General features: G+C 37.4%; 1 protein-coding gene across 2 annotated transcripts; it reads right to left on the reverse strand.

The window, feature by feature from the left end:
- Window positions 1–1,026: 1,026 nt before the first annotated feature.
- On the reverse strand, window positions 1,027–33,063 carry FBXO33 (F-box protein 33). 2 transcript variants are annotated; one of them, XM_036843257.1, is made up of 4 exons: window positions 32,302–33,063; window positions 6,509–6,619; window positions 5,274–5,959; window positions 1,027–3,289 (listed from the first exon to the last, which is right to left on the reverse strand). In XM_036843257.1, exons 1-4 carry the CDS (start codon window positions 32,907–32,909, stop codon window positions 3,018–3,020), a joined length of 1,677 nt encoding a protein of 558 aa, XP_036699152.1. In that variant the 5' UTR covers window positions 32,910–33,063; the 3' UTR covers window positions 1,027–3,017. The 2 variants fall into 2 exon arrangements, with proteins under 2 accessions (XP_036699152.1, XP_036699153.1); XM_036843258.1 differs by lacking the exon at window positions 6,509–6,619.
- Window positions 33,064–72,089: the final 39,026 nt, after the last annotated feature.

The following is a 72,089-nucleotide window of genomic DNA, read 5'->3' on the forward strand; positions in this document are numbered from 1 at the left end:
AGAATCAGTTTTAGGTAACCAAGGTGAATCCTTCATTTCACAGATGAGGAAAGAGAGGCTCAAGGAAGAGTCTGTGCTCATGTAGCATGAGTCAGAGCTTAGTGGAGAAAACAGAGGTCGACACTCCCAGTTTAGTGCTTTACTATATGCAACTTCACTTGTATACTACATATATATACTTTCTTTTTTCATATATTTTGGGTACTGTTTTGGTATTTTAAATACACAGACATGTTTTTTTAAAAATTATTTTTGGCTGCGTTGGGTCTTTGTTGCTGCGCGCGGGCTTTCTCTAGTTGCGGCGAGCGGGGGGGGCTACTCTTTGTTGCTGTGCGTGGGCTTCTCATTGCGGTGGCTTCTCTTGTTGCGGAGCACAGGCTCTAGGCGTGCAGGCTTCAGTAGTTATGGCACGTGGGCTCAGTAGTTGTGGCTCATGGACTGTAAAGCGCAGGCTCAGTAGTTGTGGTGCAAGGGCTTAGTTGCTCCGCGGCATGTGGGATCTTCCCGGACCAGGGCTCGAACTCGTGTCCCTGCATTGGCAGGTGGATTCTTAACCACTGAGCCACCAGGGAAGTCCTTAAATACATAGACATGTTGATTCATCCAAAGGGGTTAGATATGTCCATGAAATAAGGGAGCAATAGATATAATGACAGTTCTTTGTGAACACCAGATTATTCCATGATGAGGCAGTGCTTAGAAGAGGCAGTGTCTGGAACGATTAGGCAAGGAGAGAAGGAAGAAAGAAAAGCAGCCATTTTCTTTCTCATCAACCACAGCAGTTTGCCTCAGCAACCAAGAATGGAGATGACAAAGCCAAACTAAAGCAGTATAAGGGTTTAAGAACTATTTAGTACTGGCATACTGAAGTCCTTTTTTCATCCAGTAGAGGAATTTTTAAAAATAAGAAGTTCCTATAGTCTATAAATTAAGTTTTACAATATCAATAATGTACTCTAAATGCATAATAACACTTGGATTTTGTGCTAAACAAACAGTCTGTTGTTTGCTTTTAAGCTTATGATGTTTTGCCATAGTGAGTTAAAAAAATTAAAACCCTCCAAATAATTCTGCCTATAGGTTTTATGATATATTCTCAAATTTAAGCTTTGCTGCATCAGAATTACAATAGGAGCTAACATGATTATACACATTATAAGAATTACTGCAGTTTATTTAACACTAAAGGTTTTCATGCTTCATGAACAATAAAATGTTACAGTGATCACTTTTTAATGCTTTATTCATTGATTAAAAGAATATACATTTAACATAAACCATACAACATCAGTCATCAGGTCAAACATTCAGCTGGTTTCCTTACAGTTTCTGTCAGGAGTTATTTTATCTGATCACATTTATAAGATAAAATCTCACCACATCTGGCATTTACACACACTGTGCCAGTGGATTCACACTACTGATGTACATATAAAATCCGCATGGTATGTGCTCACTGGAGACAAAACAGTGCACACCTGTCAAAAGGTCATTTTAATATAAGATGGTAAAACCATTTGTAAAATACATATAAACTTTTTCCATAAATAGAATCATATCTGGACATTTGTTGCATAAATTGTGTTTCCAAAGCTTACACTAGAGCAGCCAGGTCTCAGCACTGCTGGGCACCCACGTTGGCTACTTACTTTATTATTGCAGACTGTCCTTTAACATTAAATGCACAACATTCGTACCACTTAAAACTGGGGTCAGGTGGAAGTCTCACAGAGACCACGTCTGTACCGCGGTTGCCCTGAAACAGTTAAGTCGGCTTTTAAAGCCTCTCAGATATAACAAGGTTTTAAAACATACTTCATGGAATGTTCTTCATGTATCATAGCAGCTCATACCTGTGATAGAACAAGCTTTCAGTTTTTCCTTTCTTTCCTTTACATTCACTATTCACAGTGAAACAGGTGCATGGTTTTTTTTTTCTTTTTTTTTTTTTTTTTTTTTTTTTTTTTTTTTTTTTTTCAGAGTTCTGAGGTTGCTGACTGAGCCACAGCACAGCTGTGTACCACAGGTCGAAATTCGACCTTAAATATTACAATCTAGCAGTATCTGGCTGGCCAGACTGGGCCAGCCCCTGCCAGCATGTGGGCACTTCTTCAGTTAAATCTATTCTTTGGCAGCTGACACGCGCGCTGACAGAGAAAAATCCAGTGACTTGTTGCTAGGGATTTCACGACTAATGTTTGTTTGCAAGCATGTGTGTTTACAAACTCTGTGTTTTGATATTCATTTAGGAGGTTTTACCCTGGAATATTGTTTCTTTCTTCCTCCACTATTTGAAATCTTGGCTAAAAAGTTAACTTGAATGTATGATGTAATTGATGAATTAAATTATTATGTCAGATATAGTTTAAAAAAATCCAATAATTTGAGTATTTGTTTATGTAAATGCATTTAAAAAAGGATTAAGCAATGTTCTAACCTAGTACTATACAAAATTGAGAATGGTAATTGGTGATATCAACTATTATATATGTAATGAAAGTTAAAGTCTTGGCTTTTCTGTTAAAGATAACTCATTTGGGATTGTATTATCCTCCCTCCTTCCATTTCAAAGAAAAATTAATGAAATGCTATCACACAATGAATGAATGCAGTGCATTGCATACAAATCCACCAGGCTATGGATATATATCTATATATGTATAAAAATATTTTGGCTCCTGAGCTCTGACACACAAAGAATAAAAACATCAAAAGGCAGAGTAACTCAGTGAAAAATAAAGTTAGCCAGCAACCTCAGACAACCTTCGGTTGTATATTCTTAAGGTTTGGTAACAAGTCCATTAACCGTGAAAGCCCTATACATTGTCACTTTGAACTTCTAAACCAATACCTGACTACGTTCTTTGATCAAGAAGTAGAATATACATATATAATTCTATAAAGCTAATACTGATTAAACACAGCACAAAGGGATTAATTCACACTACTGAAAAAAAAAAACCATAATAGAACCCTACTTGCATATGTAACCACAGGAATTGTACATTTAAAAAAAGCTAAATGTCTTCGCTGAAGCTTTGCATCTCCCTGTAAAAATGACGATTTGGTTCAGTGAAGACACTGAGTGATTCGATGTCCATGATCGCGTGCCAAGGTTGACCTAGGCCCAGGGATACCTGCTCAATAAGGTTATGTACTGGATCCACATCCTGGTCGGCCAGTTCACCTTGGTCAAAATCAATGCTTTCTTCAGTGACTTCAAGTACTTTTAGATCAGAGCCACGAAGACGAGCAATGGCAATGAGGTTGTGTGCCCACACTGTGTAACCTTAAAAATAAGCAAAAGAGAAGCACTGTCATTTCCTTGCATTTTATTTTGTCTGTTTTATAAGTTAGTCTTTTCCACAAATTTGTATCTCACTTACCACTTTGGGGGTCCTTTGCCTTTAAAAATATGCTGAAATTTGAAAGGAAGTACGATTGCTTAGCTCAGGGAAAAAAAAGACTAGAAGCTTGATACTGTCTCCAAGAATATTACTGTGGCTGGTGAACAGATAGGTGCTGTAATCGTATTCTGATATCATTTCAGTTAGTAAAACTGAAGACATTTAAAGTTTAAAGTATCATTTTATAGCTTTTGACAGTGTCGTATCAAAAAACAAATTTTTATTTCATATATATGTATCTATTAACAATACATAGGGGACTTCCCTGGTGGCGTAGTGGTTGAGAATCCGCCTGCCAATGCAGGGGACATGAGTTGAAGCCCTGGTCCAGGAGGATCCCACATGCCGCAGAGCAACTAAGCCCGTGCGCCACAACTACTGAGCCTGCGCTCTAGAGCCTGTGAGCCACAACTACTGAGCCCACGAGCCACAGCTACTGAGCCCGCGTGCCTAGAGCCCATGCTCGGCAACAAGAGAAGCTACTGTAATGAGAAGACCGTGCACCGCAACAAAGAGTAGCCCCTGCTCGCTGCAACTAGAGAAAGCCCACGCGCAGCAACAAAGACCCAATGCAGCCAAAAATAAATAAATAAAATAATAAAAATTAAAAAAACAAAACAATACATAGTAAACTGGTATTTTTCATTAGTAAAAGTCATCTCCTATGGTGCTTCACAGTCCAAAGTTATAAAGTGACACTTTAAAGATAAATTGTTAATTGTCAGTAGCAAATATGTAAAGTATAAAACAGTTATGGGAATGATGGGTACTAACTTTAGAATAGTGGTTACCTCTGGAAAGGAATAAAGTTGAATAGATGGAGGAGCTTTAGCTGTAGCTAACATTTTACTTCTTAATAAAAGAAAAAAGCTTTAGGGAATTCTCTGGTGGTGCAGTGGTTAGGACTTGGCACTTTCACTGCCAGAGTCTGGGTTCAATCCCTGGTTGGGGAACTAAGATCCCGCAAGCCTCGTGGCACAGCCAAAAAAAAAAAAAAAAAAAAAAAAAAAGTTTAAAAAGACTGGCTTAAATTAATTTTAAATAACCTGCCATTTCTTCATCCTATAAAAAAATCCTAATTTACTTATTACCTTCAATATTGATCTATTCTTTGCTATTACCTCTGATGACTGGCCAAATTATAAAGCAAAACTTGAAAAGCAAGATATACTCCCGCTCAAATGCAGCTAAAAGATTAATTCAAAAATAATGAAACAGAGATAATAAAGTATGTTTAAGATGTTCATAGAGACTTCCTATTTTGTATTCTGTAAATGTCTTATAAGTTACAGAAAGGAAGTAATATGTTCTTCTAACTTGTAAGAAGAGGAATGCTCTCCAAATGAAAACAGTTCACAGTAAGATGACAGGCCAGCCAGTAAGAAAAGAACATATCCCAGCCAACAGAACCATCATTTAAAAAATACTGTACAAATTAACATGTTGATACCTAGAATCTAGAAGATGAGGCAGTGAGCATGAAAGAAATCATACTTTCTTCTTTCTTCTGTGTTATATTTTTAAGAGCTCTTATGATTAGAGGAAGAAATATATCTACTGCAGGTGGATATATATGTATATTTTCATAGATAATTTCAAATGCCATTTTTGTGAATACCATCAATCACATGGTAAAAGAAAAAAAGTAACATGAGAGCTGGAACAAAACACTACACTTAGGGTAAAATATGACTTTCCACTTGTAAAAGTGGTGAATCTTATACACGTTAAAAAGTATAAAAATCTGTATATCAACTTGTTAATAAGAGTTCTTGACAGTATAAATGCCAGTGCTATCTTTTTACTAGTATAAAATGTTTTAGGTGTAATACCAATATCAAATTATAGTGAACAAAAATCACCTACCATGAACTGCCAGAAGAGAGAGCTTTGTGCACCTCCATGCTAATAAAACCAACGGATCTTCATTTCGGTTGTCACTAAGATCTGGAAAACCAGACGTGTCAATCACATCATTCATTAATATAAAATGAGTGAGGAACTTGTCATACTGCCTAGATATAAGATCAACAATAGCTCCTGAAACACAAGTGATGTAGCTGTCAAAATGAATCCTCTCTAGTGGTATACTGGGTTTCAGAATCTTTAACATATCTTCACTCTTGATATCAAAAGCCATTATATAGACCCGGAAGTTGGTGCTCTTTCTTGACAAGGCTTTCCAATGCTCATCATTTGGCATGTTGTCCAGAGACTTGTGCATCACGGAAACATTGTGGACCAGGAGAGAAAGTCGCTGCAAAGGCACATGGTTGTTATCGGTTAAGACTCTTGCCATCTCAGCTGTAAAGTCACAGAAATCCAGGGCAAGTGAGCGTAGATTCACGAATTGCTCCAGTTCTACTGCAGTGATAAGGGTGCTGTTACCAGGAATATTGTTGTCCAGTAAACTCAGGTGCTCCATGGTGTTGGCAATAGAGTTTGAGAGAGATGACAGTGATGTTGGGGTTACTATTTCCAGCATAAACCCACAAGACAGCCACTTCAGTTGCCTACTATTACTAAGTATTTCTTCAAACAGCTGCTGAATTCTGTAAGGAAAACACATGCCACACGATCCTGTTAAGACTTAGCTCTAACCTTTAACACTGATTTTTGAAAATAGGGAATTAAATGGCATACAATGTTGAGATCCATTTCCTCTCATTAGTTAATTTCTGTTCAACCCACAAGTAATATTATCATTAAAATTCACATAAAAATATAATGAATAAGAAGTCTTAAACAAATAGATATATTAAACATATAGAAATATGTTCTTCAAGTAAAGGAGCATTTTACACCAGTATGGTAGAAAAGACTGATGATTTACAATTTATGTTATAGCAAAGACAAGTAGAGTAGTAACAGTCTTAAATAGCAATAATTACCCAGTAAATTCTTTGATATGTCTGAAAGATTTATGACATGGAATGGCATGTATTGATCACTGGATTTCATAGTTAAGACATTTCCAAGGTAGATGTTCTTTTCAGAAACAAGTATCATTACTCTTCTGATTGTATCTTCTAATTTTTCAGAAAAAAACTGAAATTGTTATTAATATGAGTCCCTTTCCACTAACTAACTATATAACTTACTGTTTAATTTTTTTGCCATCAGGGTCCACCTTGCTGAGGTATGTATTTGACAGACTTCCTTGCTGCTGTAGAACGCTTATGTCTCCAAAAAGGCTAAACTTCTGGAGGTTCCTACAAGAAAAGTAATTTAAAGTAATTGTCTAAATAATTAACATAAAAATATAAATGTTAAAAATAAAAATATGCAGAAGGGATATTCTAGAGATGTTTCTATCTTATAACTCATTTAGAATCCAATTAAGTACTTTCAGATTGCTTTTAACATACAATGAAAAGCAATGTGATTCAAGAGAAATAGTATAAGCTTTAAAGAATGAGGCATAACAATTAGTTCAGGAACTCAATGTTTTAGTGACCAGGGAAAAGTCTTCTTAAAGTCTCTGGGACTCAATTCTTTATCAGTAATAATAATAGCTACCTTAAAGGTTTAGGGATGAATAAATAACAAAATGACACATGAAAGAACTATTTAAGCTCTAAGTTTTATATATATGTTAACTGTAATATAAAATTTCCCCAAACCAGTTAACTTAGTGTGTTAAATGCTCAAGGGTGGGGCACTGCCCTGGAGATATCGTCTCAGTAAGAAATATTCTTTAACTAAAATCTAGAGAACCTTCCCTAGTTTTATGACCAAATGTATAGCTTATCAAAAAAAAAAAAACTATGTAAAAATCTTTCAATTTTAATAACTTTAGCTATAAAACATATTTTTCTAATAGTAAAATTCTAAATAAAGTAGGAGAAAGTTGATTACAGGATAAAGATTAAAAATTCCTAAATGCTAATAATAATGGTTAAACAACAAAAATTCAACTGAGTAAATTTAAAGATCAAACTGGTTATTAAAAGATTCATGAATCAGGCAGCATCCTATGTAGCAAATAGAAAGGAGCTCTGCAGAGCCGTAGAAAAGGAAAGGCTTTTTTAAAGGTGGAAAGGGGGCAGAAAAAGTAAATTATTAGCAAATAATGTACTGTTGCAGGCAATGGTCACCCTCCTAAACGGAACTGAAGGGCCTATAGGGCAGATTACCTTACTAATGCTGACCAGGTTGACTGATTACATTCCTGGGGTAGACTGAAACTGCAATTGTGCTAGGTATTAAGTCTTAGTTTGGTGACACAGGGTTTAGCATAAGTGACTCCATTTTGGGTCTTCTGTTTCCTTTATAACATAACCACTAGAGATTACATCTGTAACACAGAAGTTTGGGATAACTTTAATGAGAAATGTATAATCCACAAGAGTGACAAAAGAAGATTTAAGTAAACGAAAGATAACATTTCTTGATAGTATGTCACATTTTCCCAAATTAATAGCCTTAGTTTCACTAAAAAGCCTGATGATTCTAAAGCTTAGCTAGAAGAATAATCATTAATTCATTTATGCATTCAACCAAGTTTTCTCTTAGAGCCTACTAAGTACCAGGCACTGTGTGCTCCATCAGAGACAGGACAGGGATCAAGTGCTGTGAAGGACAAGCACATGGTGTCACATCTTAATGGGGGTATCTGACACTGTGTAAGTCAGAAAAGGCTTCCCTAAATAAACTGATGAAAAATGGGACCTGAAGGAAATGTGGGAGCTAACCAGGAGAAGGAGCATGAGGAGAGGCTGTTGTAGGGAAAAGGAAAAGCATATGCAGAGCCCCTGAAGTTGAAAGGAACAAAGTGAGCTTGAGACACTCAAGGAAAGGAATCTAGAATACAGAGAGCGTGAACACAAAGTGAAATGAGGTTGTAGAGGTAGACTGAGATGCCCCCAAATGATTTTAAGCAGGAAATAATAATGATTAAATTTGTGTCTGGAAAATATTGCCGTAGCATTGGTATAGCCTGGCAGGAGGCAGAGTCTAAGTGGGGAGACTGGTTACAAGAGTATTTTAGTAATAGAGATAAAAAATGGTATCTTGAACTGGATTTTTAGTGGTAGAGGTGAAGAGAAAGGACAGTCTCAAAACTATATTTAGTTACTAAAATGGACAGGAAAAGGTCCTGGATTAGCTATAAAGGGGTGAGGGAGAGAGAAGTCAAGAATAACTCCTAAATTTTTGAGGTTGTGGAACTGCATAGCTGGTAGAGCTTTTCATTCAGACAAGGATTCATAGAAATGAATCAGAAATTAATTAGGGTTTTCGGGGGCTTACGGGGTGGAGGTGAGGTGGTAGAATAGTTAGATTATGAGCTCTATTTTGCACATGTTGAGCTTGAGTGCCTTTAAGATAGTCAAGTTAAGATATCAAGTAGGCTATTCCAGTTCTAGAGCTGAGCAGTTATCTGGATGATAATTGAAGTCATGGATGGGGGGAATGGGGCTTAGGAAAAGAGCATAAATGAGAAGAAAAGCAGGCAAAAATTTCAGTTATGAGGAATTCCAATAATTAGAGAAGGATGAGGCTCAAAAGAAGAGGTCAGAAGTTGGAGAAATGCCAGAAATATGGAAGTCACAGAAACCAAGGGATAAGTATTTTACAGAGAATAAAGTGATCAACAGCAGAGTCATGAGGTCTCATAAGATGAGGACTAGACATGTCCCTTTGGCTTAGCAATATGGTGATCAGAATGGAAGTTGTTTTGTACAGTGTGATGAGAAGAGGTCAGATTGGATGTTTAGAAATAGAGATAGTGGATACAAATATTTTAAAAAATATGCTATGAAAAGGAGTAACACAAGAGACTAGAGAATACATAAAAGCCTCGAAATGAGAGGCAAAGGTAGAGGAGAATGGATGTGGCTCTTGATTAGCAAGATAGGGAAGGATGAAGGACTTTCATACCAGATAGTGAAGCATACTATGTGACCAACAATATCAAAACCAGTATTGGTATTAGCAGAAAAACAGGAAGACAAGTCAATGGAATAGAACAGATGGCTAAAAATAGACCATTACATGAAAGACTTTAATAAATGATAAAGAAGGTATTACAAATCAATAGGGAAAGGCATATTTAATAAATGGCATTGGGATAAGTGATTAGCAGTTTTGGAGAAAAATCAAATTAGAGCCAATTCTGACTCAATAGACCAAAATAATTTGCAGAAATATTATTACATACTAAAAAGTCAAGGTAAAACCGTACATGAAAAAAGTACATGAAAATGTAATGAATTTTAATCTAATTTCTGAGATAAGGCTTTCTAAGCCTAGAAATAATAGAATAAATCAGAAAGGAAGAGGTAAAACTTTGACTATATATAAATAAAAACCTTGATATTTAATAGTATACTAAAAACGGCAAACCAACATAATGAGAAAAAAATTTGTAACAAATGCTACAGTCATTATTTAAGATATAAGAGGACTCCACATAAATCAAGAACAAAAGCATTAAGAATCATACTGGTAAATGGGAAAAGGTTATAAAATAACCAATGTAGAACATGTCAAGGAAAATATTAGAAGGATTGCTAATGGAAAAAATCTAATATTTTCTTGACTTTAAAAAAAATTTAATCACTCTAAAAAACCTAATGAACTTTCCATGTGATTACCAAAGAAACTGTATTCTTAAAAACATTTCAAAGGAAGACACCTACTTAGATCTTTTTTCCCATTTAAAAAAAGGTTATAAAACTGTTCCTGAGAGCATGGCTACCATATCAGACTCCAAAGGTACATTGCTATATATATAATTATGACTGCTTTTAAAGTATTTTCCCTTTTACCCTTTCTTTATTCTGAAGTTGCCACCACATCCATGAATTATAAAGAGGTTGATTTGCTTCCCAGAGCAGAAGTTGATAACCTCTTCTAGAAAGGAAAATTTAAGACCTTGTATCTAAAAGAATATTTATTTTTGGAGAACAAGTTTTTATATAAAGTAGAAAATAAAGATATCACATTCAATTTCTAATAATATTCAGAGAGTCCTAAACAAGTCACACAATCTTAGTATTTTTCTCCTTCCAACCCAGTTTCCATTAATTACCACTGTATAACCATAACACTGTCCTTTGTGGTATTAAAACACATGTGTGAGAAGCTTTTCTTCCACAAAGGATTAAACAGCTACAAGAACTGCCTTCCCACTGTAAACAACAGGAAAAGTGGACAAAATATGTGAGACAACTGTTTTCACACACTGGACAATAAATAATATAGGACTGTGATCACTGAAGGATGGAATAAAATGAGTTGAGCACTATGACTGCCTCAGATAATGGCCTGGAAAGGGTTTCCAAGCTGCTAGCTGTGGCTCTGTCATATATGGCCTCTATTGTGTTGAGGTATGTTCCCTCTATGCCCACTTTCTGGAGAGGTTTTTTTTTTTCTTTCATAAATGAATGTTGAATTTTATCAAAACCTTTTTCTGCATCTATTGAGACGATCATATGGTTTTTATTCTTCAATTTGTTAATGTGGTGTATGACACCCATTGATTTGTGGATATTGAAAAATCCTTGCATCCCTGGGACCAATCCCACTTGATCATGGTGTATAATACTTTTAATGTATTGTTGGAGTTATTTTGCTAGTGTTTTGTTGAGGATTTTTGCATCTATGTTCATCAGTGATATTGGCCTATAGTTCTCTTTTCTTGTGTGATACCTTTGTCTGATTTTTGGTATTATGGTGATGGTGGCCTCATAGAATGAGTTTGGAAGAGTTCCTTCCTCTGCAATTTTTTGGAATAGTTTCAGAGGATAGGTGTTAACTCTTCTCTAAATGTTTGGTAGAATTCACTTGTGAGGCCATCTGGTCCTGGACTTTTGTTTGTTGAGGGTCTTTAAATTACTGAATCAGTTTCAATACTGGTAATTGGTCTGTTCATATTTTCTATTTCTTCCTGGTTCAGTTGGGAGATTGTACCTTTCTAAGAATTAATGAATTCAGTAAAGTTGTATGATACAAAATTAATATACAGAAATCTGTTGCATTTCTATACACTAACAATGAAATAGCAGAAAAAGAAAGGAAACAATCCCATTTACTATCACATGAAAAAAAATACAATACTTAGGAATAAACCTACCTAAGGAGTCAAAAGGCCTGTAATCTGAAAACTATAAGGAGCTGTTGAAAGAAACTGAAGATGACACAAACAGATGGAAAGATATACTGTGTCCTTGGATTGGAAGAATTAACATGGTTAAAATGATCATACTACCCAAGGCAATCTATAGATTCAATGCAATCCGTGTCAAACTACTCATGGCATTTTTCACAGAACTAGAACAAAAAATTTTAAAATTTGTATGGAAACACAAAAGACCCTAAATAGCCAAAGCAATCTTGAGGAAGAAGAACAGAGCTGGAGGAATCAGACTCCCTGACTTCAGACCATACTACAAAGCTACAGTAAACAAAACAGTATGGTGCTGGCACAAAAACAGAAATATAGATTAATGGAACATGACAGACAGTCCAGAGATAAACCCACACACCTATGGTCACCTAATTGAAGACAAAGGAGGCAAGAATATACAATGGAGAAAAGACAGTCTTTTCAGTAAGTGGTGCTGGGGAAAATGGACAGCTACATGTATAAGAATGAAATTAGATCATTCTCTAATATCCTATACAAAAATAAACTCAAAATGGATTAAAGACCTACATGTAAGACTGGATACTATAAAACTCTTAGAGGAAAACATAGGTAGAACACTCTTTGACATAAATTGCAGCAATATTTTTTGGATCCATCTCCTAGAATAATGGAAATGAAAATAAAAATAAACAAATGGGACCTAATTAAACTCAAAAGCTTTTGCACAGCAAAGGAAACTATAAATAAAACGAAAAGACAACCCACAGAATGGGAGAAATATTTGCAAATGATGCGACCCACGAGGGTTTAATTCCCAAAATATGCAAACAGCTCATACAGCTCAATATCAAAAAGGCAACAATCCAATCAAAAAATGGGCAGAAGACCTAAATAGACATTTCTCCAAAGAAGACATACAGATGGCTAAGGGGCACATGAAAAGATGCTCAACATCGCTAATTATTAGAGAAATGCAAATCAAAACTACAATGAGGTAACACCTCACACCGGCCTGAATGGCCATCATTAAAAAATCTACAAATAATAAATGCTGGAGAGGGTGTCGAGAAAAAGGAACCCTCCTACACTGTTGGTGGGAATGTAAATAGGTACAACCACTATGGAGAACAGTATGGAGATTACTTTAAAAAACTAAAAATAGAGCTACCATATGATCCAGCAGTCCCACTCCTGGGCATATATCTGGAGAAAAACCTTACTTTGAAAAGATACATGCAGCCCAGTGTTCACTGCAGCACTATTTACAATAGCCAAGACATGGGAGGAATCTAAATGTCCATTGACAGATGAATAGAAAAAGAAGATGTAGTACATATATACAATGGAGTATTACTCAGGCATAAAAAAGAATGAAATAATGCCATTTGCAGCAACATGGATGGACCTAAAGATTATTATACGAAATGAAGTATGATGATATCACTCATATGTGGAATCCAATTAAAAAATGATACAAAAGAACTTATTTACAGAACAGAAACAGACTCAGATTTGAAAACAAATTTATGGTTACCAAAGGGGAAACATCAGGCGGAAGGATAAATTAGGGGCTTGGGATTAACATACACAATTATATATAAAATAGATAACCAATCAAGACCTATTGTATAGTATATGGGACTCTACTCAATATCCTGTAATAACCTATATAAGTAAAGAACCTGAAATGAATATATGTATATGGATGACTGAATCACTTTGCTGTACACCTGAAATTAACACAACATTGTAAATCAACTACACTCCGATAAAATTTTTTTAAAAATATAAAAAAATACCCCCCCAATATTACATAAATAAATACATCCAAATGATACAAAAACAAGGATTTATAGGCTCTGAAGCTGAAGTCCAACCTAGAAACTGCTGGCAAAACACTGTGTTTATGTGTACTTTCTGGAGAAGGATCACTAGCTTTCATCAGCTCCTCAAAGATTAACCAAAAAAGATCAGGAACCATTGACCTAGGCCTAGAGTCCCATGGGGATGTTAAAAAAACACAACAGTAAAACAACAAAAACAACAAAAACTCTAGACTTACATACATGACCCGTCCACACTTAAAATGTAATACTAACCACATTTACGAATGTATACCCCTTCTCACAACTGCCAAGTTCTAAGAACTACTTCTCTCTGTAAGTTAAGAAAGAACAAGCAGCTATCGGCTAATGACAGAGATTACTATAAAGATTAACACAAAAGTAGTAAAAGGAGAAGCAAAATTTAAGTACATTTATGTTAGGACCAATACCTAATTTATTTTGGGCCTAGAGTGTTGAGTGTTTGTCAATTTTGTTGGCAAGCCTTCAAATTCTAAGAAAAAGACTTTTCTATCAGAAATGCTACTTTTTAATCAACCTAAGTCAAAGCTGTCAAAAACCAAAACCGAAACCGAAACCAAAACAAAAACCCATAAATTACATGAGTTTCCCCGTTTCTGGTCAAAGTTAAAATGCTTTACTTTGGAAATTCTTAAAGAACTTTGTCATATATATAGTGTTTAATCATCCTCAAAAAATTCTAGCCCAACCTTTTCTTCACAAAAGTGCTGGACTGTCTGCTCAGTTAACCTCTCAAAGAACCTAAGGCCTCTTAGGTACTTCCCTGCTGGCGCAGTGGTTAAAAGTCCGCCTGCCAATGCAGGGGAAAACGGGTTCAAGTCCTGGTCCAGAAAGATCCCACATGCTGTGGAGCAACTAAGCCCGTGCGCCACAACTACTGAGCCTGCACTCTAGAGCCTGCGAGCCACAACTAGTGAGCCCACATGCCACAACTACTGAAGCCCACGCGCCTAGAGCCTGTGCTCCGCAACAAGAGAAGCCCTGCAATGAGAAGCCCACATACCGCAACAAAGAGTAGCCCCCACTCACCACAACTAGAGAAAGCCGGTGCGCAGCAACAAAAATAAATAAATAAATAAATAAATAATAAGGCCTCTTAAATTTGGCACTTTTTTTTTTTTGGTACTGTTCATACTAGCTCCCAGGGTGATTTCAATTTAGGATTCTCTAAGGATAATTTATATTTGTATTTTCCTGTAAAACCTACATAAATACCAAGTAAAACTCTAAGCAAATGGGCAAATTTCATTTACTTTGTTGGATTATTTCACAGATAAACTGGTATAAGATTAATTTAATAATGGAAGTCTTAATTATTTCCTATTTTCTTTTTTTTTAAAGATTTTTTTTGAAGTGGACCATTTTTAAAATCTTTATTGAATTTGTTACAATATTGCTTCTGTTTTATGTTTTGGTTTTTTGGCCGTGAGGCATGTGGGATCTTAGCTCCCCGATCAGGGATCGAACCCTCACCCCCTGAATTGGAAGGTGAAGTCCTAACCACTGGACCATCAGGAAAGTCCCCCTATTTTCTTCTTAATGAAGAATCTTCTTGCTTCTGAGTCAGAAGCCCTTCGCATATGAAAATAATCATAAATGCAAAGGAGTACTGCCGAAATAGAGAGTAATTTGTTTCAGATTCAAGTTGGGAAGTGGGTGGAAAGCATGTGGAATTTATAAATTTCTTTTGTCTATTAAGAAAGCAGGCTAGTTAAATCCTGGTATTTTAAAATCCCATATTTTCTTCAAATAAAACCAAGATAATTCTCATGTCATGGACTAATACACAAAGTTGACTGCGATATGAACAATATCAAGGCTAATCATGCTTTGGTATACTAAGTTTAATTCTCTGAAAACAAACTATCAGAAGATGCTTTATTGATCTAATCATCTTTTAGAGAAGAATTTTAAACATATATACACATCTTTTTTTATTTTTAAAGTAATTTTAGATTCATGGCAAAATTGATCAGAAAGTACAGATTTCTCAGGTTTATACCCCCTACTTCCATACACACATAACCTCCCATTATCAACATCCCCCACCAAAGTGGTATATTTGTTACAATTGATGAATTTACGTTTAAACATCAATATTATCCAAAGCCCACAGTTCACATTACAGTTCACTCTCCATGCCATACCTTCTATGAGTTTGTACAAATGCAAAATAACATGTATACATCACTACAGTATCATTCAGAAAAGCTTCACCACCCTAAAAAATCCTCTGTGCTCCACCTAGTTCTCCCTCTATTCCCTCTAGCCCTTGGCAACTGCTGATATTTTTACTGTCTCCATAGTTGTCTATTCCAGAATGTTATATAGTTAGAACCATTCAGTATATATCCTTTTTAGACTGGCTTCTCTCACTTGCTAATATGCATTTAAGTTTCCTCCATGCCTTTTCACAGCTTGACAGGTCTTTTTTTTTTTTCTACTGCTGAATATTATTTCACTGGCTGGACATACCACAGATTATTTATCCATTCACCTACTTAAGGGCATCTTGGATGTTTCCAAGTTTTGGCAATTATAAACAAAGCTGCTATAAACATCTGTGTGCTGGGTTTTGTGTGGACAAAAAAAGTTTTTAACTCCTTTGGGTAGGAGCATGATTTTTGGATCATATGGTAGGAGGAGAATTAGTGGTGTAAGAAACTGCCAAACTGTCTTTCAAAGTGGCTGCACCATTTTGCATTCCCACAAACAGTGAATTAGAGTTCCTGTTGCTCCACATCCTCATCAGCATTTGGTGTTGTCAGTGTTCTGGATTTTGGTCATTCTAATAGGTGTGTAGTGGTGTCTCGTTGTTTTAATTTGACATATGATGTGGAGCACCTTTTCACATGCTTATTTGCCAATTATATATCTTCTTTGATGAGATGTCTATTAAGGTCTTTGGCCCACTTTTTAACAGGGTTGTTTGCTTTATTATTATTGAACTTTAGGAGCTCTTTGTATATTTTGGACAATACCCCTTTAACAGATGTCTTTTATGAATATTTTCTCCCAGTCTGTGGGTTTTCATTCCATTGACAGTGTCTTTCACAGACTGAAATTTTTAATTTTAATGAAGTCCAGCTTATCAATTCTTCTTTTCATGGATCATCCCTTTGATATTGTATCAAAAAAGTTACCACCAAACCCTAGATCATCTAAGTTTTCTCCTGTTATCTTCTAGGAGTTGTTTTGTGTTTTACACTTAGGTCTGTGATCCTAAGTTGAGCTAATTATCATGAAACGTATAAAGTCTGTGTCTTGATTCTTTTTTTCTTCCCCCAATGTGGATGTCCAGTTGTTCCAACACTATTTGTTGAAAAGACTATATTTCTCTATTATATTGCCTTTGCTTCTTTGTCAAAGATGAGTTGACTTTATGTGTGTCTATTTCTGGGCTCTCTATTCTGTTCCACCTATTTATCTAGACTTTCGTCAATTCCACAGTTTTGATTAGTATAGTTTACAGTAAGTCTTCAAGTCAGGTAGTCTCAGTCCTCTGACTTTGTTCTTCTCCTTCAATATTGTCTTGGCTATTCTAGATCTTTTGCTTCTTCTTATAAACTTTAAAATAAGTTGTCATATATACACACATATATATGTATATAATATATATACGATACCCTTAAAAGTTTTTTTCTTTACCATGTTACCCAGGGATGAAATTGCTGGATCATATCATAGTTCTATTTTTAATTTTTTGAGGAACCTCCATACTGTTTTCCATAGTGGCCCCATCAATTTACAATCCCAACAGTGCATGGAGGGTTCCCTTTTCTCCATATCCTCGCCAATACTTGTTATTGTTGCCTTTTTGATAAGAGCCATTTTGACAAGTGTGAGGTGACACCTCATTGTGGTTTTGATTTGCATTTACCTGATGATTAGTGACGTTGAACATTTTTCAGGTACCTGTTGGTCATCTGTACGTCTTCTTTGGAAAAATGTCTGTTCTGCTCCTCTGCCCATTTAATAATTGGGTTGTTTGTTTTTCTGATGTTGAGTTTTATGAATTCTTTGTATATTTTGGATATTAACCCCATATGGGATATCTCATTTGTGAATATCTTCTCCTATTTAGTTGGCAGCCTTTTTGTTTTGTTGATAGTTTCCTTCGCTGTGCAAAAGCTTTTTAGTTTGATGTAGTCCAGTTTGTTTATTTCTGCTTTTGTTTCCCTTGCCTGAGGAAACATATGCAAAAAAATATTGCTAAGATTGATATCAAAGAGCATACTATGTTTTCTTCTAGACTTTTTATGGTTTCAGGTCTTACATTTAAGTCTTTAATCCATTTTCAGTTTACTTTTGTATATGGTGTGAAAAAATAGTTCAGTTTGATTCTTTTGCATGTAGCTGTCCAGTTTTCCCAACACTGAAGAGGCTGTCTTTATACGTCTTCCCATTGTATATTCTTAGCTTCTTTGTTGTAAGTTAGTTGATAATATAAGTGTGGGCTCATTTCTGATCTTTCTGTTTTGTTCCATTGATCTATGTGTCTGTTTTTGCACCAGTACCATACTGTTTTGAGTACTGTAGCTTTGTAGTATAGTTTGAAATCAAAGAGTGTGATACTTCCAGCTTTGTTCTTCTTTCTCAAGAATGCCTTGGCTATTCATTGTCTTTTGTGTTTCCATACAAATTTTAGAACTATTTATTCTAGTTCTGTGAAAAATGTAATTGGTATTTTGATAATGATTGCACTGAATCTGTAAATTGCTTTGTGTAGCATGGTAACAATACTGATTCTTCCAATCTATGAGCATGGTACATTTTTCTATTTGTGTCATTTTTCAATGTTTTTCATCAATGTCTTATAGTTTTTGGAATACAGGTCTTTCACCTCCTTAGTTAGATTTATTCCTAGTTACTTCATTTTTTCTGATGTGATGGTAAATGTGATTGTTCTCTTAATTTCACTTTCTGATAGTTCATTGTTGGTATATAAAAAAGCAACATATTTCTACACATTAATTTTGTATCCTGCAACTTTACTGAATTCATTGATGAGTTCTAATAGGTTTTGGTGGTGTCTTTAGGATTTTCTATATATAGTATCATGTCATCTGCAAACAGTGACAGTTTTACTTCTTCTTTTCCAGCTTGGATTCCTTTCATTTCTTTTTCTTGTCTGACCGCTGTGGCTAGGACTTTGAATATTATGCTGAATAAAAGTGGTGAGAGTGGGCATTCTTGTCTTATTCCTGATCTTAGAGGAAATGCTTTCAGCTTTTCACTGTCTCATGATAAGCTGTGGGCTTGTCATATATGGCCTTTATTATGTTCCTTCTACACCCACTTTGTGGAGAGTTTTTTTTACTATAAATGGATGTTAAATTTTGTCAAAAGCATTTTCTGCATCTATTGAGATGATCACACGATTTTTATTCTTCAATTTGTTAATGTGTTGTATCACATTGACTGATATATGGATAATGAACCATTCTTGCATTCCTAGGATAAATCCCACTTGATCATGGTGTATGATCCTTTTAATGTATTGTTGAATTCAGTTTGCTAATATTTTGTTGAGGACTTTTGCATCTATGTTGATCAGTGATCAACACACAAATTTGAAAATTACTGTGGCCTGTAATTTTCTTTTCTTGTGGTGTCATTTTCTGGTTTTGGTATCAGGGTGGTGTCTTTTTCTGACTTTGGTATCAGGATACTGCTGGCCTCAGAGAATGGGTTTGGAAGTGTTCCTTCCTCTGCAATTTTTTGGAACAGTTTGAGAGCATAGGTGTTAACTCTTTTCTAAACGTTTGGTAGAATTCACCCGTGAAGCCATCCGGTCCTGGACTTTTGTTTATTGGCAGTTTTTTAAAAAAATGAAATTCAGTTTCATTACTAGTCATTGGTCTGTTCATATTTTCTGTTTCTTCCTGGTTCAATCTTGGGAGAGTGCACATATCTAGGAATTTTTCCTTTTCTTCTAGCTTGTCCACTTTGTTGGTGTATAGTTGTGTTTGTAGTAATCTCTTAGGATCCTTGTATTTCTGTAGTGTTTGGTTGTAACGTCTCCTTTTTCATTTCTGATTTTATTGATTTGGGCCCTCTCTCTTTTTTCTTGCTGAGTCTGGCTAAAGGTTTATCAATTTTATTTATCTTTTCAAAGAACCAGCTCTTAGTTTCATTGATCTTTTATATTGTTTTTTCAGTCTCTATTTCATTTATTTCTGCTCTGACCTTTATTATTTCTTTCCTTTTACTAACTTTAGGTTTTGTTTTTTCTTCTTTTTCTAGTTTCTTTGGGTGCAAGTTTAGATTGTTTGAGATTTTTCTTGATGAGTCTGGCTAAAGGTTTATTCAAAACCACATATATATTATTATTCCAATTTTGTAAAAGGATGTTTCACATTTTACTAGAATTACCTCTGGTGAATTTTTACTTTAGATTAGCTTTACATAGCTTTCACCTTCATAAGAGCTTAATTCACATCAAAATCATTAACAAAAAAATTAACGACCTGCATGTTAGTAAACTTTAACAAGTTAATATAAGGAGACTGTCTGGAAGATCTCTGTTTTAGTTCCAGGTATACAATACTGAGTTCTTTCCTGCACAATGTCCACAACATGCCTTTGCTCAAAAGGCATGTAACAAAAACACACTGGGAAAACAGTTCAGTTGGTTAGAAATATTTTCTTTCATCTTAATTCTTCAATTTAACTTAGCTCTGTTCCTATGGAAATATTAATAGGATACAACCTACTTAATAGTCCCTTTGCAAATCCTAAGATGTGCTGTGAAACAGCACAAAATCATAAACAGTGTTTGATAATCAATCTAATACTATTGCAAAAAGAGAATGAATTTCTTCAACCTAATTGCATTCTTCTTTAATCCTATTTTTATTTTTTAAAAAAATTTATTTATTTATTTATTTATTTTTGGCTGTGTTGGGTCTTTGTTGCTGTGCGTGGGCTTTCTCTAGTTGTGGCGAGCGGGGGCTACTCTTCGTTGCGGTGTGTGGGCTTCTCATTGTGGTGGCTTCTCTTGTTGTGGAGCACGGGTTATAGGCACGTGGGCTTCAGTAGTTGTGGCACGTGGGCTCAGTAGTTGTGGCTCACGGGCTCTAGAGTGCAGGCTCAGTAGTTGTGGCGCACAGGCTTAGTTGCTCCGTGGCATGTGGGATCTTCCTGGACCAGGGCTCAAACCTGTGTCCCCTGCATTGGCAGGCGGATTCTTAACCACTGCGTCACCAGGGAAGCCCCAATCCTATTTTTAAAAGTCATCAGTTCCGGATACAGAGTGAAGTCAGGTTGTTAAGTACTTATAATTTAGAAACTTAGTCTACAGACTGCTCTCCTACTCTTTGCTCATTCAATTATCAAAATATGAATTATGTGCCAATTACATGAAAAGTTATTGTGATTAAGTTACAAATGTCTATGAGTTTAGACTCTTGGAGTGGAAATAAAGGTTTTAAAAAGACTAATTAAAGAAAAGTCAGGTGAGACTAAAGAATTATTGACAACTTTGTTAAGTGTATTAACGCCACTGTGGTTATATATAAAAATGTCCATAATTTTCAGAATTTTATATTGAAGTGTGCAGTGTAAAATGACATCTATATCTTGGATTTCCTTTCTAATACTTCAGTACAGATAAAAGAAAGCAAACGTGGCAAAAATCTTTAAATACTGAATCTGGGTGATAGGTTCATTGTCTAGTTTTTGCATGTGTTCAAAAATTTCATTAAAGTATTAGAAAAAAAAGGCAGTCATTTCTCTAATTGTGTAATTGGCAAGCTCCCTTAACTACCCTGTGTCTCAGTTTCACCATCCTTAGAATAGAGATAATACTGCTGCCTACCTCATATGGTTGTTCAATACTGCCGTTTCTCTGGGAGAACTAGTTTAGGATTTTAAGGACCATCAAGAACACATCCACTCAGCTCTCTGCAGTACTGGCAATATGACTGGGCCTTACCCAGCCCCATGAACATGGTGGTGACTCTACTAGGACTTTGGTACGGAGAAGTTGTGTGGCTTGAGAAGGTGGATCTAAGATACAGAAGACAAAAGTCTCTTGCCTCAGGTGAAGCCTTTCTTCTTTGCCTTGAACCAAAGTTGCTTTTTTGAGGTTTCTAAGAATGAGATCCTTTTTGGAAGTTACCAGCAACATCTGAGTAACAAACCAGGTTAAAAGGTAGCTCAAGTGTGGCCCCTGTTTCCTGCTTTTTCCTTGTCCACTTAAGAGATGTAATAGAAGAGTACACATGATGAGTTTTTGGATAGAAAAACAGATTTACCTGACCTAGCATTAACAGTGATAAGACCAGTGATTTGGGACAAAGGAAGGGAAGAAGCCTTGTGCAGAGTACCACTTGCTTATTCTTTTCCACTTAGTCCTACCATCTTGAACCCACAGCCCATATGTGGGCCAGACTTAGGCAAATTCCAAGGAGTAATGGGTTCACATGAAGCAGGAAAGTGAGGGACGAGAAGAGGAGAAAAAAAAAAAAAATCCAAATGACTGCAGTAAAGAAGGCCCGGAAGTTTCTGGGGAAATTCAATAAACTGATTCTAATTTACATAAGGCCTATATGAACTGGGCACTGCTTGAAAGTATTTGGTGGTAAAGGAGCTAAATATCAAAGATAAGCCATGCTTTCAGAAAATAAACTGTGTCCAAAGCCTAGGTATTTCCTTTCTTTTTTTTTCCTCTCTCTTTTTTTTTTAAACACAAAATGAATAAAAACAGCCAAAGGAAATATCTTTATAGATATATTTAGGGAGTAGCAATTAAAAGAGCACTGTAATGTTAGCTGAGCAATTGTATCTAATTTTTTATACTTACATTCTACTTCTAGAAGGCCTCCAGATAAAAATAAATACAGAATCAGACTACTTATCACTTCCACTGCTCCCACCCTGGTCCATGCCACCATCATGTCTTGTCTGGGTTACTGCAATAGCCTCATAACCAGCTCATTGCTTCTACCCTTGTCCTGCTAGAAACTATTCCCAAAAAAGCAGCTAGACTATTCCTTTTGAACTATTAGATCATGTCACTCCTTGTCGCAAAACCCTTTCATGGCTCCTCATGTCACTTAGAGTCAAAGTCTTTATAAAAGCCCAATAAAGGCCTACTGATTTCCATATCACCTCTCCCTCTTACTTGGCTAACCTTTTCTACATCTCATTGGTTCTATGCTGTTTTACTTAACCATGCCAGTCATAGTCCCACTGCAGAGCCACTCCTCCACTTACTGCTACTTCTCCCAGGAATCACTTTCCAGAGAGAGAGACACACATGGCTTAGTCCCTCCCTTCCTTCAAATACTACTTCAGCAGTTAAAACCTTCCTTAAATTCCCCATTTTACACAGCAACACTCCTTCCCATCTCCAACATTCCCATCTCCCTTCACTGGTTCATTTTGTGTCACAGCATGTATTACCAACTGTGATACTACATATTTTATTTATTTGTCTTGTTTTCCCACTAGAATAAGCTCTATGATGGCATGGCTTTTTAACTAATGCTGTATCCCCAGTCACTAGAACAAGGCCTGGCATTCAATAAATATGTTGAATAGTTTATTTACCTTAATTCATGACAAAAACTAGGGGCTTTTTATCTATACCTCACACATCACGGATTTATAGTGTAGATCAGTCTTCAGGTACATTACACACTAGGAATACCTCTAAAATAACATATTTGCTCAGAAAAGTGAAAATTCTCTTCTCAAGACCTGTGATTTGCGCCTATCTTTTCAACCATAGTTTTTATACACATAGTATATTAATATACATACTTAAGTTGTATGAAAAACATACAACTTAAAAATTGGACAACCTAGAAGAAATGGATAAGTTTCTAGAAACACACAGCCCACCAAAATTGAGTCAAGAAGAAACATAATTTGAACAGACTGATCACTAAAAGTGAACATAGAACCTGTAATAAAAAAAAAACCTCCCTGCAAACAAAAGTCCAGGACCAGACAGCTTCACTGGAGAATTCTGCCAAACATACAAATAAGAACTTATACCTATCCTTCTCAAACTATTTCACAAGATTGAAGGGAGGGAACACTCCCAAGTTCATTCTATGAGGCCACCATCAACCTGATACCAAAACCAGACAAAGACACTACTAAAAAAGATTACAGGCCAGTATCTTTGATGAATATAGATGCAAAAATTCTCAAAAAAAAATTAGCAAACCAAATCCAACAATACATAAAAAGGATCATACACCATGATCAAGCTGGATTCATTCCAGGGTCACAAGGATGGTTCAACGTATGCACATCTATCAACGTGATACACCACATAAACAAAAGGAAAGACAAAAACTACATGATCATCTCAATAGATGCAGAAAAAGCATTTGACAAAATTCAACACACATTCATGATAAAAACTCTCACCAAAATGGGTATACAGGGAACATATCTCAACATAATAAACACCATTTACAACAAACCCACAGCTAACATAATACTCGACAGAGAAAAGCTGAAAGCCTTTCCGCTAAATTCAAGAATAAGACAAGGATGCCCACTCTCACCATTTCTATTTAATATTGTACTAGAAGTCTTAGTGACAGAAGTCAGACAGGAAAAAGAAACAAAAGGTATCCAAATTGTAAGAGAAGAGGTAAAACTGTCACTATTTGCAGGTGACAAGATACTCTACATAGAGAACCCTAAAGTCTCCATACAAGAACTATTAGAATAAGTGAATTCATCAAGGTAGCAGGATACAAAATTAATATACAGAAATCTGTTGCATTTCTTTACACAAACAATGAAATATCAGAAAGAGAAAGTAAAAAAAAATCCCATTTAAAATTGTGACCAAAAAAAAAATCTAGGAATAAGCCTTATCAAGGAGGTGAAAGACTTATACACTGAAAACTACAAAACACTGATAAAGGAAACTGAAGTTGCTTAAAAGAAATGGAAAGGTATCTCATGCTCTTGGGTTGGAAGACTTAATATTGTTAAAATGGCCACACTATCCAAAGCAATCTACAGATTTAACGTGATTCCTATCAAAATACCCATGACATTTTTCACAGAACTAGAACAAATAATCCTAAAATTTTTATGGAACTACAGAAGACCCAGAATAGCCAAAGCAATCCTGAGGAAACAGAACAAAGCTGGAGGGATAACCCTTCCAGACTTCAGACAATACCACAAAGCTACAGTAATCAAAACACAATGGTAGTGACACAAAAACAGACATATAGATCAATGGAACAGAATAGAGAGCCCAGAAATAAACCCACGCACCTATGGTCAATTAATCTACGACAAAGGAGGCAAGAATATACAGTGGAGGAAAGATAGACTCTTCAACAAGTGGTGTTGGGAAAGCTGGACAGCTACATGTAAATCAATGAAGTTAAAACACTCCCTCACACCATACACAAAAATAAACTCAAAATGGTTTAAAGACATAAGTGTAAGACATGACACCATAAAACTCTTAGAAGAGAACATAGGCAAAATATTCTCAGACATAAACTGTAGCAATATTTTCTCAGATCAGTCTCCTAAGGCAAAGAAATAAAAGCAAAAATAAACAAATGGGACCTAATCAAATTAAAAGCTTTTGCATAGCAAAGGAAACCATCAACAAAACCAAAAGACAACCTGTGGAATGGGAGAAAATATTTGTAAATGATGTGATTGACAAGGGGTTAATCTCCAAAATACACAAACAGCTCATACAACTCAATATCAAAAAAACAAACAACACAATCAAAAAATGGGCAGAAGACCTAAACAGACAGTTCGGTAGAGGTCTTCTTAGACCTAAGAAGACATCCAGATGGCCAAGAGGCACATGAAGAGATGTTCAACATCACTAATTATTAGGGAAATGCAAATCAAAACTACAATGAGATATCACCTCACACCAGTCAGAATGGCCATCATCAAAAAGTCTACAAACAATAAATGCTGGAGAGGGTATGGAGAAAAGGGAACCCTCCTGCACTGTTGGTGGGAATGTAAATTGGTACAGCCACTATGGAGAACACTATGGGAGGTTCCTTAAAAAACTAAAAATAGATCTACCATATGATCCAGCAATCTCACTCTTAGGCATATGTGTGGAAAAGTGAAAACTCCAATTTGGAAAGATACCAACACCCCAATGTTCATAGCAGCACTATTTACAAAAGCCAAGACATGGAAACAACCCAAGTGCCCATCAACAGATGATTGGTTTAAGAAGATGTGGCATACATACACAATGGAATATTACCCATCCATAGAAAAGAATGAAATATTGCCATTTGCAGCAACATGGATGGACCTAGAGAATATCATACTAAGTAATTCAGACAGAGAAAGACAAATACTATATGTTATCACTTACACGTGGAATCTAAAAAATTATACAAATGTATCTATATATAAAACAGAAACAGACTCACAGACGTAGAAAACAAACTTATGGTTACCAAAGGGGAAAAGGAGGCAGGGAGGGATAAATTAGGGGTACAGGATTAACAGATACAAACTACTTTACATAAAATAGATAGGCAACAAGGATTTACTGTACAGCACAGGGAACTATATTCAATATCTTGTAATAACCTATAACGGAAAATAATCTGAAAAAATATACAAGTGAATCACTTTGCTGCACACCTGAAACTAACAGTATTATAAACCAACTATACTTCAATAAAAAAATTTTAAAAAGAAATAAAAAAAACACACAACTTCAATATATATGTATATAAATTTCATATGATATTGCTTATATGTGGAATCTAAAAAAAAAGGGTACAAATGAACTTATCTACAAAACAGATATAGAGTTACAGATGCAGAAAACAAACTTATGGTTACCAGGGGGTTGCGGGGGGCAGGGATAAATTGGAAGACTGGGATTGACATATACACACTACTATATATATTCAGTAAAATAGATAACTAATAAAGACCTACTGTATAGCACAGGGAACTCTACTCAATACTCTGTAATGGCCTGTATGCGAAAAAGAATCTAAAAAAGAGTGGATATATGTATATGTATAACTGATTCACTTTGCTGTATACCTGAAACTAACACAACATTGTAAATCAACTAAACTCCAATAAAAATTTTAAAAAAAATCACTGAAAAGAGATATCCTCTTTCTAGCGTAAGAATTTCCCTATGAATCAAACAACCAACACAATTTTTGACAGCCTTTTACAAAAACCTACAACATATAGATTCAATGTGTTAGATTGGGCAATTCTTTGAAAACAATATTAACATCCTATGAGCTTAAGAAATATTCCTCAAGGTCTAACTGCAGAGTGCTGAAAACTCTTCATCTTTCTCTGGGATTTCCATTGGACTGTTTAGTACAACTGAGACCCAAAGGCTTCTGATGTCTTGGTCATGAAGACCTTTTCTCTCTTCTGTGGTTCAGAATCGGCAAACTTTATCCGTGGCAGAAACTCTAGCGTGTTTCCTTTCATTTCAGAGGATCCAAAATTACTTATTTGATGTAATAAGTAGTATCAGTGTAAAAATGTGAAACACAGCCACCTTAAATTAGAGTTAATACAGCTAAGTTTAATTAACTACGGAAAAGGAGAATATGTAAGAACTTGGTACTTTAAAAAGATGCACTTAAAACGGTTGAAGTCTTTCTCAATGATGTAAAGGAGCTCAAAGAATGCAATTTTTTTCCTTTTCTGAACTGATAAAAGCTAAAATAATCTACATCATTGCATGAAATTCTTTCAGATCACTTCTAATTTTCTTAGTCTATGTTCAATATCAAATGTGTTTACAGTCACATAACACTTTTTGGTAACATATTTCCTCCTCTCAGAAACGTTAATGAATGACAACAGCCAAATCAAACAAAGAAAACAAACACTTTAGAGAAGTGCTGTCCAATAGAACTTTCTGTCATGCTGGAAATGCTCTATTCTATGCTGTCCAAAATGGTAGCCACTAGCCACATATGGCTATGGAGCACTTGAAATGTGGCAAGTACAACTAACTGAATCTTTAATTTTATTCAAGTAATTAAAATTTAAATAGCTATATGTGGCTAGTGGCACAGCTTTAGAGATTCCAGAAATAAGTCACGGGGCTATAACAGTATTCCTTATTAGCTTTCTTAGGATCCATTAATTAAAAGTAATTTCCCAGAATTTGCTTTACAAATTCACTTACTCAATTACCATCTAAGAATTATCATCATCCTCAAATCCCAGATGTTATTAAAAAAAGGTTTATTTAAATAAGACACATTTAAAATTGTTATTTAACATATTATTAAAAGATAATTTTAACAGTACTAAGGACAAGAAAACTGAGTGAGTTTTACAGAGAAATGATGAAAAATATTTGATTCTTCCCTTCCTCTATCTACATCCCAGCAGCAAGTCTTCTTGGCTCTACTTCCAAAATATATTCCAAATCCATTCACTTTTTAAAATCCTCTTTTCCTCCACCATACTCCAGGCTACCATCATCTCCTGCCTAGATTATTGCAACAGCTTCCCTTTAGTCTCCCTGCTTCCTCTCTGTTCATTCTTAAAATTCATTCATTACACAGCAACCAGTGATTGTCTTAAAATGCAAATTAGATCACCTTACGCTTGTCCTTAAAATTTTTTCAATGACTTCTTCTATTCTTAAGATCTAGTCCAAACTTTATTCCACAAGCCCACCTAACCAGCACCATTCCTTCCTCCTGCTACATCTCAGAGCTCATTGTGACACCACTTTTCACCCTTCACATGGTCCTGCCATACTTTCTTTCCTATTGCTCCAACAGGCCCCAAATTTGTCTGGCCTAAGGCCTTGGTGCTGTTTTTTTCTGCTTGGAATGCTATTTTCTCAGATCTTCAGATAGGTGACTCTTGTCGTTCAGGCTGCAGCTCAAATGTCCTTTGCAGAAGAGGTTTTTCCCTCACCACTCTATCTCATGTTGCCACCTAGTCACTATTACATAGTCCTCTTTTATTTTCAGATTTTCTCTTACTTTCACAACCGAAATAATCTTTGTTTACTTGTTTCTGCCTATCTTTTCCCTCTGGAATGTTGAAACCATGGAAACAGGGAGCTTGTCTTCACTGCTCTGGCACATAGTAAGCTCTCAATATTTGGAGGGAAAAAAAACCAGACTTTTTTATAAGTATCATCTTAGGTCATACATAAATTGATCAAATTGGGTGAACTCTTCCAAGGCTGCCTCGGAACTAACACATTAAAATGGAAATAATTTAATCCCTTCATTCAAAAGCTGCTCAACAGCTTCTTTTAACACATAAAAAATATTTTACTTTGACAATCTTTTGTTGAGTTTTATCTTCCTATCCTCTATCAGTTCTCAGTCATGGTAAGAATGGACCTATGGACTAAAGAGAGCCCTAATTCCTCTCAGCAGCCCTCAGAGGAGATTAGTTTCTTCAGCAGTTTAGTCTCCTTCCTTTTCAATGACCTTGAAGCTATCCCCATGGAGCCACTTTAAATTTGTCAGTTTTAAGGCAAGGAGTCTGTTGGGTATGGTATCTCTTCTCTAAAGGCAACCATCTCTTGGGGCTCGAGGACGGGTCAGAATCCCAATATGTTTTAGTATACATATTCTGTAAATGGGCTTTTTAAAGCAAATAATAAAAGTTAAGCTCTCAAAAGTGAAATGTTATTATCACATGTATTTATTACCCCATGATGGGGAAAAGTACTTCAAGAAAAATAAGGCTCAGGGTTGCTGGAGATAATACCTTCAAGACATTTCCTACCTTCTTAGGTAGTAATATGAAATGTCCAAAGAATTTTTAATGTATTTTAAGATGTATTTTTAAATTGCCTTATCAGCTGTTGGGTCTTAGTAGACTGATGTTGAAAAAACAATACAAAGGTAAGAAGACTCTCACTCACTGCAGGTGCCAAATCAGCAAACCAAATCTAAGAATTATTAATAGACCTTCTACTACCAAGAGGGGATATAAGCAGGCATAGTCATAAAATTGGTCAATCTAGATACATGTATCAATCTAGATACATGTAAGTAGAGTTGTAACAAGAAAATCACCCTTATACAAAATCTCTCTAGCCTGCATCTTTTAAAAAAGTACTGCCCCCCAAATAGTATTTCATCCAAAAAAGGTTTATGCAAAATATTTATATAGTCCAGGAAAGCATAAACCAGATGATGACAATGTACCTATGCCTACAGTTTAAGAATAAGTATTTTTAGTGACTGAGTCTATTAGCTATTATTATCATAAATCTTATTGTCCATGAAGTCTCATTTGTCCTAAGGAGTCTGAAATACAGCATTTTAATAGGCAGTACTCAACTTGACAGGTTAAATCCTAAAAATGCGTAATTAAATTTGTTGTTTTGAACTTCTAAGTACAATTTCCTGTAGAACAATTATAGAAGAAACTCAGCCGATTTAACCTCTAATACAGTTGAATGAGTACTTATTTTATTTCTGCTTTTACTGTTGATTAAGAAGGTAGGTATCCTAGCCCCTTGTAGAGAAGTGAGCTCTGAAGGTAGAGGACTGTATTTTACCCTCTGTGAGGCATTTTTGTACCTCTTTGATACTCATCAGTTGTTCCGAACACCTAAGATATTGGTAAGGTGGCTACAGTCACTCTTGACAGTACGTGTGTACATGAAACCCAGGAATCAAGCAAAACAAAATGCCAATTATCCTCTCAGAACAGTACCCTTGAAAAGTTCCCACAATTCAAGGTTATGGTTTTAGTTCTTTTCTTTAAAGACATGAAAATAACTGAATACAACAAAATAACAGTCTGATTTGTATGAATTATTTAAAGAAATTCAACACAAAGCCTGGAAACAGAAAGCTTGTGACTTGGTAGGTTTCATATCCCCCTTTTCTATCTACAAAATGGTTGAGTCTTCATTGAACCTGAGTCTGATGTTTAAATGATTATGGAATGAAATAAGAATAGGCTTTATCAGAGTTACCAAAAAAACAACTTGGTTTAAAACATTTTCAAATTTGTTTAAATAAAACTAGTTTCCTTTAAGTTTTTAACATCCATATTAATACTTCCAATATTACTAGAGTATCTCAAGATATTTTCAAAAATAAAGTTGAGATCAACTTCTTACCAAATATATAAAGATTATTTATAGGATAGTCTTAGAGACAAGTAGATTGGGATGCTAATACAAGGGGTAGGTACACTTTGTCAATTGTACCTCAATACAGCAGAAAAAAAAAGTGGTAGGGGTGAGGAAGGGAGGGAGAGAAAAAGCAAAGATGTGATGTACCACTATTTTGCCTATATAACCTTTATCCATCCAGTTATTAAAACACTTAAAAGGAACCAGGCACTTTGCAAGACTTGTTCTTACTGGGACAAAAGACACGCATCTTTAGATGGCTGCTCAGAACTGCTATCTGATCTCAAGAAAAATCTAATTGATACTTGCTGAATTCAAACCACCCCACCCCCCCACATCGGTCTCATCAGTAGTAAGTGCTCACTTACTGAATCTTTCTGACTTCTAGGTCACTTGGGCCTCGAACCGTACATTCAACTCTGACAAAGAGTCTCTAACCTGATCAAGACCAACTTACAGCCTTGAACAGCCTCTTTTGCCACATAAAATTAAAGTAACGAAATGAAATGGCTTGGTGTGAAAAGCTGGGGAAATACACAGCCCACTGGAACGATGACGCCATGCTCCAGATACAACTTGGAGCTATATGCTTATCTCCCACCCTTGTGATTCAAACACAGAGTTAAGAGTACATATCTATCTATCTTACCTAGCATTAAACCAGGACCTTCACTCCATCCTGTTCAACATAATGTATTTATTGCAAAAGGAAGAACACTGCTCTTAGAGAAAAACAATGCTGCACATCACTTGCTTCAGTTTCCTTTCTACAAAATAGGGATAATAATAGCTGTCCCGACTAATTCACAGGGTCATTGAAAGGATCAAATAAGATAGTGAATGTGAAAGTACTTGCAAACTGCTAAACTATTATTGCTAAGTTGTTCCTTTTTTGAACTTTTGAGCTTTCCTCTACCTCATAGTTTAAATTGCAAGGTTAGTTAGAATATCCAGACACAGAAAATCTACATTAATAGGAATTTTGGAGAGGGCGGTAGATAAATAATGGAAAATACTGATTAGGACAATGGGCCAGAACATAGGAAGTTAGCCCCAGAATTACAGTAAAGTCTTGATGCAAAACCACTACCGTTAGGGCTTACTCTTTGCAGACACCGGCCAGTTCCCCCAACACACGCAAACACCAAGCTGTACTGTGCTACTTTTAGGTGAATCACTGGGGATAAGCTGAGTCTGGAGGTGCAAAGGGGAGGGACTTCCAATCCTGATGATCAGGCTGTTCCCCAATCCCTTTAACAAACACTCCTCCTACTCTTTGTGCCTGGCCTAGTTAATCAAAACTATTCCCGGTAAGAAAATGGCTGTCAAAGATTTTTTGCAAGGAGAGTCTTGTAACTATGAGAAACCAGTAGCATACCTACTCCTTCCCCCACCACGAACTATTCTGAATGGATAGGTTCAGAAACAAAAAAACCGGATTATGGTTTGTTTCTCCCAAGACTCACTCTGGGCCTCACCCTCCAAGCTTCAGCTCTCCCACCCGAAAAATGAAGAATGACGGCGCCTGTCAACTCCATACCACTGCTACCGAAAGGATGGATGAGACAGTGCCTGGAAGGCGCCAGGAGTGCTGTCTGATAAACACTAAGTCCCTCACTGTTTATAAAGTATTATGATGAGTCCCGTTACGCCCTCCCACCTCAAAGGAATCGCCGGATTAGAACTGACACCCCCAGTCACTGAAAAGAGCAACGCTGAGGCGGGCGGGGCGTATCCGCACTGATTCTGTTTCGAGGTGTGAGGAAGGAGGCGACCCTGCGCCCCGGGAGAGGAGGAGCGGGGAGAGAAGGTTGAACACACGGGCCGCGAAGAGCCTACCTGTTGTTCCGGATGCTGACCAGCACGCACAGCACCAGCTCTAAGTAGGTGCGTAGCACTTCCAGCCAACGGGTTGAAAGCTGCAGGGCTTCGACTTCCTCCCCGCCAGTCCCGGTGTCGACGCGGCCTCCATCGCCCGGGCCGCCTCCGCCGCTCAGGTAATTCTCCGCGGCGAATTCAACGCGCAGCTCTCGCACGAACCAGCCGCACTTGCGCATGAGGAATTCGAGCCGTGGCTGCTCCGAGGGCGAGACGCGGAGGCAGATGCGGAGCTGGGGCCACAGAGCCGGGTAGAAGAGGCACTCGCGCCAGTGCGAACAGGAGGCCGAGGCCCGTAACCGGTCGGACGCGGACAGGAAGGAGAAGATGTGCACGATTAGCTCGCTGGGCAGCGACGCGGCGCCTGCCGCTTGCCCGCACAGAGCCATTCGGCCCCGCCGCCGGCTGCCGGTCCTCGGCCGCCCCCGCAGTCCCCGGAGCAGCCCCCGCAGCCGTCGCAGCTGCTGCAGCCGCAGCCGCTGCCGCCGCCACCGCGCCACCCGGGCGGGCCCGGCTCGGGTTCGGGCTCCCGGCGGTCGGGGCTGCGGCACTGACAAGAACAACAACATCAATGACAAGGAAGAAGGGGGCGGAACCGTTGTGGGTCTCGGCGGAACCAAGTGCAGCACAAGTTGCGGAGAGGGGGAATGGCCTCTGCGGGGGTGGCCTCCAGATAGTCAGGCTCTGGCCTCTCAAACTCTACTCATGCGCATCCGAGGCCTGCACACTCAGGAACTTCAAAACCCTCGCTTGGACTGGTTAGGGGCCCGGAAGCGGCAGGATTTATTGTAAGGAAACGGCAGCCCTCCCCGCGCCTGGAGGCGGAGGCAGAGCAGTGGTAGGAGCTGAGTTTGACGTCACCGATGGTGGGAGGAGCCCTGCGTGACTGGGCGCGACTTCCGGAAGAAGGGAGCGCCAGATTGACTGTAGGGAAGGGAGATGCAGCACGTGATACCTGACGCAGGCAGGCCGACCGGCGGGGCGGGGCGGGGCGGGGCGGGGCGGGGCGGGAAGTGCTGGTGGTGCCGGCGATGGGCGCCCCCTCCCGTCTCACAGAGGCCGCCGAGTTCCGTCAAGTCTGTAAGTCGGTTAACTTGGGCGCTCAGGCGGTGGAAGTGGCGGAACTCGCGTTGGTGCAAGGGCTCGTGACGCTTCTCATTATACGTTTCTCTGTTGCTGGGCTGAGGACTCAAGAGCCAGAGTGGTGGCTTGGGTCTTTGTCAGCCGTCCCACCTGCCCAGAGTATTGTTGCGAGTTTCTGAGAGAGAGCCGCTAAGGAGGGGGAGCGGGCGCAGTCGCGGGCTTCCCCGGAGGGGCTGCGTCGCGTAGAGGAGAAGCGCGGGGCGGGGCGGCTGGAGGCCGGACCGAGGTCGCGAGTGGACTCCCCCCATTCCTTGTTCGGACCTCGAAGTGGACCTGCGCGTACACCTGGTGTGTGGGGAAGGAGTGAGGACAGCGCCACCCTTTGGATTTAGAGGGAGAGGAGAAAAAAAGGCAAATGAGTTAGGTTTGTTGGTTGATAATCAGCCTCTTCTCCGCGGTTTGAGAGAGGCTCCGAGTTCCGGGTTTTGAGGCCCTAGGTGTAAAGAAGCTGATTGTTATGGTAAAGGTTTTCTTTAGCTTGGCGCCCCTAATTTGAGAGAGGGATTTTCGAAAGAGTGTATCTTAACTTCATCGCAACTTGGGAAGTAGTTAACTGATTGTAAGGGGCAGTGAAGTCAGAAAAGGAGTAAGTGATTTTATGTAATAATTGAGGATTGCTTTAGTGAGGCTGCCGCTTCAAAGCCTTAACTATGATCTTGGAACAGCCTAGTTTTCTAGTGATTAACTCCAAGAAGCTGTTCTACTAGATATTTTTAGCTCTTTGAAGGCAAAACTCTCCATTCATGGTGCTTTGATGACTTTTGGTGTCTTGCACATACCACGTTGCCAGTGATGTGTTATCTTCATTTTGGTACCTGTAGAAAAAAAAGAAAAAAGCTAGCCTTCATGGTAGCTCACTTCTCTGAACCTCTTGTCTGCAAGAGATTTTTCTATGTAATTATTATTATATTTTTATGAATGAGCACTAATAGAAACAGCAGTGAATTAGGAAGTTGAGACTTGGATTTAACTTTTTTATATTTTAAACTCATTGAAATATTTTTAAGTGAACCATGGACGTCTGGATCTCCCACTTATAAGTACTTTAGTATGCATCTCTAAAAGCATATTACTATATAACAAAAATAATATTATCACACTTAAATAACTTCTGTTATCTAATAACCCATCTTCAAATTTATCTAGTTATCTCCCAAATGTTCTTTATAGCTGTTTTGTCCAAACCAGGATCCGATTAAGGACCACACTTGTTTTTGTTTGTATTTCAAGTCTCTTTTAATCTAGAATAGTCACCGCCCAACACACACTTTTTTCTTTTTTTGTCTCTCTGATTAGCTAAAGAGAGGAGGCTTATTGTCCTGTAGAATATCTCCCTTTCTGTAATTGTTTGACTACTTTCTCTTGGTGTTTAGCTTACTATTCTAGTACCTGAATTTCTAATAAACTGGGACATTAATGCTAAAGGCTTGATTAGTTTAATTTTGATCTTCCTCCATATAAAGTTCTGTGTTTTGTTAAACCTTAAAACAAAATCTGTGAGATGTTATTTTTTACAAATGTCCAACTTCTCCATCAACCACTCACTTAATGGCCTTAATAATTGATAATTCTTGCCTGAATCTTAATTGTATTATGGGTTCCAAAATGATAATTTCTAATTCTTTCATTCCATCTACATTTATTAATTTGCATTCTTCTGTATAGGAGAAGCTTTCTTTCACAAACTGACAACATTTAGTTACCCTGAAATACAGCTGCTATTGAAAAGGCAGAAAAAATGCTTAGTTCTTTTTCTTTTATTACCAGTTTTGAAAGTAAGTTATATGGCTTCAAAGACGGCAAACGAGTTTTTCTAGCTTTTATTTTTTCTGAACGTCCCATTCTCATTACATTTTTGTTATGTTTTAATCAATCATTCTTTTCAGTTCTCAGATTTTGATACTTCTAGAACTCTTCACAAAGAACTCTATGTAATTATTATAATTTTTAAAAATTCCTTGAGCATTTTTAGTAGAGGTAACACTGGACTGGGTGGGAACGTGAGGCTGGATTTTGGTCTTTTTTCTTTTTTACTTTTGTCGTGATCTAGCTGGGTGACATTTAAACAAGTTGCTTAACCCTTTGGGGCCTCACTTTCTTCAGCTGTATAAGTAGAGAGTTTTGGCAAGGTTCCCTGCAGCTCTGATGTTCTGACTTTTTTAAAAAAACCCTATTTTACTGAGATATATTTTTCATATATAATTCATTCATTTCAAGTGTACACCTTAACAATTTAGTAATTTTATCAAATGGTACAACCAACACTGTAAATCGGTTTTAGAACATTTTCATCCCTTTAATAAGATTCCACATACCCATTTACAGCTAATCCTCACTTCTTCGTTCAGGAAGCCACTAATGCACTTTCCATCTCTATAAATTTGCCTTTTCTGAACATTTGATATAAATGGAATCATACAATATATGATCTCTTGTGTCTGGCTTCTTTCACTTAGCATAATATATTTTTTTTAAATAAATTTATTATCTATTTATTTATTTATTTTTGGGTGTGTTGGGTCTTCGTTTATGTGCGAGGGCTTTCTCTAGTTGCGGCAAGCGGGGGCCACTCTTCATCACGGTGCGCGGGGCCTCTCACTGTCGTGGCCTCTCTTGTTGCGGAGCACAGGCTCCAGACGCGCAGGCTCAGTAGTTGTGGCTCACGGGCCCAGTTGCTCCATGGCATGTAGTATCTTCCCAGACCAGGGCTCAAACCCGTGTCCCCTGCATTGGCAGGCAGATTCTCAACCACTGCGCCACCAGGGAAGCCCAACATAATATTTTTGAGGTTCATCCATGATGTAGCATGTGTCATTAATTCATTCCTTTTTATTGCTGAATAGAATTTCATTTTATTTATTTATTTATTTTTGGTCTACCTATTTACCAGTTGATTAACATTTAATTTTTATTTTTTTTTGGCCCTGCTTAGTTCCCTGATCAGGGATTGAACCAAGGCCCTGGCAATGAAAGCGCAAGTCCTAACCACTGGACCGCCAGGGAATTCCCTGATTAACATTTAGGTTTCTAGTTTTTGGCTATTATGAATACCATTTCTGTAAATATTCATGTCCAAGTCTTTTGTGAACATATGTTTTCATTTCTCTTGGGTAGATACCTAGAAGTGAAAATGATAGGTTGTTTGATAGTTCTATGTGTAGCTTTTGGAGAAACTTCCAAACTGTTTTCTAAGGTGATTGTATCATTTTCCAGTCCTAACAGCAATGTATGAGGGTTCCTAGTCTCTGACTCTTTGATGATTTGGAGATATTCTCTGATTGATTTGAGACCGATATTTTTCCTTATTATTAGTGTTTTACTAACAACAAACTACCTTCTCCTTGGATACCATTAATAATTAATCTTTATTATTAGGAGTAGTTCCTAAAGGAAATAAAAATACAGATAGTCTCCAAAGTAGATGGTTCTACTTATGATTTTTCAACTTTACAGTAGTGCAAAAGCAATATGCATTCAGTAGAAACCATACTTAGAATTTTGCTCTTTTCCCGGGCTAGTGATACATGGTAAGATACTCTCTCATGATGCTGGGGAGTGGCAGTGAGCCATAGCTCCCAGTTGGCCCCATGATATTGAGGGTAAACAACCAATAGACTAAAAAACCATTCTGTTTTTCACTTTCAGAACAGTATACAATAAATTAAATGAGCTATTCAACACTTTATTATAAAATAGGCTTTGTGTTAGATGATTAGCCAACTGTAGGCTAATGTGTTCTGAGCATGTTTAAGGTAGGCTAGGCTAAGCTATGATGTTTGGTAGGTTAGGTATATTAAATGCATTTTTGACATTTTCAATTTATGATGGATTTACTGGAACATAATCTCATTATAAGTCAGGAAGGACTTCTATATCAATCTGCTATAAAATAAAATTAAGCTTCTTAGTGTTGTTTTTGAATTTTTAAAACTTCATTTAATTTTCATATTAAATGAAGGATGGTAGGAATACTGCTATTAACAACAATGAGCTAAGACATGAATTAATAAGTTATGATCTTGCTCAGTTACAGTTAAAACACAGTACATTTCAATGATGGCATACAATTTGTTTATTTTATTAAGCCAACATCTTTAATATTATTCCATTAAGTACTTATTGAGTATGTATATTCTTAGCATGTTAAGTGAGTTAGGTTATTTCTCTTGACATTTATTATACTATGTAAATTATAAATTATTTTTGGTAAACTTTTTGATAAAGTAACAAAATTGACTTCTTTAAAGGACAGAATGAAATCACATTTTGTGAAATTATAATGTCTGAGCTATGATTCAAAGCGTGGGAGGAAGTACTGACGTTATGAAGCCCATAAGTACTCAGTAGTACTAAGCTTCTGGTTCCAGAAGTGGCATATTGTCACTATAGCAACTACCCATGCTTATTTGGATTTGAAACCCAGGCAACGAATGGTGGATAAGAGTATAACATCAAGACGGATATGTACCCTGGTGGGTTGATATGCGTGACTGTTGATGGTCAAGTGTTCGTTCCGTTTTTCTTGTTATGTTTATTATGATTGATTCTTTTATAGAGATACCTTAATTCCTGTTAATGTATTTTTCTGGAGAGAAATTAAACATTCAATTTTCTTATGTTCTTCCTTTTCTAATATACTAAGCTTAATGCTTTCTCCAGTTTGGTTATTAGGATATTAAATATAGTTTTACTCTAGCTTTCTCTCCATTGCCAAACAATAGTTATAAAAATATAACTTTTATTATGCTGAATCACTTGACATTTCATAACAGAAAAAAATCTGTGATACAGATTTTATTTTAGGTACATCATGAAAAGATGTTCAGGGCTACCAATAGACATGCAAACTGCCTAAATTCAAACATTTTTTGAAAGAATGTTTTTTTTTTCTGAGCAGGGTGTGGGTTTCAGACACTTTTGGCAGGTAGAGATGATGTAACTTCCTTCCAATTATCTATTATCTGCACCCATAAAGTTACTTAGAGGCACAGGAGCCTCCTGGGAGAATAGAACTGGGAACTTGATTCTTTCTCTCCACCCTTGTCTGACAGATTGGAATGGTTCCTAGTGAGGTCATATTACAGGAAAAAGAAATGAAGGATTGAAAGGCATTTGTCTTTAGGGTAGGGAAAGTCTGCACTGGTGAGCTGGATGCAGGACAAAGGACCAAGTCTGTTTTTTTTTTTTCCTAGTTGCACCATATTGTTGATGTCAGAACTGATCTTAACCAAGCCACTCACAAGTTGGTTGTGCAAATTTGTGAACTGGAGGATCTATATCAATAAAGTAGGGATTGATAGCTCATATCCTAAAGGAGACAGGAGCAATAAGAGAAGAATTGGGTCCTAAGCAATATGATAGGTAGTGGGGAGGACTGCGGCTTACCAGAGGATGCTTTTCCCAGTGGGAAACTGGGCTCTGTGTTTCCAGATTTCCTAGTTTTTCAAGAGAAACTAAAATACTAAATTTTTAAAAGATGAAATGTCCTGATTGCTAGCTTTCACATTAAAAATATTCCGTGGGCAAACAAAACCAGATTCAAACAAAACCAGATTAGTCTTCAGGATGCCTGGTTACAACTTTTTAACCAAAGAGCTCTCATACATGTGGGCTGGGGCCACTTTGTGTTCCAAGAGCTAGGCCTGCTAGCTAATTCCTGTGTTTTAAGTCCACTCCCAGAGCTATTTTTTTCATTCATTCCTTTCAGAGTTTAAAGAAAAAGAAAGAAAAAGAGGTTTAACTTTAATGTCTATTTTATAGCATTACTGTTTTCTTGCCTTTTATTCAAGAGGATGGGTATTTTTAGGGGTACCTTTTGTTATTAAAAACTGAATATCACTATCTTTAATGCAGCTGATACAGCCAATAGGGTTCCTTGACTTCTGGTCAAAATCAGTAATTGGCTGATTTTAATGATCTTGGTTTGAGTTGTACAGCTTATATTACATATAGGCAGTATCCCACAGTGGGGCTCATAGGACTGTTACTCCAAGGGTACTGTCTCTAAGCAGTCACTTTAACTGGGTTCCTTTAGTTTCTTAACTAGCTTAAGTAATGAGGGGATTTTTTTTTCTTTTTCTTTTTTCCTGGTTACTTTAGGGAGTTTTGAGGACATCCATACACATGCATTAGAGCACACCTGATCCTCACAGGGACTACATGAGGAACTAAAAACAGGAACTAATTGTTCCGTAGTCTGTCTCTCCTTTTCAGTAGGCTTCCTTTGCTTTTTCATTTTGCATAGGGCCCAACTGCTGGCCCTTACTAGTCTACATGGTCTTCTAGTTCAAGTATCCAGTATCATTTGCAAATTTGTTCTTTGTCTCCTGTTGAAATTCTTGTGAGGATCTGACTGGGTTATTTTTGGGAGATAGGCAACAAAAAAAGTTGATGGTATTCCTGTTGATTGGCTGCTTTAAGGTAAAGAGTCCTGCCCTAGTCCAATTAGCTGAATTTAGGAGGACGGAGTAATGTGCTGAATGCTTTGGACAGATGGATGTAGGGATTTGGATGAAGAGAGGAAGGAGCTTTGTTCCGAACAGGGTGTGAGCCAACAACCACTCTGAAATCTATCTAGTAGATACCATGGCTCAGTAACTTTTTATCCAGAGATGCGTAGAACTCTGTATAGAATAAAAATGGCCTAAGCTGTCAACTGATCTTTTAAATAGTTGTTGAATAGTGTTCAGTCTATTTGGCTTCCCTTACTCCTGGAGTACTCATCAGACTTCCAGGTTATCCTAGTTGAATAGCCATGAGACTCTGTCATGAAGAGATATATTCCTCATGGTCAATTACCACAATGTTCTCATTGCAGAATTTAATATTTAATCCTTTGGAAAAATCTCTTAAGCCTTTTAAGTGCCGAAAAGGTGAAATGAAGTGAATATTTTCATACAGCAAACATTAATTGGAGTGTTGCTTTGCTCTAGGGCAAGAAAGTTTCACTTGATATGCCAACTCTAAACAGTTTTGGAGGTTGAGTAGTACTGTGTTGAGAAGGATTTTGGAATTTGAGATTGTTCCCTTGTTCTGCTGGGAAGAGTGCCATGTTTGATTTGTGATGTCTGCTGTGGTTGGAAAGAATTGTTGACCTGAATGACCTGTATTTTCTATCTGTAGTCTGTAATTATTGTTTAAATAATATATTAGTGTTTGCTTTCTACCTTCATTTTGTTGTACCTGTATACTTTTCAATGGGTAGTATTCATATCAATTCCTTATATTGTGAGTAACAGCAGATCACTCAAGTTTTATAAGTAAGTTTTTCCATATTAAGAATTTTTTAAAGCCAAAGTGAGGTTAAGTAAATTTCTAAATATTAAAATTTATCAGCTCCTGACTGCATTCTCTAAGAATGTGAACTACTTCTTCACTTATATTGAATATTAAGGGGGAACTCATGCTTTTGCCCCACAAGGAAAATATAACAAAATTTCCCTTCACTTGAAGGATACAGGGTTTTTTCCCCCATGGTATTCAGTTTATATACAGGAACATTCTCTCTAAAATCTAGTCTTTAAGCAAGAAGCATCTAGTAGAAATTCATTACTTTTTTTTCTTAGAGTATTACATGAACATGGCAACAAAAAAATGTAGTACAAAAGTACTTTTGATGAAAAGCAACAGTTTTTCATTCCTTGCCTCCCATTGTTAGGCCTACCCCCAGAAACAAACATTTGAACTATTTTGCTGTTTGTTCTTTAGGTAACTTTAAATTATATGCTTTTACCTACACTCCTTGATTGATTAAACACTATTTCCTTCCTTTTATAAAAGATGAAGATTTAATTCAGTTACTTCCCCTTCCCTCCCCCAAATTCCTACCAATATTTGATAGTTAATTGTAATTTTACGTTTTTCTCTTGGTGTGTGTGTGTGTGTATTTATTGAGGTAACATTGGTTTATAACATTACATAAATCTCATGTGTGCAATTTGTCGACCTTATTCACAACAAAGTGCTTACCACCGAAAGTCTAGTTTCCATCCATCACCATACACTTGATTCTCTTTATCCATTTTGTCTCCCCACCCCCCCCTTACCTCTGGTAACCACCAGTCTGTTCTCTGTATCTATGTGTGTGTGCTTTTTGTTTTGTTTTGTTTGTTATTTTTAAAATATTCCACATGTGAGTGGAATCATACAGTATTTGTCTTTCTCTGACTGACCTGTTCACGTGGCACAATACCCTCAGGTTCCATCCATGTTGTACCAGATGGCAAAATTTAATCTTTTTTTATGTCTTGGTTCTTATATTAATCAGCTTTTACTGCATAGCAGTCACAATCTTCTGTGTACAAGAGAGTGGATTATGACAGATTAGGTAACTTTCAGCAGATATTTACTTCTTGGTCTTGCGACTTGCTTTGGCCAGAAAAACTTGGGCAGAAGTGACAGTATACCAGTTCTGAGCCTAGGCCTTAAGAGGTATTAAATGTTTCTACTTGCCACTCTGGGAGTTCCCAATCTTTGCATAATAAAACAGGTCCCAGGCATCTGCTGGCCACTGTAGAGCCCCAGATGGAGAAACATGGAAAAGATGTCAACTTGACCTACAGCCTGAAACAGAGATGCCCCAATTGACCTAAAGAATTTATTTCTAAGTGAGAAATATATGCTTATTTTTTGTATCTTACTGAGATTTTTGTGTTTGCTTGTTTTGCAGGAAAAGGTTGATCAATTTAAAAATGTGTACCTAGGAGTGGGGTGCTGCTATAATGAAAACTTAAAATGCATGCCCATTGGCTTTGGAACTGGGTGGTGGTTAGCAAGGAAACTATTATAGGAGGCTGGAAAAATGGCTGTGTTATGTAGTAGCAAAATGTTTGATAAAACTTGTCTGTGGTAACATGGAAGACAGTTTAATGAAGTTGCGGTATTGGGCAAGGAACTTTCAAGATGTTGAAAGCATGAGCTAGTTGCTATTAGCTGCATAGGATAAGGTACTACAAGCATAATTCAATCTACCACATCTGATCTCTTGGTGATAATCATTCATGTCCCTTTTGTTCCAATGACGTAGTTCTTCATCTTCATATGTATGTGTGATGGAACATGCCAGCTGTCAGGCTTTCCTTTAGCGTGGGTGGATAGCCGACTATCAGGCTGCTGGTCTTCCAAATGCTGCAAAGAGGAAGGCCTGGCTCTGGGTCACTAAAACCATAGCTTAAAGTTAATTTTTCTGGTGATGTTTTCCCCTCCCTCCCTTTCTTATTTCCTTTTTAAAAAGGGGCTATAATTAATAAGGATGCTATTTGCTGAAACCAGTAAACCTGAAAATTTCAATGGCTAAACAAAATAGCATTTATTTTTTTACTTCTTTAATAGTCCAGTGAAGGTCTTCCTCTCAGCAGGCAACTTTCCTTCATGTGATTTAGTGCACTGAATTTCTTGTCTTGTGATTCTGCCATCCTTAAAATTCCTTGTGATTCTCTGTCTCCTCCTAGCGGAAGGGGAAGAGAGAACAGAGAAGGCACTTCTTAATTGCCTTGGCAGGGAAATGACACATTACTTTTATTTACATTCCATTGGCTAAAACTAGTCATATGGTCGTGCCTAGATACAAGAGGGGTCTGAGAAATGATGTTTTTGGCTAAGTAGTTATTTCTTAGGGGCAACTCTATGTTATAGGAGGAAGTGTATGAATTTTGGTCAACATTTGGCCATTTTTGCCACAAAGGAGAGTTACCCTCTTGTTGTTTTTGGCTGGGGGTAAATATTAGGCTCCTTGTGTGCTTTGTGAGCAGAGGTGGAAGAGGAAGGTAGACATGGAATGTTTGACTTGGTACAGTTTTTCTATATTCAGATCTTCAGTTCATCTCTGTCCTTAGCTACTCCCTTTCTTAATGCCTCTTTAAGACAGTTCCTCAGGTATCCCTGAGCCAAGAATCCCTCTAGGGTTCCAGTGGGCAGATCAGCTTTCATTCTCAGTTGCAGCTTCCTCCTGGTGTAGTCTGTTCTGTTTAAGTTGTCAATACACTTCTATTTTTGTCTTTCAGAAATTTGTTGAAATCTCTTGCTGGCCAATGATCAGCTCTTTCCAAGCTGAGTTTTCTTCACTGTTATACAGGCCTAAGTATCTGTACATTGTTTTTTATTTAAGTTTTAGGAGTCAGTTGAAATAAATATAGAATATCTTCAATTAGTACCTCTAACAGAATTTCAATTATTTTTTAATACCTGCTGCTTAATGAAGATGCTTTACTGTCTACCACGTGCCGAGCACTTCTCCAGGCTCTGGGGGACATGTAAAAAGGTATAATATACAACCTGTAAGTGTAGAGTCCACACTCACTCTGTCCCAACTTTGATTCTACTACCGGCTTACTTTTTCAGACAACTGATTCTGTCATGGTACTTCTTTAGAAATGTTTGGTGCTTTTTCCTTGCTCATCTTTCCCTCTGTAAACCCTCCCTGGTTTTCAGTTCCCTCTCTAACAGTACATGCCCCTCAAGTGAGAACTATTCAGTTCCTTGTGTCATCAGCATGCCATGTCATTTCTCACCTCTGTGCCTTTGTACATGTAGTCTCTACTTTCTGGAGTAACTGTCCCTTTCATATCTGAGTCCTGCTTAGATACAAATGCTGAATTCAAATTTCACTTTTTTTTCTAAATAAATATTCATTGATTGAAGCTTTAAGTCATTTAGACCAGTGCTATTCAAAGTGCAGTCTATTCTTTTCCCATTTAGGTTATTACCTGAATTGAGCAGAATATTGAGCAGAATCATGGAATCACTTTGCCATACACCTGAAACTAACACAACACTGTTAATCAACTATGCTCCAATATAAAATAAAAATTTAAAAACAAACAAAAAAACCAAAGTGCAGTCTGCAGACTGATACTGGAGCATGAACTGTTACCACTATGCTGAAATATAAGTACGGAAATTGAGAATAAGCTTTAGAAACTTTTATAGAAATTTGACAGAGAAATTATATGTCTGTCAAATTTATAATAAAATTTGGTTTCTATTTTACACGTTTAAAAAAATTCTGGTAATTCATTTAAATTTCATTTTATAAAAGGCTCTGTCCACAAAGGATTAGAAAATTAAAAAAAAAAGACATCTCACCACAGTTCAAGAAGCACTTATTTGTTTGTTTATTTATTTATTTATTTATTTAGGCCGTACCTCGTGGCTTGCGGGATCTTAGTTCCCCAACCAGGGATTGAACCCAGGCCACAGCAGTGAGAGTGCTGAGTCCTAACCACTGGACAACCAGGGAATTTCCAAGAAGCACTAATTTAGACTACAAAGCATATGAGTATTTAGCAGTAAAGAGATCAGTATATTTTGGACCAGTAGAAGAGGATTTCACAAAGGAGATGAGAGCTCTTCTTGAAGGGTGCGTAGGATTTGGATGGTTGGAAAGCACTGTGGCATTTCCAGTAGGGATAATGGGGTTTTGGATTACAAATGGAGGAGAGTTGTGCTAATATGATCTGGAGAGAAAAGCATCCTAGCAGAGTTAAAAATTAAGTCCACAGAGAGCTGACCAGTTACCGGAGCATTTATTTGGTTACTGCTTGAGCTACTGCAGGATGAAGACCTTTCATTCCCATATGTCTGTTGCTGATTTTCCATGGGACTAGTAGTAGTGAGTACATTTTACATTTTGCCTGTTTGAAACATTTCTTTTTAATTTAGCCTTTATGGTTGGCTTATTGATACTTTAGTTGTTGCTGAGTTTATTGTAGATTTAATATGAATAAGTAAATAAGTAAAATACAAACTAAAGAAGAATAATTGATAATTGATAAAAATTATTTAAATTTTAAATTATTTTTTAAGCCTAAACAATATAAATTTATTTTCTCACAGTTCTGGAAGCTAGAAGTCTGAGATAAAGGTGTCTGCAGACTTGATTCCTTCTGAAGCATCTCTCCTTGGATTGTAGATGTCCTTCTTCTCACTCCTTCTTTACATGGTCTTTCCTCTCTGTGTCTGTGTCCTGATCGCCTCTTCTTATAGGGGCCTCAGTCATACTGGATTGGGGCCACCTTAATGACCTCATTTAACCATAATCACCTATATAATGTCTCCTGTCTTCAAATATATATAGTCACATTCTGAGGTACTGGGGGTTAGAATTTCAGTATATGAAATTTCGGGGAAACAGTTCTGCCCATGAAAAGGGGGTATATGAGGCTAGTTTTTCTTATAGTTTTAATCACTCAGAATCCAAAGGTAGTGGGTTTGGAACTCACAGCTTCAGTAGGGGAATTTGTACTTATTCTTTTGGTAGAAATTGCTGCATCTGAAGAGAAGCTTTAGCATCTTACTTGGCTCTGGTCTGATTATATTTCAGGACTACCATGAAGATGCATTGAAAATTCTGCTACACTGGAGGAGTGAAGTATCCCATTCAGTTGGTGATTTTCCTGTCATGGAAGTTGCTTGCCAGCTCTAATTTTGAATGAACACAGTAAACACAATGGTGAAAATATCAATTAAAAAAATCTACTCTCCATTACTATGTATGTCTGTTTCCCCGTGTGTTCTGAACTCGCTCGTAGCTACCAACACATAGTTGTCTGTAGCTTCGGTTTTGCCAAACTATTAAAATCGTGTATTTTTTCTACTGTTCTCCTTTGACTTTGCCTTCAGCTCTTGCTCCTCAAGATTGAGATATGAAAGGATACTTCTGTCTTTTACCACACAATTCCTTTGTCAGGAATTTCATGATTTCCTCCAAGTTTGCAGTTATGTGTTTGACTTTATTCCCTAATTTTAACACTGACTGTTTTTCATTTTATATTTTCCTACTTTTGTAATTTGGGTTGGTTCTTTTTTTTTTTTTTTTAAAGATTGATTGATTGATTGGTTGATTGATTGCTATGTTGGGTCTTCGTTTCTGTGCTACGGCTTTCTCTAGCTGCGGCAAGTGGGGGCCACTCTTCATCGTGGTGCGCGGGCCTCTCACTATCGCGGCCTCTCTTGTTGCGGAGCACAGGCTCCAGACGCGCAGGCTCAGCAGTTGTGGCTCACGGGCCCAGTTGCTCCACGGCATGTGGGATCCTCCCAGACCAGGGCTCGAACCAGTGTCCCCTGCATTAGCAGGCAGATTCTCAACCACTGCGCCACCAGGGAAGCCCCCTGGGTTGGTTCTTTTAAAATCTTTATTTACTTATTATTTTTTTGTTGAAGTATAGTTGAATACAATATCATCTTAGTTTTTAGTGTAAACATAGTGATTTGACATTTATATACATTATGAATTAATCACCACTATAAGTTTATTAACCACATGTCACCATACAAATGTATTACAATATCATTGACTGTATTTGCTGTGCTGAACATTACGTCTTGATTACTCATTTATTTTATAACTGGAGGTCTGTACCTCTTAATCCCCTTCACCTGTTTTACCTAACCCCCACCTACTTCCCCTCTGGTGTCCTCCAGTTTGTTTTCTGTATCTATGACTCTGTTTCTGTTTTGTTTTGTTCATTTGGTTTGTTTTTAGATTCCATATATAAGTGAAATCATGTGGTATTTGTGTTTCTCTGGCTTATTTCACTTAGCATAATACACTCTAGGCCCATCCATGTTATGGGGGCTTGTCTTCCCTGTTCTGGTCCCCCAGGCTGGGGAGCCTGGCATGGGGCTCAGACCCCTTACTCCTCAGGGAGAATGTCTGCGGTTGTGATATCCCTCCTAGTTGTGGGTCGCTGCACTGGGGTGTGGGTTCTCTGCCTCTGCTACCCATCTTGATGTGGCCTTTTCTTTATATCCTTAGTTGTAGAAAATCTGTTCTGCTAGTCTTTAGATATTTTCAGAGATAGTTGTTCTACGTGTAGTTCTGTATGTGTGTCCATGGGAGGAGGTGAGCTCGGGATCTTCCTATTCTGTCTGCCGTCTTGATCTAGATCCAATCTGATAAAAATTATTTTAAATTAAAAAAACTTGCTTTTATCTTGTTCTCTATTTTCCTTTGTTGGTTTTGTCTTAGATTAAAGCTTTTCTTCCTTGTTTCTGAATTACAGTCATTAATTTAGAGATCTGGGATTAAAAAGAATATTGATATAAACATTGCTCCTGAAGAATTAACATTTAGCTTATAGCACAAAATATGAGCTGAACTAGTTTTTTTTATTATAGTAAAATATACCTAACATAAAATTTACCATTTTAAGCATACAGTTCAGTGGCGTTAAATATATCCACATTATTGTGCGACTGTTAACCACCATCCATCTCCAGAACTTTTTCATTTTTTCAAACTAAAACTCCATACCCATTAAAAAATAGCTCCTCATTTCCCATCACTGCCCTGAACTAATCATTTTAAATTTACCTATTTTTGTGTCTTCTTACTTGTTCTGTTTGCTATCATTATAAATGAATACATATTGAATACCCCTTATATATGTGGAACTGGGCCAGATGCTGACCAGGGTTGAGTTACATTTAAAAAGAAGGCTGAAACTGCATAGCACAGGGAGATCAGCTCTGTGCTTTGTGACCACCTAGAGGGGTGGGATAGGGAGGGTGGGAGGGAGGGAGATGCAAGAGGGAAGAGATATGGGAACATATGTATATGTATAACTGATTCATTTTGTTATAAAGCAGAAACTAACACACCATTGTAAAGCAATTATACTCCAATAAAGATGTTAAAAAAAAAAAAAAAGGCTGAGCATTTTGCCATTAGGTGGTTTCCTAGGTGACAGAGTCTTGTTGTATCATTTTCTTTATCTTACATCCACACTCCAATCCATTAAATGTGCAAAAGTGCACAAGCTGTTTTTTTGTTTCAGAGATTACCAGGAAAATGCCTAATTTCACCAGTTTGACAATTCTAAGTCCAGATTGAGCTGAATTATTGCTTTGATTTCATCTGATATTTTGAGTACCTAAATTAACATATTTGCAAAATTACTAAATATAAAAGTGGATGGTAGCTTGGTTATTTTTTTAAAGCCTGGAGAAATTTTTAATAGCTATATATATATACCTTTTGAGGTGTCATTGTTTTATTTCTTCCTCTCTAACTTTTTCTTTGTTATGTTCAGTTGCACCTCTTCCTTCCCCTGCCCCGTAGGTTATCTTTCTCATGGTTTTTGCCTTTAGTTTTTTGCTTAGAAATCTCACCTTTGTCAGTTCAGTTATCTCTCTGTGAGAAAATAACTCCTAAGTCTATACAGTTGACACTTGAACAGTATGTGTTCAAACTGCGTGGGTCCACTTATATGTGGATTTTTAAATAGTACTACACAGTTTGTGGCTGGTTGAATCCGCAGGTGCAAAACCGTGGATACAGAGGACTGACTATAAAGTTATACATGAGTTTTTGACTGGGTGGAGGATTGGCACCTCTAACCCCGTGTTGTCCAAGGGTCAACTATATTCTTAACCTTGAGTCATAGTTCTGAATCTAGAACTGTCCTGAAATTTTCTCTTACGTGATCTGGTGTTACCTCAAACAAACATGTCTAAGGTTGGACTTAATATTTTTTCACCCACTTTAAACCTCCTCCTCTTTTCTCTCTTTTTTTTTAATAGCACTACTATTTTTGTCATTACCTAAGCTTGACGTTTAGCAGTGGTTTGCTCTTTCTCTCCCAATTCAGCTAGTCACTAGATCCTACCAACTATTTCTGTCTGTTATTATGATCATTGTCACATATGACCCTTTGCATTCTTATTGCACTGTATCCAATATAAGGCCTGATCAGCTGATGCCTAGGTTACTGCAGTAGTCCCCTGCCAATAGAGTTTTTCTCTTGAGTCCCTTATACCACTTTTTTTTTTGTAACTCTCATGTGAAAGTTGTGAATATCTATTTTGGATTATAGTTAATTATGTCTCACCATTGTCTTTTTCATCTTTGTACTGCCCAGAAGCCTTACATCATAGTGGGTACTCAATAAATGTTTTTGAGAATATGGTATTCTAATTATAATTTCTTCTTCTAATGTATTTTGTACAGCATTGCCATGTTCTTTCATTCATTTAACAAATATTTATTGAGTGCTTATTTTGTGCCAAGGACTTTTAGCTGCTAAGGGTATAGTAATCATATAGTAATCAACAATCAAACAAAAACTTATGACTCTGGTAGCTTATATTCTAGTGAGGTAGAACAATGACAAAGTAGCAAAATACATAATGTCTTAGATGGTGATAACTGAAAAGGAGAAAAAAATAAATGAAGGGGGGAGATAGGGAGTATCAAGGGTGAAAGATTGATATTTTGGATAAGGTGGCCAGGAAGGCCCTTTTGCAAAGGTGGCACTTGAGTAAAGACTAAAGGAAGTGAGTGGGGAAGGCAGCAAATATCTGGGGAAATAAGGTTCCAGGCAAAGGGAGCAGCAAGTGCAAAGGACCTCGAGTGCAAGCGTGCCTGGCGTGTTTGAATATTGGAGAGCAATAGAGTGAGCTGAAAGATGGGTAGTAGGAAGCAAGGGTGTGTATTAGGAGGAGAGGTATAGAGTGGGAAAATACATATTGAGTAGGGCGTTGTAGGACACAATTAGGAGTGTGGTTTTTTTCTCTGAATGAAATGTTTAGCCTTGGGAGGATTTTGAACTTACAAGTGACGTGGTCCTTCTTGTTAATGGAATCATTCTGGTAACTATAATTGAGAAGAGAGAGGAAGCAGGAAGATCAGGTACGAACTTTGACACAAATCTTGGTCAGAGATAATAGTGGCTCAGACCTCAGTGATAGCAGTGGGAGTAGTGAGAGGTATTCTTGTTTGGGATGTAGTTGAAGTAGAGCCAACAGAATTTTCTGATGGGTTGGATGTGAAGCATGAGGGGAAATGAAGAGTCATGGATTATCTGAAGGTCTTTGGCCTGAACAGCTGAAGAATGGGGTTGCCAACTGAGATAGAGGTGCCTCTGAGAGGAGCAGGTTTGGTAGTGGGTTTGTTAGGAGTTAAGCTTTGGACATGCTAAGTTTGTGATCCCTGCTTGACATCCAAGCAGAGCAAGATTGTCTAGGTTCATGTGGGTATATTAGACTGAAGTTCAGGAAGGAGATCTGGGAGTCATCAGTATTGAGATAGTGTCTAAAACTATGAGACTGAGTCATCGGGAGAATGAATGTAGAAAGAAAAGATTAAACTTTCTGAAACACCTTACCCCATATCTCTGCTTAGTACATACCTTGAAAGGCTCCAGGTTCTCCATGGCCTTTCACAGTGTAGTCTTGTACAAATCTCTTATGTCAGTCACGATGGATACTTATGTTGCCTAAGATCTCCTTTTGCATTGCTGCCTTCCTATCTTTGCTCATCCTTTTCCTTTTCCTTAGAATGCTTTCTTCTTTCTACCCAACTTAAATCTAGTTTTTTCCAAGCATCTTTATCTTATCACCACCAAATGATCTATTTCTTTTTCAAACACCACTAATTTCATTTTGTGAAAGTCTGTGTCTTTATTCCACTCCCCCCCCCTTATCTTGTCTGTATTGTGAAGTTCAACATATTTTTATATGTGTCCTTTTTTTTCCTAATGACGTAATGAAATCTGTGGCAGGGACCATGATTTTTAATGTCTTCTGCAGTGATCGGAACCCCAGTTCTACTCCTCAGGGTATATTTGTGGAGAAACAGTCTTTACAAACACTAGAAACCTGGAGGAAGCAAGGCTGTTCAGGAACATCTGGACATTGATTCTGCTTTCTCCCATTAGATAAAAAGTTGTGGCCTTATTAGCACTGAGTTTGGGTCAAGAACCAGCAGGAGCCCAGATGTTTATAATTTTTTCCCATTAAAGGGCATAAATTCTTAGAGCTTGTTTTTACCAAAATGGTAATGTAAGCCCTAAGCATAAAAGAGAAGTGGAACCATAATAATTGATCTTGCCAAATATTGCAAGACCCTATCTTGTCCTTTCACTGGTAGTGCATGACTTTAGAGGCCAGTGGAAGCTATGCTGAGATATACTACATCTGTCCCTGCTCTTAGTGGCAATGACTGCTGATAAGGTTTGGATCCTTGACTGAGTAAGTCAGGAACTAAATATAAGCTTATTTTGTGTGTGTGTGTGTGTGTGTGTGTGTGTGTGTGTGTTCCCTCTAATTCATAGCTGATACCTAACATTTATTTAGAGTTTACCTACTATGGGCCAGTTAGTTCTAATGCTCTACATGTATTAACTCTCTTGATCTTCATAACATCATGTGAATTAGCTATTTTCAGCATATAGCCATTTTTAGATAAGGAACTTGAAAAGAAGACCAAGTAACTTTCTTTAATAGCACTATTAATACTAAGTGGAGGAATGGGGTTTGATCCCAGGAAGTTTTAATCCAGAGCTTTTATTTTTAACTGCTGTATTATACTAGCCTGTCTGAAATACTGCAAGCCAATTTTAATTATTTCTTTTTGTATTCTAATAGGTGCCTGTATAATTTAAAATAATATACCACTATTTCTTGATTTATCATCTAAGGCAATACCATTGATGACCTGCCATTAAAGATGAGGCTTTAGGGAATTCCCTGGTGGTCCAGTGGTTAGGATTCCCCTGCTTTCACTGCAGGGGGCCTGGGTTTGATCCCTGGTCTGAGAACTAGATTCCACAAGCTGTGCGGCATGGCCAAAAAAAAAAAAAAAACTCTAGTATAAGCCCCTATTTCATGTTCCATTAATTTTGAGCAGTATCTCTTATTTCCCTTTTTATAAAGTGAGGATATTATCACTCATATCCTTTACTTCAACTCTTTTACCTTTTTTTCTGTCTTTTATTTTTATTTTATTTATTTTTGGCTGCATTGGGTCTTTGTTGCTGCGCACGGGCTTTCTCTAGTTGCGGCAAGTGGGGGATACTCTTCGTTGCTGTGCATGGGCTTCATTGTGGTGGCTTCTCCTGTTGAGAAGCACGGGCTCTAGGTGCGCGGGCTTCAGTAGTTGTGGCACACAGGCTCAGTAGTTGTGGCACATGGGCTTAGTTGCTCCGTGGCATGTGGGATCTTCCTGGACCAGGGCTCGAACCCATGTCCCCTGCATTGGCAGGTGGATTCTTAACCACTGTGCCACCAGGGAAGTCCTGTCTTTTAACTTCTGTCAAATATCTATTTATTTTAAAATTATCAAAGTTGATAATATTTATATTCTATTTAAAGAAGGCAATATAACATTGTGATTAAGAATGTAGACATTGGAGCCAGGTTGCCTGGGTTCAAATCCAAGCTCTGCCACATCCTAACTTAGTGAAGTTGGCAAGTTATTTAATCTCTCTGTGCCTCACTTTCCTCAACTGTAAAATGGGGATAATAATGGTACTTATTTAACAGGATTATTGTCATAATTAAGTGACTTATTGTATGTAAAGCATTTAAAACAAGGCCTGGTACATACTAAGTACTATATGAATGATTGCTATTAGTGTTATCATAATTATTCTGTAATCATAATTAACTCTTCCATGCTTTCAATTTATTCTAAAAGTTAATAAACAACATTTAACTGTTTAACTTATTATGATTACAGTGCAGAAACAAATAGTACATTGTAATTATATTTCTTTGTTTTGGGGTCCAAAATCATAACCTTAGCAATAGGTTTTTAGGATCAAAGTCAAATGGGTTATGTTTTCTTCTACTCCATATATTTTTTACTCCATATATTTAAAAAATTATGTAATATTTTAATTTTATTTATAATTGGATAATGACTTTCTTATAGAGCCCTCCCCCACCCCGCCAGAGTTTGGAATTACTTTTTTCCTTCTTATTGACAAAAAAATAAGATACTTTGATCACATTCTCAGAATTACCTGGCTTCTGTGTTATACTTGGTTATAAGAACTCACTTCCTTCTTGGAGATGGTCCTTTCACAATCTATGAAAGATAAAATTGATAAATTGGACTTTACCAAAATTAAAAACTTTTGCTCTACAAAAGATACTGTTAAGACAGTGAAAAGCCAGGTTATACCTGGGAGAAAATGTTTGCAAATCACATATCTGATAAAGAACATATATCCTGACTATATAACAAAGTTTTAAAGCTCAGCAATAAGAAAACAACCAACTGATTAAAAAAATGGACAAAGATCTGAATAGACACTTCAAAGAAGATTTATGGATGCTAAATAACCATGTGAAAAGATACTCAACATTATTTGTCATTAGGGAAGTGAAAATTACTTCCCTAATGACAAATAATGAGCTACTCAGTGAGGAGCTACTACACATTTATTAGAATGGTTAAGATCCAAAAAATTGGCAGTACCAAACGCTGGTGATCTCATACTTGCTGGTGGGAATGCAAAATGGTGTAACCACTTTGGGAGACAGTTTAGCAATTTCTTATAAAGTTACACACAGACTTACCATCAGAAAGAGAAAAACAAAGACCGTATGCTAACACATATGTATGGAATCTTAAAAAAAAATGGTTCTGATGAAGCTAAGGGCAGGACAAGAATAAAGGTGCAGAGGTAGAGAATGGACTTGACACGAGGAGGGGGAAGGGTAAGCTGGGAGGAAGTGAGAGAGTAGCATTGACATAGGTACACTAACAAAAATAAAATCGATAGCTAGTGGGAAGCAGCTGCATTGCACAGGGAGATCAGCTTGGTGCTTTGTGACCACCTAGAGGGGTGGAATAGGGAGGGTGCGAGGGAGGCGCAAGAGGGAGGGTATATGGGGATATATGTATACATATAACTAATTCACTTTGTTATACAGCAGAAACTAACACACTGTTGTAAAGCAATTACACTCCAGTAAAGATGTTTAAAAAAAACAAAACAAAACACAGACTTACCATATGACCCAGCAATTGCACTCCTAGGTATTTAACAAATTGATTTGAAAATGTATGCTCACACAAAAACCTACGTGTGCTTTATTCACAACTGCTAGCTTTATTCATAATCATCAAAAGAGACGCAACCAAGAAGTTCTTCAATAGATGATGGTACAGCCATACAATGGGTTATTAATCAACGAAAAGCAGGAATGAACTATTAATGCTACAACATGGATGCATCTTAAATGCATTTTGCTAAGTTAAGGAAGCCAGATTGAAAAGACTACATACTAAATGATTCCATTCATATGGTCTAGAAAGGGCAAAACTATAGGGATGGAAAGCAGATCAGTGGTTGTTGGGGTTTGAGGAAGGAGGAGTGTTTGACTTGGGCAAGCACGTGGAAGTTTTTAGGGTGATGAACTAAACTGTTGTGGACATATGATGCTATGCATTCTTTAAAATCCATAGAACTTTATAGCATAAAAAGGTTAATGTATGCATATTAAAAAAAATCAACCAGGAGTTTGAGGGATTCCAAAATGGAATGCAGACTGATGAAAGAATCTAACCAATGTATTAGAAATGTATATGGCATAGCCTCACTGAAGGAATGGGTAAAAAGATGCTTGACTTGAATAACTTCGGAAAAGAATGCTTCGACTCGGAAACTGTAAGACTAAAGATAAAAGTATACATAAACACTATACTCTGATAAAGTTGTGTCTCACGGGTACAGGTTAACAATTCTGAAACTACTATACATGTGTACTGAGAATGAACAAATATGTAAAAGTGTGGTGGCTGATAGGGGCCAGGTTTCTCACTATTGGAAAGGGAGATTGGAGATAAGCATGGGGGGAAGGCTAGAACGAACATAGTAACTGACCAGTACTCCTAGAAACTGTTAAGGTCATCAAAAATAAGGTCTTTAGAAACTGTCACCAGAAAAAGATAAGACACCGTGATCACTATGATATGGTATCCTGAATGGGAGCTGGAACAGAAAGGACATCAGGGAGAAATTAGTGAAATCTAAGTTAAATGTGTAGTTCAGTTAATCCTAAAGTACTGGTGTTCATTCCCTAGTTGTGACAACCATGCCATATAGCGTAAGATGTTAATAATAGGGGAAACTGGTATATGGGAACTCTCAGTACTATCTTGGTAACTTTTCTATATATCAAGCTATTCTAAAAAAGTTTGTTTAAATTAAAAAACCTCAATAAACGACATTTAACTAATTTATGATTATATAATACAGAACCAAATAGTTTATGCTGTGATTACGTTTCTTTGTCTCTGTGTCCAAAGTCACGACCCTAAGGAGAACGTTTCTAGGATCAAACTCAAATAGGTTTTTTTTTTAACATCTTTATTGGAGTATAGTTGCTTTACAAGGGTGTGTTAGTTTCTGCTGCATAACAAAGTGAATCGGCTATACATATACATATATCCCCATATCCCATCCCTCTTGCATCTCCCTCCCACCCTCCCTATCCCACCCCTCTAGGTGGTCACAAAGCACCAAGATGATCTCCCTGTGCTATGCAGCTGCTCCCCACTAGCTATCTATTTTACGTTTGGTAGTGTATATATGTCCATGCCACTCTCTCACTTCGTCCCAGCTTACCCTTCCCCCTCCCCGTGTCCTCAAGTCCATTCTCTACCTCTGCGTCTTCATTCCTATTCTACCCCTAGGTTCTTCAGAATCATTTTTATTTTTTATTTTTAGACTCCATATATATGTGTTAGCATATGGTATTTGTTTTTCTCTTTCTGACTTACTTCACTCTGTATGACAGACTCTAGGTCCATCCCCCTCACTGCAAATAACTCAATTTCGGTTTTTTTAATGGCTGAGTAATATTCCATTGTATATATGTGCCACATCTTCTTTATCCATTCATCTGTTGATGGACACTTAGGTTGCTTCCATGTCCTGGCTATTGTAAATAGAGCTGAAATGAACATTGTGGTACATGACTCTTCTTGAATTACGGTTTTCTCATGTTATATGCCCAGTAGTAGGATTGCTGGGTCGTATGGTAGTTCTATTTTTAGTTTTTTAAGGACCATCCACACTGTTCTCCATAGTGGCTGTATCAATTTACATTCCCACCAACAGTGCAAGAGGGTTCCCTTTTCTCCACACCCTCTCCAGCATTTATTGTTTCTAGATTTTTTGATGATGGCCATTCTGACTGGTGTGAGGTGATACCTCCTTGTAGTTTTGATTTGCATTTCTCTAATGATTAGTGATGTTGAGCATCCTTTTATGTGTTTGTTGGCAATCTGTATATCTTCTTTGGAGAAATGTCTATTTAGGTCTTCTGCCCAGTTTTGGATTGGGTTGTTTGTTTGATATTGAGCTTCATGAGCTGCTTGTAAATTTTGGAGATTAATCCTTTGTCGGTTGCTTCATTTGCAAATGTTTTCCCCCATTCTGAGGGTTGTCTTTTCTTCTACATAAATTTCTCAAAATTATATACTACTTTAATTTTCTTTATAATTGAATCTTGACTTTCATATATCGCTTTTTTTTTCTCTAGAGTTTAGAATTACTGTTTTTTTCTTCTGATTGACAAAAGAATAAGACACCATTATATTCTCAGAATTACCTGGCCTGTATGTCACACTGGGTTTTAAGAATCCACTTTCTTCTTGGAGACAGTTTTTTAGAGCCTTTTGTCAGTGTGGGATTTGTTACTGTCTAGGTCTGCTGCATGGTTGTCATTCTGGATCTTTCCTTCTCTGTGTTACTGGATTAGATATTCTGTTTCTTAGATCCTATGTTTTCTTTGTCTCTCACTTCATTTCACTGAACGACATCCTTGATGTCTTCGGAACATTGCTTAACAACAAATTTTAGGGTTGTTGTGTGTCTGAGAATGTTTTTGCTTGACCTTTATAGTTGATGGAGCTGTGGGTATAGAGGTTTAAGTTCAAAATTATAAACATTTTTTTTCCTCAGAACTTTGAAGGCAAGGCACATTGCCTTCTAGCATTTTGTGTTGTTACTGAGAAGCCTGATACCTGCTTTTTTCTTGCCTTTCTGGAAACTTTTGAAATATTTTTCTTTCTCTTTTTAAAAATATTTATTTATTTATTTTTTGGCTGTGTTGGGTCTTAGTTGTGGCACACGAGATCTGTCATTGCAGCACATGGGATCTTTCATTCTGGTGAAAGGGCTCTTCATTGCAGTGCATGGGGTTCTCTCTAGTTGTGGCGTGTGGGCTCATTAGTTGCAGTGCGTGGGCCCTCTAGTTGCAGCATGCAGGCTCTCTAGTTGTGGCATGTGGGCTCCAGACCATGTGGGCTCTATAGTTGTGGTGTGTGGGCTCTCTAGTTGTGGCACACAGGCTCAGTAGTTGCAGCGTGCAGGCTTAGTTGCCTCGCAGCATGTGGGATCTTAGTTCCCCAACCAGGGGTTGAACTGGTGTCCCCTGCATTGCAAGATGGATTCTTAACCACTGGACCACCAGTGAAGTCCCTAAAATATTTTTCATATACACCTCATGCTCAAAAGTCTCAAGAATATACCTAGATAAGGATCTTATTTTTATTCATCTGATTAGTGCTTGGTATATAGTTTTTCAGTATGAAGACTTGCATTTTACTTCAGTTCTCTGAAATTTTCTTCTATTATTTATTTGATTATTTCCTCTCCTGTGTTTTCTTGATTTTTTCTGTCTGGAATATCTATTATTCAGATGTTGAATCTTTTAGGTTTATATTCCATTTCTTATATTTTTTGTTCCATATTTTCCTCTTTCTTTTTGCTGTATGTTCTAGGAAATACCCCTGCCTTTATTTTCTAGTCCTTCTTTCGAAAAATGTTTTCAGCACTCTTTATGAGGGTGATGAGCTCTTGGCTGAGGCAATGGGGGCAATGAGCCTTGTGTCTCTCTCATCCCGCAGCAGGCTAACCTAGACTTCTTCACATGACAGTTGCTGGGACTTAAGCGAGGTAGGCAGAATGGCAAGGACTTTTGAAGTACAGACTTAGGATTGGCTTAGAACTTAACAGTGTCCCTTCTGTTGTACGCTTTTGGGCAAAACAAGTCATAAAGCCAGCCCAGATTCAAGGAATAGGAGAATAGACTATACCTTTTGATGGGAAGGGCTACAAAGTCATATTGCTGCAATGGGTATTAATTCAAAAAGGGGTAGGAAATTATGTTTAGCTATCCTCTCTGGGGTTTGATATGATACACCCTTTTGATGGGAAGGGCCACAAAGTCATATTGCAAAGGGTATTAATTCAAAAAGGGGTAGGAAATTATGTTTAGCCATCCTCTCTGGGGTTTGATATGATACACTATTTACTTAAATATTCTTTTACTTTTATAAATAAAGTTTTATGATTTCCCTTATATGTGTGTCTGTGTGTGTGTCTATATACACTGTATATAGAGCTTTATATTTTCGAAGAAACCAGAGCTGCACATGTGTGAACGTGGTAAAAATGGATTTTATTCAGGAGCCATTGCTGTAGGGGAAAAAAGACCTAAGTATAGAACTGTGCTCAGTTCTGAATACAGCATGCACAAGTGGGCATTTATAGCCAAGGAGCAGGATGGGGGTCAGTGGATGGAAAATTACTAAGAGGAAACATCAGGGATAGGGTGGATCCTGGTTAAACCAACTTGACAGGATTCTTGCTGGAGGCAGGCCAGAGTGATTTGATACCCAGGGTGGGAGATTCATGCTAAACTGACTTAGCAGGATTCTTGCTAAAACTGGGTGATACAGAGATTAATGTGGAAGGCCAAAGGTTGAGGCCTAGTTGAGAAGAGGGTTCAGAGGAGCTTGATTAAAATTTGGTCAATGCGAGAGTCTTTGTCAATGTAGGTATTTGTGTATATATATATATGCCAAAAACTCTATGTGAATTTCTCAATATTTAAAAGATTTCTTAAGATTCTATTGTGAAGATTTCAGCTTGATGAGGAAATGAAAAATACGCGTACAGCTCGTGTGTTGGAAAATTTCCTACAGACTATTATGATTTGCTTCCTTTGGAAAAAAATAAAGGAAAAAATACTATATTTAGAATTTAAATAGTGTATTTTTGTTTCAGATATATGATAAATGGTCAGTGAGGCCTAGTTAGAAGGACATTTTGATTTCTGTACTTTTTTTTTTTTGCTAACGTTTTTTCCTCCCTTAGTAAGATAAAACATTTGAATAGTAACTAGATTCTCTACTTGTCTTGCTGGGTTTTGGGAGGGAGCTGGCAAAAAAGTGATAATCCTCTACTTTTGATGCCAAACCTTGGGAAGGACAGTCTGGTGAGACGCAGGCTTTACTCTAAAATCTTAGAGCTGTGGGATGGGGAGCACTACTGTAAAAAGTCTAAGCCCTCATCGAGGGGTATTGGATTCTGTTACCTCCAACATGGGTAGATGGCGCTCAGAGATACAGCCCTATTCCTTCAGCTCACCCCAAGGCAAGAAATTCAGGGATCCTTATATCTGACCCATAATTTATGAGGAAACAATGCCACAACATCCCCATCAGCCATATCTATCTCAAGAGGAAGAGTATTTGGATACGCCCCTACATGTGACAAAAAGTGGGAGATTAAGGATGATTATGAAAATAATAATATCTGCTCCTTTAGTATGTGCCAAACACTCCTTTGAGCTCCCTCTCAAATTCAGTATGCCTCACATCAGAGTCATCTGTTCTCCTAAAACCTGGTTCTGTTCTAGCGTCCCTTTTCTTAATAAGTGGAATCACCATATATTTTTTTCTTCTAACCAGAAACTACCTGTCTTTAGGAGCTCCCATACCCTCACTCCCCATGTGCTATGCAAAGTCAAGTTCTGTCAATTTATCTCGGCAATTCATCCTTTTTTCTTTCTGCTGCTACCACACTAGTCCATAATCTGGGCATAGATTACTGTCGAAGATTCTATTCATATGTACCACTGCAGTAATATTTTACAATAGCATCACACATCCACCTTTTTCAACCTCCCCACCTCCAACACATCAGAAATTCATTCTCCATACTACAGCTGGAGGCTCCTTTTGTAATGTAAATCTGGTCACATCCTCTTCTACTTAAAAAGTATCAGTAACTTTTTGTGGCTCTTAAGATGAAGATCACAATTCTTACCATAGCTTACAAGGAAATACTGTTAATGTTGAGACTTGAGAAATGTATCAATGTGTGGAATAGCCAGGCACTTTCTAATATGGCATATTTTTAAATTTATACATTTAAGGACCTACAGTCAAGATGATACTCTCATGGATTGATGTTTAGTTAATGAGGCAAGCAGGTTTAACTTAGATTGATAAATTTGTAAAATTAGTAGCCTTTTTTTTTTTTGTAAAATTAGTAGACATTTTAAATTGCTCATTATTTGTGTATTATAAACACCTGTTTTTCTGTGTTCATCCTTTTTTTTTTTCCAGCGTTATTGAGATACAGTTGATGTGTAACACTGTGTAAGGTTAAGGTATACAGTGTGATGATTTGATACACATATATATTGTGAAATGACTACCACAATAGGGTTACTAAACACCTTTATCACCTTATTATTTTTTTGTGTGTGTGGTGAGAACGTTTAAGATCCACTCTTTTAATAACTTTCAAGTATATAATACAGCATTGTTAGCTAGAGTCACCATGCTGTATATTAGATCCCCTGAACTTATTCATCTTGAAACTGGAAGTTTATACTTTTTACCAACATCTTCCCATTTCCCCCACCTCTGAGCTCCTGGCAACCACTGTTCTACTCTGTTTCTGTTAGTTCGGCTTTTTTCAGATTCCACATATAAGTGAGGTCATACAGTATTTGTCTCTCTCTGTCTGACTTATGTCACTTAACATAATGCCATCAAGATCCATCCATTTTGTAGCAACTGGCAGGATTTCCTTCTTTCTCATGGCTGAATAATATTCATATGTGTGTGTGTGTAACATATTTTCTTTATTCATCCATTGATGAACACTTAGGTTGTTTCTGTATCTTGGCTTTTGTGAATAAGGCTGCGATGAACATGGGGTTACAGGTATATCTTTGGGTTCCTGATTTCATTTCCGTTGGATATATACCCAGAAGTGTGATTGCTGGATTGTATGGTGGTTCTAGTTTCAATTTTTTGAGGAACCTACCTACTGTTTTCCAAAGTGAATGTACCAGTTTATGTTCCCACCAGTAGTGCACGAGGATTCCCTTTCTCCACATCCTCGCCAACACTTGTTATTTGTTGTCTCTTTGATAATAGTCATTCTAACAAATGTGAGGTTATATCTCGTCTTAATTTCCCTAATGATTAGTGATGTTGAGCATCTTTTCATGTACTGTTAGCCATTTATATATCTTCTTTTGAAAAATGTCTATTCAGTTTCTCTACCAATTTTAAAGTTGGATTGTTTGGGGTTTTTTTTGCTGCTGAGTTACTTGTATATTTTGGATAGTAACCCTTTATTGGATATGTGGTTTGCAAATATTTTCTTGCATTCCATAGAATTGCAAAAGAAGATTGCCTTTTCATTCTGTGATTTTTTCTTTGACTGTGCAGAAGCTCTTCAGTTTGGTGTGGTCCCATTTATTTATTTTTGCTTTTGTTGCTTATGCTTTTGGTGTCATATCCATAAAATCATAAAATCATTGTCATATCCAATGTCAAGGAGCTTTCCCCCTATGTCTTCTAGGAGTTGTATAGTTTCAGGTCTTAAGTTTAACATCCTTTTTTGTCACTAGACCATTTGCCTCCAAAATGAATGTTGCAATTCTGTAAGCTGTCGTAGGGAGGTTTTGCAGAAAATAGATTCGTTTTGAAGAATCTTTAAACGGTATGATGGAGAGTAGGCTTTATAGCAGGTTGCTGGTGTCATAGTTTGCAGTGTTCTCTTCCTTTCCCCCAACCTCTCCTACCCAGATCACTACCCAAACACAATTGCATTTATTTTTCTGCATGTCTGTTCTTTTTGCAATAGCCAAAATATATTTGCTCACTCCGAGAATAGATTACACAAGATTCTAATCTACTTGTCCAAATGGTACCTGTTGTAACTAGAAGGCCTTCAAATATTTTCCGAACAAAGGAAAATTATCTTGACTTATTTTCTTTTGGATAGAATGGGGAAATTTTTGTTTATTTTTTTGTGGAGTCTTTTGGGGGTTTTGGGATTTCTCTGGGGACAATTTTGGGATAAAGAAACTACTGCATAAATCAAAAGAACGTAAGGATTTCTGCTACCCAACTGTCTATAAGATTTTACCTAAAGATTTCCATTTTAAAAAGGCTATTAAATAGAGCTACTAAAATAAGTAATTAAAAGATAATGTAAATTTCAAAGTAGACTAATGTAATAAGTTGATAAATGGGACTTTTCCTCTTCCCTCTGATTTTGGGCTGAGGTCTCAGAGCTGAGGACAGAGCACATCAGTGCCTGGAGATTCTAAAGGAGGATTCTACCCGATCTGTGTAGAACTTGTTATGGCCACAGTCCCTGCTAGGAAAGCAGTTCTAGGCAGTTCCTTGCAAATGGTGGCTCTTTGCAGTGCCACGTGACTCTGCCAGCTCATCTACAGCTGATTGGTGATTGTTGGATTCAGTAGTCCATCCCTCCGTCTGTAGCCAGACGGGACCTACAAGATGCAGCCATGAAGGCACTGCCTGCATAATGGAAATGGTCATTTGCTGGTCAATGAGATTCTTTCTTTCTTTGATTTTTTTCAAACAGAAGTTACAGTGATATAGGCAGTTGGTTATAGGAGCAAGAATCAGAAAACACAAGTAAATAACTGAGTCATGTCAGTGTTGAAACAAATGAAATAGAGATCCACCAACTCCTGCTAGAGCTGCCTGAATCTAAATATTAAAAAATGTCTTTTTCATCTGATCAGGTTCTATTTAAGTTTCATGTAAGGTTGTTTTCAAGCGTAAGTGAGATTTAGGCTACAGGGAATTGTGCTGGTTTGTCAGTTTACAGGAGGCATTTTTTTCTACTTCCGTTCTTCATACATATCTACTTATCTGAATGGCTACAGTTGTTGCACTAGTGATTCTCTTTGAAATTTCCACTATAATTCCTGTGCACTTGAGCTATAAGAACTGACAGCGTCTTCAGTTGTCATCATGACTCCTTAGGCACCGGAGTGCAGTTAGGCTGTCAGGAAAGGAAGCTTGGTAACATAGTGTTTATTTTACAGAGTAATAATCTTTTCTCTGAATGTTGTTCTCAATTCTATTCCAGAAAGTGTCACTGCTAAATAAAACTTCATTTCTAAGGAGAAAACATGTAATACACAGTCAGGATTCTATAGAGAGTTCATGCTGTTGGCTTCTAGTGGGCTTGAAATAAGAGATTAATGTGTAGTTATACAGAAATCTAGTAGGTTAAACTGGAGAGCAGGGGGAGAGAGAGAGAGAGAGAGAGAGAATATGACTGTGAGAGAATACTATTCTCTTTTCCAGGTTTATACTTTCTCCACCATGAACCTGAGAGAATAATCTGGCCTGTGTAAATAACTGCAGGCCTCACTGAGTTTCTGTAGATTTTCTGGAGATAAATTGTATTGAAATTCTCATGATCACTACCATCTCTGCCGGTTAAGTAGATACTGGGGAAAACCTCTCTCTCCAAGGTAAAGGTTGGGGTGTGTAAATTAGAAATACAGAATGTGCAGGGAGCCCCAGCCTGACCTACTGGCTGCTCCATTTGAGGGCTTTTCTTGCTTTTCTTTCTGGTAGCTTTTCTCTCAGGTACCACTGAAGTGGCACCTTCCGACAACCTCTCTCTGTGACAGCAACTCTTGGTCTCACTTCTTCTGATTGACTCTTATCATAGGGGCCTCTCCTCAGCGGCTGTAGTTCTTCACGGTCCACAGAAGTTCTCAGTTGCAGCCATTCCCCGAAGCAGTGTTACAGCGGATTTGAGCCCAGGCCCCTTGCTTCCTCCTGTAGCAACATCATCTGATCTCAGCCTTGCTTTTCACCTCAGCTCTCACCAGTCACTTCCTGCCTGCTCTCCCACCTCAGTGGACTTATTCATACCAATATAGTTGTGGTTTTCCAAATATAACCCACTGTTCGATACCTGCTCCTCTTCCTGTCCGCCCCCACCTTCGGTTCAAAGGTTACTTTTTCTGTGATTTCTCAGGTGGAATTAACCACTGTCTCCTTTTTGCCCCTCATCTGTACTCTAAACATCTATCATAACATCTATAATTCTTTGTTGCTTATGTCTCCCTTGAATGGAGCAGAAATGAGTTGTCCCCACCAAGGCCTGCTCAAATTGCAAATTCTTGAGCAAAATAAATATTGTTGCTCTTTTAAGCCACTAAATTTTGGGGTAGTTTGTTATGCAGTCATAGAAACTGAGTTAGATTTTGGTATTTGGAGGTGGGGTGCCATGTAACAGAAACCTCAAAATGCAGCAGTGACTGAAGCTTAACTAGACAGGACTAGACAGTGGGCAGAAGGTGGAGGACCTTGAAGCGATTGTTAGTGGAAACCTCATGGCTCTCAAGGAGGATGTCAGTGAATGTTTAAAGGCAAGTGGAAAAGTATCATTGGGAGCTGGAGAAAAGATCCTTGTTATGTAATAGCAGAAAGTTTAGCAACACTGCACTTATGGTAACGTGGAAAGTAGAAAACGGTTATAATGAATTGCAGGAATTTGAAGGTGTTTTCTGGCTATTTCTTGCTGCCTATAGTAAAACTGATAGGACAGAGTGCTGTGGTATGAAGGTTTGTATCCCCCAAGATTCAAGTGTTAATGTCGAACATGATGGTACTAGGAGATGGGGCCTTTGGGAGGCGCTTAGGTCATAATGGTGGAGCCCTCATGAATGGGATTACTGCTTTTATAAAAGAGACCCCGCAGAGCTCCCTAACCCTTTCCACCATGAGAGAACACAGTGAGAAGTTGGCAGTCTGTAACCTGGAAGAGGGCTTTCACCAGAACCTAACCATGCTGGCACATCGATCTTGGACTTGCAGCCTTCAGAACTGTGAGAAATACATTTTTGTGGTTTATAAGCCACCAACTTTGGCATTTCATTAATAGCAGTCCAACTGGACTAAGAAAGAGAAGCTAAGGAAAGAATTATTAAATATAGAGGAAGCAGAACTTACTGAGTTTGAAAATAAAACTCTCTTTTCCAGTTTCTCCAGATGGCAGACAATTTTCAAGTTAAGAAAAGTCTTATGGAAAGAGATCAAATCTAGAGTATTGTGAGAAAACATGGTTTAACTACAAAGCCAAGGGAGTGATTATAAAACTTTTAGTTAAGGCTGCAGGAGATTTAATGTCATGCCTCACAAAGACAAATAGTCCCTCTAAGGATCTTGAGAACATGCCATGCCTGTTCTCACAGATGACTCACAGATCTTCTCTATTAAATGAAAAAGTCCTCTAAGAATTTTAAGAGAATTGTCCCTCAGGACCCTTATAGGAGCTCAAGGACCTATACTGAAATTTATGGGTGTGATTTTTGTCTAATGGAGTGGATTATAAATTGATTCACAAGAAATCTACTCAGTTAAAAAAAGATTTTATGTTTTAGAGCAGTTTTGGGTTCACAACAAAATGCAACAGAAAGCACAGAGAGTTCCCACATAGCCCCTTGTCCCTCTCGGACACCAGAGTAGTACCTTTGGTAAAAGTGATGAACCTACATTGATGCATCATTATCATGCCTGGTTCATAGTTTACATTAGGGTTCACTCTTGGTGTATATTCTATAGGTTTGGACAAATGTATAATGACATATATCTACTATTATAGGCCTTAAAAAATCCTTTGTGCTCTGCCTATTCATCCATCCCTCCCCCAACTCCTAACAACCATTAATCTTTTTACTGCCTCCATAGTTGTACCTTTTCCAGAATGTCATATAGTTGGAGTCATACAGTGTGTAACCTTTTCAGATTGGCTTCTTTCACTTACGCATTTAAGTTTCCTCCATGTCTTTTTATGGCTTGATAGCTCATTTCTTTTTAGCGCCGAATAATATTCCATCGTGTGAATGGTTTATTTATCCATTCACCTACTGAAGGATATCTTGGTTATTTCCAAAGTTTGGCAATTATGAATAAAGCTGCTATAAACATCTGTATGCAGGTTTTTGTGAGGACATAAGTCTTCAGATTCTTTGGGTTAATACCAGGGAGGGTGATGGCTGGATCATATTGTAAGAATATGTATAATTTTGTGAGAGACTGCCAGTTGTCTTCCAAAGTGACTACGCTGTTTTGCATTCCCACCATCTATGAGTGAGAGCTGTGTTACTCCATAGCCTCACCAGTATTTGGTGGTGTCAGTTTTCTGGATTTTGGCCATTCTCGTAGGTGTGTAGTGGTGTCTCGTTTTAATTTGCATTTCCCTAATAAAGTATGATGTCGAACATCTTTTCATATGCTTATTTGCTGTCTGTATATCTACTTTGGTAGGTGTCTGTTCAGATCTTTTGCCCATTTTTAAATTGGGTTGTTCATTTTCTTACTGTTAAGTTTTCAGAATTTTTTGTATATTTTGATTGAACCCCTCCCAACATGATGGGCAGCCCACCTGTTGCTCTCTTCTCAAAGGCTCTGCTCCGTGGTTTCTTTCCAAAGGTGAGGAAAAGGAAGAGTAAATAACTTAGTTACAATACCATTGAGAAGAAAAATAATACTGTTATTTTCAAAAAGTCCTTTTCAGAAGGATAGCTTTTCCAATAACATTTTAAAAAGAAAAAAAAATATATTTTAGGTAACAATCTTTTATCAGATATGTTTTTTACAAATATTTTCCCTGGTCTGTGGCTTGTCTTCTCAGTCTCTTGATCCACATGGTTTTTAAAATGATTATATCAGCTTGGATTGAAAGGCACAGAGACAGTACAAAATGAAAAGAGGGCTTTGGATCCCAACCTTCTATAGACAGGAAGCATGCTAAGAACATGGCTACTTAACATGAACCAACAGCCCAGAGCTGGGAAGCCATGAGCCGCAGTGAACCATTCCCGAGCAGTACAACTAAGCTGTAATGGAGGAACTAGCAGCATGTGCCCAGCTGGGTTTAATGGACCAGTGACTGCTGTCTCCTTTCCCCCTTTTTGAATGGGAGTGTCTGTAGGAGTTATCCTATGCCTGCTCTACCTTTGTGTATTCATGTTTGTGGAGGCAGATAACTTATCTGTTTTTGTTTACAGCTCTTCAGATCAAGAGGAACTCTTCTCAAGGGGCTATATTTAAGGAACTATACTCAAGAAGTTCATCCATACCTGTACCTCAAACCTCAGCCTGATGTTATGGGTATCGGGGGGGGAGGGAATGAGTATATTTTGCATGTAGGAGGGATGTGAAGTGCTGTGGCCAGAAGGTGGACTGTGGTATGTTATATTTTTGACCACTGGTCTCAGCAATATTTTTGGTCCCACATGCTCTTTTGGAAACTTGCCACTTCCCATCAAGAGACTGAGTTTACTTCCCCTGTCCTTGAACTTGGGTTGGACTTTGCACTGATTAGTAGAATTGGGGGAAGTGATACTGTATGACTAGCAAGGCTAGGTTATAAAACATGGTACTGCTTCTGCCTGCCTCTCTCAGGATGCTTACCTTTAGAATCTAGCCACCCACTGTGGTGTGAGGAAGCCTAGGCCACATATAGAAGCCATGTGTAGTATTCTAGCACCAGATTCTCATCTGACAGCATCAACCACCAGATACCTTAGTGAAGGAGGCTTTATATAATTGCAGTCCCCAGCCTTTGAGCCCTCCCAGCTGATGCTGAGTGGAGCAGATATGAGCAGTCCTCTCCAAGGCCTGTCCAAATTGCAGGTTCATGAACAAAACAATATTGCTGCTTTAGGTCAATAAGATTTAGGGTAATTTTTAAATATAGTCTTAGTAACTGAAATAATTAGAATGGTTTATAGTTTTGGGTTTATTTTTTAATTAAGTTTTGGTAATAAAGTTATGCTGCCTTCATGAAATGAGACACATTTTATCTTTTTGTTTGGTATGGAATAGTTTAAATAATAGTGTAATTATTTGTTCCTTAACAGGTAGGTAGACTCAAACTGAAAGGTTTTTTGTTTGTCTTATTATTATCTAAAATAATAGGCACCTTTCCAATCCCTTCTTTGGTAAGTAGTCAATTTGGGTTTTCTACTTGGTTTACTTTGGTTTATTTGTATTTTCTAGGAAATCATACATTTCTTCTATTCCTAGTCTTGCTAATATTTGTTTTGTCTTACATTTTTAAGCAGGATCATAAAGAGTTGTGTGTATGTGTGTGTGTGTGTATGTTTGTATCTTGTTAGTCTTTAAAACAACATCTTTTGGAATTATTTATTAATTCTTCTACTACTTTCCTGTATCTGTTATAGATTATAGGTAGATTATATCTGTTATTTTTATCCATTCACTCCTCAAATTTTCTTTCAGTTCATTTTGTGCTTTTTTTCAAAAAAAAACCCCCAAACTTAGGATAAACATAATGTTTCTGGACTTTTATTCATTTGTCTTCATAATGAAAGGATTTAGGGACATAAATTTTTATCTAATTATGGCTTTTTCTGTGTTCTATAAATTTTTATGTATTTACCTTTTCATTAATTTCTAGAGTGTGATTTTTCTCATTGATCAGGAATTAATTTTCAAATCATTAAGATATTTCAAACCATTTAAAAATTATTTCTTATATTATTGAATTATCAGTGACTGTGACCTATAATATATTTACTTTTAAATATTTCTTATGGTTTGCTTTGTGGAAATTTTTATAAATCTGTGAGCAAATTAAAATGTAAATTGTCTCACTGAGTGAAGTAAGATTCCATACTGTCTTAGTTCAGGCTGCTTTAATAAAAATATCATAGGCTGGGTGGGTAGCTTAAACAACAAAAACTTATTTCTTGTAGTTTGGAGGCTGGAAAGTCCAAGAGCAAGGCACCTGTCTGATGAGAACTTGCTTCCTGGTTCACAGAAGGCTGTCTTCTCGCTGTGTCCTCACATGGCAGAAGGGGCAAGAGAGCTCTCTGGGATATCTTTTATAAGGGCACTAATCCCATTCATTAGGGCTCCATCCTCACTCCCAAAGGCCTCACCTCCTAATACCATCACATTGGGGTTTAGCATTTCAACATACGAATTTTGGAGGGACACAAACATACAGTCTATAACAGCCTGCCTCTGACCTTCCAAAACTCATATTCTTCTCACATGCAAAATACATCCATCCATTCCAACAGACCCAAAAGTTTTAACTCATTTTCATCATCATCTCTAAAATTTGAAGTTCGAATTCTCTGTAAATACCATCTAAATCAGATTATGAGTGAGACTGAGGTATGATTTATTCAGGGGCAAAATTCTTCTCCAGCTATGAACCTGTGAAAGCAAACAAGTTATGTGCTTCCAAAATACAGTGGTGGGACAGGTAAAGGATAGACATTCCCATTCCAAAAGGGGGAAGTAGGAAAAAAGAAAGGAGTGACAGTTTCCAAGTAAGTACAAAACCTAATACAGCAAATTCTATTAAACCTTAAGGCTTGAGAATAATCTTCTTTGGCCTGATGCTTTGCCTTCCAGACCCACTGGGGTGGTGATGTCACCATCATGGCTTGGTGGTATGCTGCCCACACCATGGCTCTGTGTAGTGGCCCTGCCCATGCTGCAGCTCTCTGTCAGGGTCCTGCTACTAAGGCACTGGGCAGGGGCATGCTGGCCTATCTGAACCAGAGAGGTGGCCTCACCCTTTGAAACCATTCTGCCTACCCCTATCCTGGACCTGTGATGGTAGTGGCAGCCCTGATAATATCTGAAGTGCCTTGGAAGTAGGGGGAGAAGGGGAGTGGTATTCTTTTCTTGTCTTGAAGAATAACATCTGGCTTCTGTTGAGATGGTTGTTTAGGGCTGTGGTTTATATCCATATTAATCTCTTTATCAAACAGTCACTTTACTGCACTTTAGTATTCTTTTCCAGGAATGCTTTCTTATTTTGCAATATAGATAGGCTGAGAATTTTCCAAATCTTTAAGTTCTAGTTCTTTTTTGCTTAACAGTTCCATCTTCAAATCATTTCTCTCTTCTCACATTTTACCATAAGCAGTCCAGAGGAACCAGGCCACTCCTTCAATACTTTGCATAGAGGTCTCCTAAGCTAAATATCCAATTTCATTGCTTGCAAGTTCTACCTTCCACAGAACACCAGAACATGAACTCAATTCAGTCAAGTTCTTTGCCACTTTATAATAAGGATCACCTTTTCTCCAGTTTCCAATAACATGTTCCTCATTTCCATCTGAGACCTCATCGTAATGGCCTTTATGGTCCATATTTCTACCAACATCCTGCTCAGGATTACTTAAATATTCTCTAAGAAGATTGAGGTTTTCTCTCCAGTTCTCCTCTTTTCTTTCTGAACCCTCACCATAATTACCCTTAATGCTCATATTTCTAGCATGTACCTCTAAACCCTTCCAGCTGCTATCAATAAACCAGTTGCAAAGTCACTTCAACTTTTTAAGTTATTTGTTATGGCAGCATCCCACTCTCAGTACCCAAATCTGTAGCAGTCAAGGTTCTCCAGAGAAACAGAACCTCTGGAGGCGGAGAAGTCCCACAATCTGCCATCTGCAAGCTGGAGACCTAAGAAGGCCAGTGGTGTAATCCATTCTGAGTTTGAAGGCCTGAGAACCAGAGGAGCCAGTGATGTAAATTCCACTTCAAGGGCAGAAGATGAGATGAGATGTCTCAGCTCAAACAGTGAAGCTGGAAAAAAGGAGCAAATTCCTCCTTCCTCCACCTTTTGTTCTATTTAGGCCCTCAACAGATTGGCTGATGCCCATCCACGCTGGGGAAGGCAATCCAGTGAGTCCACCAATTCAAATGCTAATCTCATCCAGAAATACCCTCATAGACACCACAGAAATAATGTTTAATATGACTACCCCATGGCCAATCAAGTTTACACATAAAATTAACCATCATACATATAAACAGAGAAAAAAAATCACTGAAATAAAACTTTAGAAGATGAATTTAAGGAGAGTCACTCTGGAGATCTGCCTGAATTAGTGGATTGGAAAACTCAAGAGGAAGAAATATCTAAAAACTAAGAACAAATACATACAGAGAGATAAATTATAACAAAGACATTTGGTTAAAAATTCATTTTCCACACACCATTTCTACAGACATTATTGGAGCCTGTGCATCATCAAAATAATGGTGTAAATCAAGGAAGGTGTAAACAAAATTGAGGAAACAGGATCCAACACAAAAGAGAGGCAAAGGAATTTACTGAGTGTTGGTGAAGAGACACACCAAATGACAGCTGTACATCAGGCCTAAAATGAATCAATCTAGATTCGAACAGGTCAGAAGGCTCAAGGAGAGACTTCTTCAAGAAGATGAAATTAATAAAATACCTAATGGGTCTGAGTCTATTGAGAAGAGATTTATACAAGCTCTGGAGAATATGGGGGGAAAATTAATGTTAAAAGCATAGAAAAGTAAAAAATGGAAAAAAAGATAATTCTTAATTAGGGAAAATAATCATAGTAAACATGATTCAGCTATCATAGTATTTACAAGGTCAACATAAACATTGGATATTAATCTAAGCAATAGATACGGATCCTGTAGTATGATCCTGTGGTATTGATACCACAGGCCTTTAGAAGGGCTGGCTAGCGGGGCAGTATGGAGGAAAGAGACTAGGAAAAAAATGGATATTGATCTATCATAACTTTATAAGATTTTGGAAGAACAAGGGAACCCAAGTGTTTGTGTGTGTTTGCGTGTGCATGCATGTGTGTGTGTTTGTGTGTGGTGAGAACGGTGGTTATATGTGAAAGAGAGCTAAATTCTCATCTTTTGTAATAGATATTATCAGTAGATAGTAATGCCTATAACT

This window comes from Balaenoptera musculus, chromosome 2 (assembly GCF_009873245.2).
Source record: "Balaenoptera musculus isolate JJ_BM4_2016_0621 chromosome 2, mBalMus1.pri.v3, whole genome shotgun sequence".
NCBI classification, from domain to species: Eukaryota; Metazoa; Chordata; class Mammalia; order Artiodactyla; family Balaenopteridae; genus Balaenoptera; species Balaenoptera musculus.

Bases quoted from the DNA above. Each gene is read 5' to 3' on its own strand.
- FBXO33 (XM_036843257.1), bottom strand. From the start codon at position 32,909: ATGTTGTTGTTCTTGTCAGTGCCGCAGCCCCGACCGCCGGGAGCCCGA. The intron at 5,960-6,508 runs GTAAGTTATATA...TTTTCCTTACAG, and splicing joins GATGGCAAAAAAATTAAACA to AATTCAGCAGCTGTTTGAAG. The intron at 3,290-5,273 runs GTAGGTGATTTT...CTTATTTTTAAG, and splicing joins CTCTCTTCTGGCAGTTCATG to GTTACACAGTGTGGGCACAC.